Below are 60,948 nucleotides of genomic sequence, written 5' to 3' on the forward strand. Positions count from 1 at the left end.
TCCTTATAAGAAAAGGAGATTCAGACACAGACAGGCCAGAGGGAAGACCATGTGAAGAACAGGAAAAGATGGCCTTCCTGAAGCCAACTGAGAGGAACCAACTCTGCTGACACTTTGATCTTGGACTTGCAGCCTCCAGAGTTGTGAGAGAATAAATTTCTTCTGCTTAAGTCACCCAGTCTATTGTACTTTGCTATGGCAACTCCAGCAAACTAATACAGATCCATTCTCCTTCTCTCAAGGGTGCCTGGGGACTCAATGATTATACAACAATTATATTTCTGTCTCTCCAATTAAATTTTGAGATCCACAATGTATTCCCTTCTATAGTCCTGAGGCCTAAAAATGGTATAGTTGGTATGGTGATTTTGAATGAATACATGAATGAAGGAATCACCTCCATTTTGCACAACCACCTTCAAATTTAATAAGATGGATTATGCATAGGTCACATCACTCTGTAAATAGACCAATTGATTGATCGTTAGGACCAGTTCTTATGGCATAACATGAAGGGTCATGGGACACAATAATGGAAGCCACTTGCAATTTACTGGAATAGGCAGGGCCAAGCTCTGAGCAAATGTGGCCAGGGCCATAGGACCACCGACACCTGGAGCAGTTGGCTTTAAGCCCAGTGCCCGCTTCTAGCACTTCACCTGAAGTCAATTCAAGATAAGTCAATTCAGAAGACATTAAGACATAAGACAAATCCATAAGACATTAAGACCTATGATATTCCATTACTGCCAATTTTCTGCCAAACACCAAAACATAAATCCACAAAAATAGAGAAAACAATGAAGTATGTTTAAAGGAAAGCCCACGAACGCACCAATGTGCCCATTGAATGGGGGCAGCAGGGTGGGCCAAAGAAAGGTACAACGCAGGGCATGGGGCGGATGCCAGGGTAGGACATAAGTATAGAAAAAAACAGTACAGTATGTTTGCAGGAAAACCCACTTATTCACTTTCACACGGGGTGTCATGCGGGGTCTCATCTCCCGCTCCCCACATAAGAACTCAGGATATAGTGAGGCCAAAAAGGAACACCCACGGAGCCATAGATAGGGGAGTCATACCACTATATTTTCGCTGGCGGCTAAGCAAGACACACACAGGCAGTAGGATCCACACGATCCACAATCCACCGTCAGCTTCTCTGCCTGCCAATGAACCAACAAACCAATGCAGTCACGGCAGTTATATCAGTGGCTAATTGGCTAACTGGTTACAGCTGATGGCCAACCAGTCACAGCTGATGGCCATCTACTACCCGAGCCAGCACCTTTCCACGTGAGGCCGAGAGCCTGGAAACTGCACTCCTGGCTCTGTCCCCACATTCACATCTTAGAGCAGAGTTGCAGAGCCCAGTTTGGGAAAGAACCGAAACCTCAGAGAGGCTGTCAGGAACCCAGTGACTGAGTCATTCAGCAAATTGGCTGTCCCGCAAATTGATTTGTGACAAACTGGGCTCTTCTATGACATCGGCAGCTCAGAAGAGCACTGTTCTGGGAGTATGACTCGTAACACCACCGGCCAGTGCTGCAGTTGGCTCACAACATGCCTGGAATAATTCTCAGTCTCATCTGCATTAACTTCCATAATCCTCGCAATTAGCCCACTAGGAGGGTGCTATGATCATCCCTGCTTCACAGATGAGGAATGTGAGGTGCCCCAAGCTTAAATAACTAGGTTACCCAGCCTCCAAGTGGCAGAGCTGCTTTATGAATTCAGGGAGAGCCTTCCACCTCAACCACCACACCCTACCAGCAGCTGTAATTTTTGCCCTCCCATCAGGACAACTGATGAACCGTATTCCTTCACATGTGTACACACACACACACACACACACACACACACACACACAAGTTATCATCAAAAGCATGAATTTACACAATGCATTTTGGTCCCATCGCTGAATCCACAGGATTCATTCTAGTTTCTCCCTTTCTGAATGACTCCCTTCTCCAACAGTGTGAAACCTGGCTGCCATTATCCATTATTATACATTTACTTATTTGATCAACTTCCCCTTAATATAGACAAACCCCGCACCATCACTTGACACACACGGATGCCCTCCTTGCTCTACTTAGATTCTCCAAACCCTATTAAGCTCTCGCCACTCTCACCATGACACGCTCTGCATGGGTTCCCAGGCACATGTCAGTCTGCTCCCCCATGTGGACACCCTCCCACCCTTCTTGGTCTCTGACTTGGAGTCACTGTGACACCCTTCTCTGCCCCTGTCTCCCCGCTACCAGTGTATGTTTACCCACAATGCTGTCCCAGCGATTTGCTTTAGGTCTGAATTATCCAGGAAGGGAAAGGAAGGGGTAGGGTAGGAAAGGCAAAGCAAGGCGAGGCAAGGCAGGTAGAATATAGGGGAGAAGGAAAGGGAAGGGACATAAATGGGAGGGAAGGGACAGAGAAAGAAAATTAAGAACCTGTGCAGCTTCTGATGCCAATTGAAACTGATGAATGCTTGCAGCTTTTCTGCCCAATCAATTGACCAGTCGACCATCTTTTATTTCATGTTCATTGTGTTAAGATAGTTGACAGTTGAGGATGACATACAAAGAAATAAATAAAAACATGTTTCTTGCCTTCCGGAAACATCAAGGGAGATGAGACGAAACATTAAATCAAAAGTAAAATATAATAATAAATAACTCAGCTGAGGATAAAAAAATATGTGCTCCATAAATGTAGAATTAAACTATGAATATATTTTTGAAACAAGGGCCAAGACACAGGGGATTAACTCTTACCTATATTAATATATCAAACTGGAGTTCTGAAAAAGGCCCCACCCAGCCAGTGATTGTGAGGGTCAAAAACATTTAGTCACTGGCTCTCACTGATTCAATTCCCCCTACTGTGCATGAAGGCAGCAGATAATACTATTGTAGAGAGATGTTTCTTGACTTGCTTGTATAACATACAATATAAAATATTCGAAATAAAACATGGGATATAAATGTCACTACTGCAGTTATCACAATAATTCTTGTTTTTATTAAAGTTTGTGGTAACATTGTTGAGAAATTTGTATTCTTTCTTTTTGAAATTTTTTTAAATTTCTTTTTTTTAATTTATTGGGGTGACAATTGTTAGTAAAATTACATAGATTTCAGGTGTACAATTATAGATGATGTAATACAGAAATTTGTATTCTTGATCAGTGGTCAGGAAGAGTAAATGGTCCTAAGTGGAGGTGAATGGAGATAGTACTATGAGAACCAAATAAACTGGGTCTGCATATATGGTACTTATTTAGTCACATCTTTTATATTACACAGTATAGAATACTCTGTGTAGCTACTGAGAAAGCTAAATGAAGGTACAGACTCCCTAGTTATCCATCAAGTGCAGTAGGTTAAGCTCATCTTCATTTCTGGGTTTTATTCACAAAGTAAATTGAGGTCTGTGGTGTCATGGGATACAGCTCCCTTGAAGAACAAAGCGGAAGTCCTTAGGGAAAGTCAGGTTCCACTTACGGTCCCATCTCTCAACTCAGCCTTTAGAACAATTGGTTTTTGTGGTTGAATAAGTCCTTGAGCTTGCAGTTCCAGAGGGATCTGCAAAGGTTAAACAGCACATGAGAAGCAATTAATGAAGCATTGTCAACAACAGAAGCAAAGTCGACAAGATACATTAAGAACAATAATGACTTACAAATATATAAAAACTACTTTTAGCACCATACACCTTGATTCCTAATACTTATTCAATAAGCTGTGTCAAGACTGGACAGTGAAAATATGCATCTATCCATTCATTCAACAAAATATCTACACAGTGCCTATTATATACCAGGCCAGAGACAAAACCATGTTGGTTTGTGTTTGGTTTAAATTTTAAATAAAAAAGATGAATTTTTTAAATTTAAACCAGATTCTTAGGCATTATGGCAAACTTTTAAAAAGCCATATAAAGTTAATTTTGTGCATATTGAAAATTGCAAGGTAATTTTGAATATGTATTATGCATTTTAATAGTGTGGACCATCCTTGACTTCTAGAGTCCAGTCACCTCTCCCAGTGGAACTCTTCCAGTTTCATGATGGGAAGAGTTCTCTGTGAAGCATTACGCCTGCATTGTAACATGTCCTGGTTCTCAGGGGCAGTGTAAATGGTGAACTTCTGAAGGCCTATGTAGTGTTTTGACTAATACTTTTAGTTCCATTCTCACCCAGTTGCTCCTTCAGTGTTGGGAGAGCCACCAACACAATAACCTTCTGATCTCAGTTGAGAGAAGGGCAAGCAAATTGTCATGGAGTTTGAGAAGCACCAGCGTGGATGACTGGGAGTTTGCAGGAGCATCTGCCCACCCAGGTGTGCCAGAGGCCCACTTCCTCTCAGAGCTGAGTTCCCCATTTGTACACATTTACAGGACGGCTACTCAGCTGCCCAAAGCCGCGGATAAGATGAGAACCATCTCTCTCCTCCTCCTCTTCCCTGAGAAAGCCTCCGTAAGGGGAGTGGATGAATGTTAAACGCACGAGGCCGAGAAATAAGCCTTATTATGCCTTGCTTGATATGAACCAGTGGCAACAGTTCTCTGTTCTTCAGAGGAGAGATTCCAGATCTCTCTATTAGTGTAAAACCTTTCTATTATACAATTTAAAATCACATGTATATATTTCCTCTATAAACTGTAACACTCATACAGAATGGACATCACAAATGTTATTTGTTAAAATTTTCAAATTAAGATGCTTAAAATTTATCTCCGAGAGCTCTGATCAACTGCAAATCATTACTTAATCATTTGCTGCATGAGTGCCAAGGAATTTATGAAAGGCACAAAATGAGGAGCTTTGTACCTTTCTTAGTTACAAAGAAATGGAGCACCAGACTGGATGATTTAATGACAAAGTATTAGGTGAGGTGATACAACCAATGAGACCAGCCTGCAGTGAGTAGTAATAGAGCAGAGGAGAGAACGGGCTTTGGACTAGATGGGGACGGCTCCTGGAGGGACTTGGGAATTTGAACTAGGACTTGAAAGATGAGAACAGAATAGCGAGGAGAGAGAGAACATCACAGAGATCTTATTCAGATATAAAAGGAGCCAAGCTTGAATGCAGGGGGCTCCCAGGAGGTGGGGTCAAGTAGCCAGGATGGCCTTAGACTGTGGGAATCCTTCACATCTGGCAGAAATGCTTTAATCAGTGATTCTCAACCTTGGCTGCACATGAGAATCAAAGGGGGCACTCTTCAAGTCACACAGGATGGATGATTTTAGATTCTGAGATGACCTAGGCATCAGGAATTTTTAAACTCCCCTCTGATTTTGGTGCACAGCCAGTAGTTGAGAACCACTGCTGTAAGAGCATCTGTAAGTTCAGGCGGAGAAGAGCATTGTTCAAAAGTCACGACGTGGTTATTCTCATTGCACTTCATGACTGCACACAACACTCCCCCTCCCTTCCAGTGGACTTGAAACCAAATTTAAAACTTTGCTCACAGGACTGCACAGCTTCATGTCATGCTAATTGCGTTGATTCCAGATGACTTTTACAGCTGGGTTAATATAAAATCACAGACTTAGCACTCCAGAGCTAACAGCATCTTAAAGGGCACAGATGACTCCAAATAGATTCTCTGGCACGTAGACTAAGTTACCAAACAGTGAATGAGCACATTCATAATATATATGCATATATATCCCCCAGTAAGAAAACTCTCCCAATACAGCACTATGCACGCAGAAAGTTAACTGTCTGACCTGTGTTTCTTTGCAAGGTTTGAAGGAGAAATTCTGCAGGACTCTGACGACAGCAAGTTTCATGTTCATGAGAGCGAACCTCATGCCGATGCAGTTTCGGGGTCCAGATCCAAAGGGCAGGTATATGTAAGGATTTATGCTGTCCTTGTTCTCCTTACTGAACCTGGTTCCACAACAGTAGATGGAAACAAGTTAATGAAATATAACACCACAACCCTCACATGTTTGGGGTTCTCGCTCAGACTCCTTAACCAGAGGTACACAGGACGCTTCCGGGGGCTAGTCATTGAGATGCTGCTGTGATTATTTTGCAGTGAGAATTGTAAGCTACAGGTCCTTTCCATTCTCCTTAGGCTATAGGAGCTTTTGGTCTCATTGAAGACACAAGATGAGTGCTATTTAAAGGAAAATTTATCTTCAAACACTAAAATTACATTTAGTGTGAGATGTTCACCCTCTGAGGAGCTGCAAGGAAGAAATGAGACTGAAGGAACAGTGGGTTCCTGCCTCCACTCAAACTCATGTTGGTCACATGCTCACAGAGGAAGGAAGCAGGAATAATGTCTCCTGTTAGTTAAACTGTTATTTTTTCTTTCCCTTCCTTTCCTTTTTCTTCCTCTGTCTTCACTTCCTTCCCACCCCCTCCCCTGGACTCTCAGCTTCTGTCCCCCTACCTCCCACAGAATAGCATAAATCAGATGATTTTCATGGTCATATGATGCTATTCTACTCTAATCCCTGATTTCCTTGTCTGTCTGTTCGGCTGGGCTATAAATTTCTTGATGTTTAGATCTATGTTTTATTTAAATTTGATTCCTCAATATTTGATTTTATTGAGAAAAAAATCGGATATTGGAGAAAGTAATCATGGCATTGTTGTTACGTATTTTTTAACAGTCTCCATATTTTGGAGAACATTGTCTATTTACAGATGATGTGCCTTAAAATAATATGGGAATCAGGAGAAGGACAGTAGTGGTGTGTGGATGGGACAGTGGACATAGTCTGATGGCTCTAAGGCAGGTGATGGGCACACATAGATACATTCAAGTATTCCATAGTATTCTACGGACACATCCCTTATGCCTATAGAAAATGCTTGTGTATATGTCAAATACACATATACTTGTGTATGTCAAAATTTTTCTAAATACCCATTATTTTAACATTTGGATTTCTCACTGCCTGGACCACTTCCTCACACATGGTAAGCACTTACTGTCTGTATGATGACTGAATGAATCAAACAGAATTACAAGATTGCCAACCGATATATGAAAATATGCTCAACATCAGCAGCTATCAGAGAAATGCAAATCAAAGCTAACCTCATTCTGGTTAGATGGCTACTAACAATAGGACAAATCTGCCATAAAAAAAGATGAAATAGTGCCATTTGCGATAACATGGATGGATTTTGAGATTCTTATACTAAGCAAAATAAGTCAGACAGAAAAAGTCAAAAACCATTTGATTTCACTGATATGTGGGATATAAAACTGAAAACAACAAGGAACAATACAAACAAACAAAGAAACAAAAACTCATAGACATAGACAATAGTTTAGTGGTTGCCAGAGGGTAAGTGGGGAGGAGGGTGGTAGATGAGGGTAAAGGGGATCAAATACATGGTGACGGAAGGGGATCTGACTCTGGGGGATGAACACACAATGTGATATACAGTTGATGTAATACAGAACTGTACACCTGAAATCTATGTAACCTTTACTAACGATTGTCACCCCAATAAACTTTAATTAAAAGAAAAAGTTAAAAGCAAAAATACATAAATAAATAGAAGGGATACACACAAACAAAATGGGACAAAAAATAAACACTGGAGAAGATGTGAAGAAAAGAGAACCCTCATACACTGCTGGTATGAATTTAAACTTGTGCAGCCACTATGGAAAACAATATGGAGGTTCCTCAAAAAATAAGAATAGAGTTACCATATGACCCAGCAATCTCTCTTCTGGGTATCTACCTGAATAATTTGTAAATATTTATTTGTAAAGATATGTGTACCCCTATGTTCATTGCAGCATTATTTACAATAGCAAAGACATTGAAACAACCCAAGTATCCTTTGACAAATGATTGGATAAAGAAGATGTGATATACACACACACACACACACACACACACACACACACACACAATGAAATACTACTCAGCCATAAAAAAGATGAAATGTTGCTATTTGTGACAACATGGATGGATCTTGAGTGTATTCGGCTAAGTGAAATGACTGAGACAGAAAAGGACAACAACAGCACATCACTCATATGTGGGATGCAAAACAAAAAGCAACCAACAAGGCAAACAAAAAGATACAGATAACAGAATGTCAGTTACCAGAAGAGAAGGAGAGTGGGAGGTAGGGGGAAGAAGGGTACAGGGGGTGAAATACAGAAGGACAGAAGGAGACTAGCCTTCAGATAGACAGCACACATAATAAGTATACAGATGTATTATAAAGATGTACCCCTGAAATTTATATAGTATTATTATCCAAAGTTAGCCCAATATAGTTCATAAAAAAGAGACGTACAGTAAGGATCTCTGGTTTCATGTTCATGAAACTACAGTGAGGGAAAGTGCTGAGCTTGGAGGAAGCACAGAGTGGCCCTGGTCCAGGAAACGGAGCACTTGGTCAACTCTAGCTTCTTCTTTCAACAAGTATCATGTGTCGGCTCTACGCTGGAGCTGAGGACTGCTGGCAAGTGAGACAAGGTCCCCGCCATTAGGGATCGTACAGTCGAGCTGACAAAAGTCTGGATCCCAGCTAGTGCCTCTATTAGTTCATTCCAATTTTTCTTACCATTACAATAAATGGGAAATATCACCTCTTTCCAGAGTTCAAGCTGTGCCCAAACCCGCCTTTGGCTTTGAATTCCCAGAATAGCCTGCTAAAGACTCCCTCCACCCTCCAAAGGAGGGTCCTGATGTATAGAAACAGATGACTTCACTTTGGAAGAGTCACCAAATACTGAGAGTAGGAGGGAGCTGCCACAGGACAGCAGCCACAGAGGTACCGGGGGACCTGTGTTCCCCTCCATCCTCAATGAGGCAGCTTAAACCATCAGGGATGAGGACCTGTCAGGTTCTCAGCCTGCACTCTCACAATAACGCTACAGGAAAAATGGCCAGCGTGTAAAAAAATAGAATGTGGGAAAATTGTGGTAAACTCAGAGCTAAAGAGTCCAGCACAGAAAAACTTAAAGAAAAAAAACCTATATTCCTAAAATCAGATGGTGGTTAAGTAAATTATGGCCTATGCATATAATCACACACACAAATAGGTATATGATGGTTCATATATACCTATATATGATTGTATATATAATAGGACGTTGTTTGTACTTTACTGTTAAATAAAGTAAGCAGTTCAAAATAAAAGAAAATATATGACCATTTTAACTTAAAAAATATATGCTCAGAAAAATGTCAATATGATATACACCACATTCTTAATGAGGCCTGTCTTAGGGTGGTGGGACTGTGGACAGACACAGGTTTCTTCTAGCCTAGAGTTTGTAAAATTTTGACCACAAACAATAATCACGCTTTTAATAAGTAAACAAACTTGTTAAAATAAAAAGAAGTAGAAATCAATTATTGTACAAGCACACATTGTCATCTTACTAACAGACATCAGAATATGCTCCAACCAGCCTGCGTCAGGGTGGGTTCTCTCTCCATGGAGCCCAGTACCTTTCAGGATGGAATTCCTCAGGCTCTGGCCAGAATGTTGAGTCTCGTTGCAGAACAAAGTTTGGCACCATCACCACTGTCCCTTTGGGAATGAGCACCCCCTTGATTTCTACATCCTTTTTACAGACCCTCTCAATTCTTCCAAGAATTGGGAATAATCTGAGAGTTTCATTCAACACCATGTCAAGATATTCCATCTGTATCAGGGCGTCATATGTGGGAGGTGCCTGGGAAGAAACAGATTTTGATAAATGGAGATTTGGGATCAACTTTCAAGTCACTCTATGCAGTACTCCTGAACTGTTAGGAGCTCCAAATAATAACTTATTTTGGTGAAGAAACTTAGGATTTACAGGCATTTTAATATCTGTTATGTCCTTTGACCTACTCAATGGCTCACTGACGTGTGTGGAGTAGTTATGACTATGGGACTGTTTGGACAATTCCCTAAACAGGACCCAAAATCATTACACATGACCATGTAGCGATTTTCCTTCACGGGTAAACAAGTGTAACTAATAAACTATGGCCCTTACTCTTGGTGAAATGTGCCAGTCACTGTTTCCTTTTAAAAGAGAGGCTTCACATGTGTACAAGGAAAGAGGATGTATAAAATAAGAAATTCCCTATTTGACAAAAGGAGGGTTTGGCTGGATGCTACCAAGGTCCACAATTTCATTCTAGGGAAAGTTATAAAGAGATGGACCCCACTCAGCCCCATGCTGTCTCACTGGAACAATCTCCTGATTGGTTTTTTTGTTGTTGTTTTTTTTAAGATTTTATTGGGGAAGGAGAACAGAACTTTATTGGGGAACAGTGTGTATTTCCAGGATTTTTCCATGTCAAGTTGTTGTCCTTTCAATTGTAGTTGTGGAGGGCACAGCTCAGCTCCAGGTCCAGTTGGGTTGGATTCAAGAAGTCGAACCGGCAACCTTCAGCATTAGGAGCACAGAGCTCCAACCGCCTGAGCCACCAGGCCAGCCCCACATCTCCTAATTGTCACTTCAGGGCTTGACTGCAAGCTGTGGAGACCTCAAACAAGCCTCTCCAGCCCCAGAGGCCAGTCTCTTCACACCACAAAGCATTCCAGTTTCAGCAGAGATCTGAAAACTCTGTGGGCAATAGGTGGTTATCACTTGGTGTCACACTGAAGAGGCAATATTGTAGAGGATAAGAGTTGGACTCAGGAGTTAGACACCCTGGTTCATAAACTGGTCTTAACCTCTAGCTGTGTGACTAGCGGATGAAAACGACTTCATCTCTCCATAGCTCAGTTTTCTGACATGTTACATGGAGATAGTTAGAGCTGACTCTTCATAGGCTTGTGTGGCAGAGACACTCACTGCTCACCCAATATCCTTGCAGTTTCCCATATCTCCAAGGACACATGAAGTTAGGGAAACCAACTTTGTGAACGGGCTGTGAGCCGAAGTGGTATATGTTAGTTGGAGGCCAAAACATTTGAAACTCCAATGAGCAACACACTAGTTTTTCATTTCCCAGCCACATGAAGGCATCGTGTTCCAGACAGTGCAGCTGCAATAAAGTGGAACCTCTTTTACCTACCGTGTTTCCCCAAAAATAAGACCTACCCTGAAAATAAGCTTAAGTTAACATCTCAGCCAGACGGATGCATTTAGGATACTATGAGGATGTTCCAGAAGAAGATGACATGACTGTATTTGAATAAACATAGATTGTTGTACATGAAAAAATAAAGACATCTTCTGAAAATAAGGCCTAATGGAGCAAAAAGTAATATAAGACCCGGTCTTATTTTCAGGGAAACTATTTCGGGTAACAATATGGAGCAGAGAGTCCCACTCCCATCCTCCATTAAAAAGCCACGTTGGACATGCAAATATGAGTAAGAAGTAAACTTTTGCTATATAAAGCCACTCAGATTTGAGGGCCAATCTGTTACTGAGATATAGCCTAGCCTATCCTGACTAATACAGAATATTTGAAGATTAAATTCATTTGTAAATAGAAGGCATTTAGAATACACATATATAGTAAGAAACAAATGTTAGCTTTAGTGTTGTTATTTCTTTGCAATTACTACTATAAAAAGGGCAGAACACAATGCTTTAGGTAGTCTCTATCTCTTAGTGACCTTTCCATCGTATGGCAATCAAAAGAATCCCAAGATAGGCTTTCCCAGAGAAGACAGATAATCTGTCATTTAAATAGGCCCTAAAATCTTTTCCTATATTTGAAGGACCTATAAATTAGAAAGGTTTTTGGACTTGTCCAAAACCACAGTCTGAAAAGGAATGTTGGCTACATGTGATGCAGGCAGATTCTGAAAGGTACCTCTATGATTGAGTTTCTTGCTCCTGCCCTCTGCCATGACCTTAGAAAAACACACGCAGGCTAACTTTCTGGAGTATGGGAGTCACGTGGAGCATGTGTGTATGTTAGTCAGCCCAGCCAGCTTAGCCAAGTTTAGTCTAGACCAGCCAATAGCCAGAATAAAGCAAGTCCCACCAATATCATCAGAGATATCTATCAATACACTTGGGCAAGAAATTGCCACTGAGGTTTTTAAAAAAATTTTAATTAACATTATTGTGGTAACAGATAACTGATATGCCATGATAAGCAATTCTTTCAAAGATCTTATATATCTGTGAAAAGCATACATTACCTATGTTTTTCCATTTGCTTTTATTTCTTTACACTTTTCCTAAATAGTCCAGCTGAAAGAGTTGATGCTCACGAGGTCAGACAATTAAGGTTGTGAACTCATCCTAGAAAAAATGCTACATGCCTCATTGCTGAATATCACTACTATCACCTTCAAAATACAACCCTTGGGAAGCTATGCACCGATGCTAGCACCTAATCCACCCTTCAAAGCGATTTTGGAATTCTTTCTGGAATGGCCATCAGAGCTGTCATCATATTACCCTTGATGTCCTGAATGTCATAAAAATGTCTTTCTTTCAATATTTCCTTTATCTTTGGATAAAGAAAGAAGTCATTGGGACAGATCAGGTGAGTAGGGAGGGTGTTCCAATGTTGTTATTTGTTTACTGGCTAAAAACTCCCTCACAGACAGCGTCGTGTGAGCCGGTGCACTGTCATGATGCAAGAGCCATGAATTGTTGGTGAAAAGTTCAGGTCGTCTAACTTTTTTCACGCAGCCTTTTAGTACTTCCAAATAGTAAGCTTGGTTAACCGTTTGTCCACTTGGTACAAATTCATAATGAATAATCACTCTGATATCAAAAAAGGTTAGCAACATCATTGCAACAAGTTTGCGAACTTGATTGTCAGATCTCGTACGCTCTTTGCAAAAATTCTTCTAGGAACTGGTTAGGAGGCATTCCTGCTAAGGCTTCACTTTCTCCCTCCTTCTCCAGGTATCACCTACTCACCTTATTGGGGAAAGTTGTATCAATCTCCTCCTGCAGTTTCTGCTGCACTTCAGGGTGAGTGGCCAAAATATACATCAGGAAGGAAAGAGCAGTGCTAGTGGTCTCATAGCCAGCAAAAATAAAGACAATAGATTGGGCCACAAGCTCCAGATCAGACAAAGCTAAAAGGAAAGGAAAGACATTTTATATAAGCAGGTCAATGTACATTATCACAGTTTCAATGATGAAAAATCTAAATTCAACTCCCAAAGCCCTAGTGGAAAAATTGGAAAAGTAATTCAGTCAAACTGGGAGTGGTTTGTATGCTGATGTACATCAGACAGAGCCAGAAAAGGGCAAATATTGTCTTAATCCAGCTTTTCCTATTCTTGGCCATCTGTTACTGGTTATGCCACTATCACTACTAACACAGATGTGTAATTTCAGAGATTGTATTTTTATGTAACACACACAGTGTGATCCATATGTTTCTTGGAGAACCCAAAAGTAGTACAGCTACAAGTAATATGGGGTAGCATTCTCCCTCTGGAAACATTTAAATTATTCTGGCTAAAATACACTTGAAAAACTTTGAGAGAGTTTACAGTACTAAAGCTCATGTAGGGGAAAATTGAAGGATCTTTTATTTAAACATTTTACAGAAATTTAAGAGAACAGTTGGGCTACAGATACTTGTTGCTCAAAGCACTGTCCCTGGATCAGCAGCATCCGGGAGGTTATTAGAAATGCAGAATCTCAAACCCCACACTAGAACGATTGAATCACAATCTGAATTTTCAAGAGATGTGGTGATTTGTGAGCACAACTGAGGTCGAGAAGTATGGATTACACCTTTAAGAGGCATCAGGGACTAGAATACCTGGGCACATGTCTTCAACATGGATGATCTCAGATGTGTACGGAAACTACAGAGATAGACACAAAGCTAGAGGAGTGGTGCACTATCCTATTATAATCGATAGCATTAAAACAGTAGCAGAGTCTTTTCCCTGTGGTTCTGCCAGGGTTGGCGTACCCCAGCAGAGTTCCAGACACGTGCAGAGGGGCCACTTGTAGACTTTGGTCAGATGCAGAGCCAGGATGACTTGAAAGTAGGGCATCCTTGGCTCTTCTGAAGAGAGGAAATTAGTGGCAGGTGGACAGTCTGTGTATGGAGTTTTCAGATGCCTTCACCTGAGTGAGAAACCTGCCTCCATCATGACCTCAGATGTCTGACAGCTAGCCCTGTGTGACACCAAGATAAATAACCACTTATTGAAAGAAACTACTAGGTTGAAAGAAATTATTGTCAATAGACTTTTGTGCTGAAAATTTGGGTCACATCTCAAATTTTAATCAGGGAAACAAACCCCAGAGGAATAAATCTACATGCCCCAAAGAGACACTAATAGGAGGCTCGGTGCCTAGGAATTCACGCAAAAGAGAATTCACACAAAATATCTCACTGAGGATATTACGTTTAGTCATCATGTTTCCATAGGCTCCTCTTAGTTGTGACAACTTCTTAGATTTTCCTTGTTTTTGATGACCTTGAGTTTTTGAGTCAGGTATTTTGTAAAAAGTCCCTCAGTTAGGATTGAGTTCTTCTCATGATTAGGCTGGGCTTAAGGAATTTTGAGAGGAAGACCACAGAGGTCAAGTGCTATTCCCATCACATATCAAGAGTACATGATAACAACATGATTTATGACTGTTGATGTTAGACATGGTCACCTGGCTGAGGTCTTATTTGCCAGGTTTCTCCACTGTAAAGTTCCTCCCCTCCACCCAATACTGCACACTTTGCAATGAAGTCATTGTGTGCTGCCCACCCCTTAGGAGAGGGGAGTTGTGCTCTCCTTAAAGGTGGAATGTCTACATAAGTTACTTGGAATTTTTCAGAAAGAAATTGGTCTTTTCTCCCCCATTTATTCAATTTATTTATACCACTATGAACTCATGGATATTGATTTTATACTTTTTTGGCCATTGGGAGCTCTTTCAGTTGGCTTCTGTGTCCCTTCTGTACACTCCCATCATTGTGGGGTTAATATTGTTTTTAAGCATGTCTCACTTTATGGCTCTGTAAGATGCTCTGGGTTCATTTTATATTGTTCCTGTCCCAATCTCTGAGTCAATCATTCTTTCAAGGAGCCCTGATTCCTTTATTCTTTAATGTTATTAAGGAAACAAGAACTGGGTGCTAGATGTGCTCTTGATACTGAGGTGTTGTTGCTTCTAGGCCATGTCAGTTGATAGAACAGTGAAATATATGTGTGCCAACCAGGATCCATAGTTCATTTTCCTCTGTATTCTATAAACATTCCATTTTAATATTAAAAAATAGCAGAGGAATGTGTCAATACAAGGGCATTGACCAGCATGAAATATAATAAAACAGGTACCAGTGAGTGGAATTATCAATGCTTATTCAATTATGGCCTGAATGTCATCTTTCTCAGCATATGCACTCTCTCTTTCCTCTAATGTATACTCAGCAAACAGCTCTTATGATCAAATTGGCCTCTTTTTAAATTTTCTCCTGAGAGAAACTAAGCATGGTCAGGCTCTGATTGATTTGACTGGGACTGGATTAGGACCTGTAGCTACTTAGAGCACTGAAATAAACATGGGACCCACTCTAACCATGTAATTTGTGAGTAAAAACAATACAAAATGAGTGTAAGAAATGTCTACAGAGTTCTGATTTTCCAATGATGATTTCTATGATGCTGTTGGGGGTAAATTCAACTATAAATGTTTTTAACCTCCAGTTAGCATATACCCCATGTTATCCAAAGTTTAGAGCTGTGCTGTCCAATATGGTAGCCACCAGCCACATGTGACAGTTTAAATTTAAATTTTAATTAATTAAAATTAATAAATATAAGATTCAGTTTTCAGTTACACTGGTCACATGTCAAGTGCTCAATGACACAAGTGTCTAGTGGTTACGGTATTGAACAATGTAGATATAGAATATTTCCTCCATTCCAGAAATTTGGACCAGATTGATGATTGATAGGTCGATAAATACATAGATAGATAGATAGATAGATAGATAGATAGATAGATAGATAGATAGATAAATAAAAGGTAAAGACATAAAGAAGAGTTAGATGGACACTTAAATATATATATATATATATAGAAAGGGTCACAGGAAGGAAGGAAGGAAGGAAGAGAGGATATATATGATGTCAGAAAGGTAGTAGATTGGGGGAGGTGGTTCTCACTTTGTGAGGGATGTAAATGTCTAACTATTACATTGTTCTGTACACTTGAAACTAATAAAAAAAGGAAAAAGGAAAGAAATATGTAGGTATAGACATAGATATAGATACATTTATGCTGGTGTATTAGAGTCATCTCATCCCTGCTCTCTAGAACCAACTATTAAATATTCAGAAATTTTGTGAGATAGTTGTCAAACCATTGGTAGTTTGAAATTAACCATGATGGGATTATTTATATTATGAAAATAAACTGTAAATAAAAGATTTTCTTTTGAGAGAAAGAGAGATATCTTTACACCACTAGTCTGATTATGGGTATATTTATATTTATGATATCTATGTAAATATATTTGATGTTCTTAGCTTGTCCCCTATGGTGATCTAGAAGCAAAGAAATCCAAGTAGCAATGAGCATTCCAAATCCCATATTTTGGTTTCTAAATACTATTTTTCACTAAAATGAACCATAGCTCCTTGGAGAAATGACTGATTCCAGGGTTGATCAGGGGAAATATAGAGAATACTAGAATTTTCTCAACCAGAAAACAAGGAAGTACTCACAAAATGATGGGTGAAAAGGATACAGGACACGCTGTATACTATAATGGTGGATATATGTCATTATACATTTGTCAAAACCCATAGAACGTACACCAATAGTGGACACTAGTGGAAACTATGGACTTTGGGTAATAATCATGCATCAGTGTATGTTCATTGATTAAAACAAATGATACACACCTGTAAAGAATTTTGATAGTTGAGGAGTCTGAGTATAGATGGCAAAGGGGGAAAGTTTGAAGGGCAATCTCTGTCCATTACACTCAATTGTGCTGTGAACCTAAAACTTCCCTGAAAGATAAAGTCTATTGACAAAGTAAAAAAATTAAAAAGCAAGAAAAAGAAAAAAATGACCCCAGAGCCCACTTGAAAGGGCTCCAGTAGACAAAGCTGAGACAATATGACCATCAAAAATAAGATTGATGTAAGAGTAAATTTGTAATATATTAAATCATACTGATACAGATAAATAAACAAATAAATAAATGAGGGAGAATGGAGAGCTCTCCCTTACACTAGAACAACAACTGTAAATGTAGAAGAAATGATGGAATTAGGAAGTCATCATTTTGCAACCATCACAGTAATAATGATTTCAGTCAAAAACCGTTCATGGATAATAAAACTAGTGGGGGAAAGTTTGAAGAGAAAATAGAATATTTCCTTAGTCTCAAAGGCTTCCACACAACTTACTTATTAGTTACAAAGGAAAAATAAAAGTTTCCAGTAGATAAGCTAGTGAACACAATTTCAACCAAGTGTTCCAAGTTAAGGTCACCCACACTGGGGCAATGTGCCTCCTGATGTGATGGAGCCTTAAAGCAAACTTCCAGGCAGAGAGTCTGATTCAGTGGGGCAGATGAGGCCGGAGAATGGACATTGGAAATAAGCTCCCCAGAGGTTCTGATGTACAGACCACTGACTGATTTCAGGACATAAAATACTTATTTGTGGCTGTCATTTAAGCTTTGAACAAAGTCATGTCTGCATACTTCTAGAAAGTGCAACTGCCTACCTTCTGTCTCTGACCATGTGCCTTTCTTCAATTTGGCAGAAATTCTTATCTGCCTAAAAGTCTTCCTGAACATTTTCAGAACCAAGCCTCTACCTCTGAGCTTCCCCATCACCAGCTCTCTGAAGCTCACCTTGGTTACCTTTATGATTGTCCATTTCTGCGGAATTCTGGGAGTTAATCATCAGCTGAAGAAAATCCACTCGGTGCTGGAAGCAGAAGGAGAAATTTCAATGACAGAAAGTCACTTGTGAAGTCAGAAATAAATCAGGACTGCAGTACTTCACCTCTTCCCTGAAAGTATGGCCTGTTTTAGTCCAGAAGTTTGACTGGTGCTGCCTGAGTCATCAGTGAATGACACATCCATCTACAAATCTTGGAGAGCAGGATGCTTCCCTGAGGGAAATCCAGCAATCATGTCCAACTGCTTTTTGGTCTTAACTGTCTTTGATCTTCAAATTCTCTGGTTTTAAATATAGCTTCCTCGTAAAAGAGTTGTCTCCTCTCTCTCTTATCATGTGTGCTTGCTCAGAAAAAAGTCACTGACTTCAATCTTTTTTATTTTCTCCATCCTTTATCCTTAATGAATGGCCACATAGATTACAACCCTGACACTTGCTGAGTTGATCGGCATCTTTTCCATGAGTAGCTTCAAATGCTCCACCCTCCCAGAACTCTGAACAACCTGCAGTAACATCCTCGGGTACCCAGCCCTGTCCCCCTGACCTGCAGACATTCTTGTGCTGGCCTCCAGGCCCATTAAGGCAAAGTTCCAATGCCAAGAGAAGACTATTGCCCTCTCCAGTTTCTGGCAGGCTCAAATTTAACATAAATTATGTTCCATCAGGTAGAAATTCATTGGAATTTCCATTGCAGAATGTGTAAAATAAGAGGTTTAGAATTGATGTGATTCTTTGCCTACATAATATCTGGAGAAATTATAATACCAGAGAAATCATTTTTAAACAATAATTCTTTTTTGACAATTTATTGAACAGTAGTATAATAGTGTATTTTTTATCTCAATAACATTCATGCAGTGACATACTAATTGTTGAGCCTATTATTACATTATAAATATTATCTTTCTGATTCATTTTCTTATTTCCTTCCCAAACCTCTACTTTCTTCATTCCCTATGAAATGTTATAATTCTCCTGTGCTAAACCCTAGAGTCTCTACCTGCCTTTAAAAAAAAGAGAAGTGCACAAATCATATGTATACAGCTCAATAAATTATCAAAAGTGAACACCCTCATGTAACCATCACCAGGTTTTACCTTTTGTTTATCTTGGAGACGATTTTCTTTCATCAGTTTCACAGATTTTTTGAAAAACTCAGTAACGCTTTTTGGAAACAGAGAGATATTTAATGCTTCAAAAACTGGGGTAAGCCATGGAAAGAATGCTGTAGGAAAAAAAGGAAACCACAGTGAAAATACAAAATGTACCTGGAGCAATTATAATTTTGTCTACCTATCAGAAGAGTAAAAGACACCGGCCTTCTCCATAAGAGAAAGACAACTAGTTACTCACAAGGGAGCTCCCATAAGACTATCAGCTGATTTCTCAACAGAAACTTTGCAGGCCAGAAGGAAGTGGAAGGAAATATTCAAAGTAATGAAACACAAAACTCTACAACCAAGACTACTCTGCCCAGCAAGTTTATCATTTAAAATTGAAGGAGAGATAAAGAGCTTTCCAGATTAAAAAAAAAAAAAAAAAAAAAAAGCTAAAGGAATTCATTACCACTAATACCAAGTCAGTATTACAGGAGATGTTAAAAAGACTTCTTTAAGCAGAAGAAAAAAGAAAATAAACAAACAAATTAACGAAGATCAAAAATATGAATAATAAAATGGCAGTAACTACATACCTAGCAATAATCACTTTAAATGTAAATGAATTAAATGCTCCAATCAAAAGACATAGGGTAGCTGGGTGGATTAGAAAAAAAGATCCAGGCATATGCTATCTACAAGAGACACACCTCCGATCGAAAGACATACCCAGACTGAAAGTAAAGGGATGGAAAAAGATATTTCATGCAAATGGAAATGAGAAAAAAGATGGAGTACCAATACTTACATCGGACAAAATAGATTTTAAAACGAAGACTGTAATAAGAGACAAAGAAGGACATTACATAATAATAAAGGAATCAGTCCAACAAGAGGACATAACCTTAGTAAACATCTATGCACCCAACATAGGAGCACCTAAATATATAAAACAAATATTGACAGACATAAGGACGGAGATCAAGAGTAACACAATCATAGTAGGGGACTTTAACAACACACTGACACCAATAGACAGATCCTCCAGACAGAAAATCAACACGGAAACAGTGGCTTTAAATAACACACTATATCAGATGGATTTAATTGATATTTTTAGAGCATCTCACCACAAAGCAGCAGAATATACATTCTTTTCAAGGGCACATGGAACATTATCCAAGGTAGACTACATGACAGTCCACAAAACAAGTCTCAATAAATTTAAGAAGACTGAAGTCATATCAAGCATATTCTCTGATCACAGTGGTATGAAACTAGAAATCAATTACAAGAAAAAAACTGAAAAACACACAAACACATGGAGACTAAATAACATGGTACTAAATAATGAATGGGTCAACAACGAGATCAAGGAAGAAATCAAAAGATACCTTGAGAGAGATGCAAATGAAAACACAATGACCCAAAATCTATGGGACACAGTGAAAGCAGTCCTAAGGGAAATTCATAGCAATACAGGCTTACCTCAAGAAACAAACAAAAAAATTCTCACATAAACAACCTAACCTTCTGAAGCTGAACAATAATGAATGTCAACTACAATTTTATATATATGTATATATATAGTTACAAGAAGCGGAGTACAGCATTAGGAATAGAGACAGTGGAAATGTAATGGCTGTGAGCGATGTCAGAGGGGTAGTGGATGGGGGAGGGGGTTGTCACTGTGCGAGGGATATAAATGATAAATGTCTAATTATTACATTGCTTTGTGCACCTGAAACTAATTTTAAAAATATAAAAAAACAAAAACAACACAATCTAACATTGCACTTAAAGGAACTAGAAAAAGAATAGCTAACAAATCCCAAGTGAGAAGACAAAAGGAAATAATAAAGATCAGACCAGAAATAAATGAAATAGAGTCTAAAATAATAATACAAATGATCAATGAAACCAAGAGCTGGTTCTTGAAAAGATAAACAAAACTGATAATTTTTTTAAATTTATCTTTCAAATTTATTGGGGTGACAATTGTTAGTAAAATCACATAGATTTCAGGTGTATAATTCTGTATTACATCATCTATAAATCCCATTGTGTGTTCACCACCCAGAGTCAGTTCTCCTTCCATCACCATATATTTGATCCCCCTTACCGTCATCTCCCACCCCTCTGGTAACCACTAAACTATTGTCTGTGTCTATGAGTTTCTGTTTCTCATTTGTTTGTTTTGTTCTTTTGTTGTTTTTGGTTTATATACCACATATCAGTGAAATCACATGGTTCTCTGCTTTTTCTGTCTGACTTATTTCGCTTAGCATTATACGCTCAAGATCCATCCATGTTGTCACAAATTTTCCTATATCATCTTTTCTTACCGCCGAATAGTATTCCATTGTGTATATATACCACAACTTCTTTATCCATTCATCTATTGAAGGACATTTTGAAAGGAACCCTCATACACTGTTGGTGGGAATGCAGACTGGTGCAGCCGTTATGGGAGGAGTGTGGAGGTTCCTCAAAATATTACGACTAGAATTACCATATGACCCAGCAATCCCTCTCTTGGGTATATACCCAAAAAAATCTGAAAACATTTATCTGTAAAGATACATGTGCTTCGATGTTCATTGCAGTCTTATTTATGGTGGCCAAGACATGGAAACAACCAAAGTGCCCTTTGATAGATGATTGGATAAGGAAGATATGTTATACACACACAATGGAATACTCCGCCATAAGAAAAGATCAAATAGTGCCATTTGCAATAACATGGGTGGATCTTGAGATTATTACGCTAAGCAAAATAAATCAGACAGAAAAAGTCAAGAACAATGTGCTTTCACTGATATGTGGGATATAAAACTGAAAGCAACAAAGGAACAAGACAAACAAATAAAGAAACAAAAACTTATAGACATAGACAATAGTTTAGAGGTTACCAGAGGTTAAGGGGGGAGAGGAATGGTAGATGAGGGTAAACGGGGTCAAATATATGGTGATACAAGAACTGACTCTGGGTGGTGAACACACAATGTGATGTATAGATGATGCATTACAGAATTATACACTTGAAACCTGTGTAACTTTACTAACCATTGTCACCCCAATAAAATTAATTTTTTTAAAAAGAATTGAAACAGGTATTCAAACAAACACTTGTACATGAGTGTTCATAGCAGCTCTATTTACAATAGGCAAAAGGTAGAAACAACCTAAATGTCCATCAACTGGTGAATGGATAAACAAAATGCAGTGTCCATAAAGTAGAATATTATTTGGCCATAATAAGAAATGAAGTATAGCATGAATGAGCCTTGAAAACATTCTGCTAAATGAAAGAAGCAAGCCACAAAGACCACATATTATGTGATTCCATCTATTTGAAGTGTCTAGCACAGGCAAATCTATAAAGACATAAAGTAGATTGGTTGTTTCTTAGGGCTAAGGGGAGTGGGAGGTGAAAGTTAAAACTTACAGGGTTTCTAAGTAGACAAAATTGTTCTAACAATTGATATCATGATGGTTGCATGTATCTTTGAATGTACCAAAACACATTTTTTCAGTTTTATTGAGTTATAATTGAAATACATTGTGTATAAGTTTAAGGTATACAGCATAATGAGTTGACATTCATATATTGCAAAATAATTGCCACAGTAAGTTTAGTTAACATCAATCACCTCGTAGCTACAAAAATATTTTTCTCGCGTGTAATAAGAACTTTTAGAATCTACACTGTTATTTATCCTACAACTAAAATTTGTATGTTTTGACCACCTTCATTTAATCCCCCACCTTGAAAATCACAAAGCATTTCTCGTTGTCCCAAGTTTTGGTATTTTTTTAGGTTCCATATATAAGTGAGATCATACAGTATTTGTTTTTCTCTGTCTGACTTATTTCACTTATCATAATGCTCTCAAGGTCGAGCATTGCTGTCACAAGTGAAAAAATGTCTTTCCTCTTTACAACTGAAGAGTATCCCATTGTGTGTGTGTATATTAAAAATATTTTATTCAGGTTTTTTACAATGAAAAGGTTAGTCTGAGTAACCTCACCCCCACCCCCTCAACCCCCGCTACTGGAAGCAAGAAGTCCTCTTCCTGTTCATATTTTCTTTATCCATTTATCTGTCAATGGACACTAGGTTGTAAAAGTGATTAAACTGTACATTTTAAGTGAATGAATTATGTACTATGTGAATTACGAGGTGTGATCAAACAATATGTGAATGTTTAAATAAAAAAAGACACATTGATATTAATCCCCCTAAAACTACTCCCCCTTGCTTTGAAAACACTTATCCCATTGTTCTTGCCACTTTCTGAAGCAGTTCTGGAAGTCCTCTTTTGTGAATCTCCAGTTGAGCTGTCATGGCTGCCCTGATGTCCTGAATCATTTTGACTTTGAGGAAGAGCCAGAAGTCACATGGTGCTAGATCCAGTGAATAAGGCAGATGAGGACACAACATAATGTTTTCATTTGACAGAAATTGCCATATACCAGAAGTGATGTGTGACATGGAGCATTGTTATGATAGAGGATGATTTAGAGCACACTTTAAATCAACCTTCTCTCAAAGTAGTAGTCACAATATAGTCACAGGGATATAAAATACAGTATGGGGAATATAATCAATAATGTTGTAAAGACTATGTAGGATGCCAGATGGGTACTGGACTTATCAGGGGGATCATTTCATAGACCGTATAGATGGCTGACCACTGCACTACACACCTGAAGCTAAAGTAGAATAATATTGAAAGTCAACTATAATTCAATATTAAATATAATATAATATTAAAGATTAATAAATATTAAATATATTATATCTATAGTCACAGGATGTAAAGTACAGCATAAGGAATATAGTCAATGGTATTACAACAGCTATATACGATGTTAGAGGAGTAGGCGATTGCAGGGGATTATCACTTTGTGAGGGGTGTAAATGTCTAATTATTACATTGCTTTGTACACCTGAAACTAATAACAAATAAATAAATAAATACCACACACACCTTTTCTCAACCACAGCTAACATCCAACTGACTGCACTGAATAAGTTTAAACTTGTCACACACTGTTACTAAGGTTGGATGCGCCACTTCCCATATTGAAGATCCCTGCCTTTCTGTTGGATGGCTCTTGGCAGCAGCATTCACTGCATTTTGTGATCACAACAGAAAGGCTCCGTGTCACACATACCTTCTGGTATGGAAATTTCTGTCACATGAAAACATTATGGTGTGTCCTCATCCAACTTGTTCACTGGATCTGGGACAATGTGACTTCTGGCTCTTCCTTAAAGTCAAAACGATTCAGGACATCGAGGCAGCCACAACAGAGCAACGAAAGACACTCACAAAAGAGGACTTCCAGAACTGCTTGAAAAAGTGGCAAGAATTAATAAGTGTGTTCGAAAAGAGGGGGAGTATTTTGAAGGAGATTAACGGCAATATGTCCTTTTATTGTAATAAATTTTTTTTATTTAAACAGTCACCATATTTTGTGATCACACCTCATATATCTCAATAAAACTTTTAAAGAATGAAAGAGAGAGATGAAGAAAGGAAGGGAGAAAAGGAGGATGGTAGAAGGACGAGAGGTGGGGGAAAGTGGGTGAGAAGGGAGGGACTGAGGGAGAAAGAAAAATAAATATAGTAGTCCACGTACTTATTAAGAGAATGAATGGATCCAAGAAATTAAATTTTAACAGCAATTTGATGTTTTGCACAAAGGGATCTTGTGGGTTGTTGAGGGAATCGATGTTCACTCCAAATGATGTGCTGGTGATCACATCCATGCTGTAGGCGCCAAAGATGCTGCATAAAGACAGACATGGGAAGTTAACATCAGCACCTCTTTGCTTTCCTTATCCAACAGCTGCAGCAAGAAGAGCATGTAAGAGCATATGCTCAGGCAGACAGGTAAAGAGCCACATGCTGTCAAAACCATCGGCTGGACCATCTGAAGAGTCTATGCTCTTGCCACACTCACACATGAGGTGTTTATCGTGTGGCACTGATGTAGCTGGCCCTGTGCTGGGGGTGATGGGGTCACTACGACAAGTTACACCCCTTGTGAGCTCAAGGAGATCAGTCACAGGAGGATGGAGACCATAATCAAATGACAGTAGTGTGTTTTGAGTGCGAGCAATAGTAGCTGCTCTGTGTTTGAGGGGGACAAAGGGTAGAAAAAGTAACTCTTCCTCGTGGAGTCAAAAAAGGCGACATTGATCTGGGTCTTGTGTCACCACAGAGTCTATGCTGAGCTGATTCCTCTTCAGCACATTACAGAGCAACAGCACCCTGGTCTGAGTTGCCAGGAATGTCATCCTTCCTTTTCTACACCCCGCTAAGGCTCCTGAAAGACCCGCTCTCAACTCCAGTGAGCTGAGGTTCCCCTGAAGGCAGACTCATTTCTGTATAAATGTAAGAATTAAGAATGCTCCTAGTTTGGGCAGCCGGTTGGCTCAATTGGTTAGAGCATGATTTATTATATATATATATGTACATATATATGTGTATATATATATGTGTATATATATATGTGTATATATATGTGTATATATATATGTATATATATATACATATATATATATATATGTGTATATATATATATATATATATATATATATATATATATATAAAATAAATCATTCTAAAATTGATTTGGGGAAATCCCATAGGTAATGGACATATGATCAGTTATCACTTATCCCAGATCAGCCCCAGTTTACACCTATTATTCCTGCATAACTAAAAAGTGTCTTAGTTTAGACAACAAATGATATGGCCACTCTACCCATCATAGTCTATACAGAACGTTCTCTCTTTTGAAACTGAAGAAAGGAGAAGTGGTGATAAGATTTAATATGGAGTATTTTGCTAGTATACTCAGAAAATCAGGAAGTGGTCTTTAAGTTGTTATAAGTTCCACATTGTAACTTTCCTACCCTCCCCACCACCTGCCAGCGTGTACGAAGTATTTTCCCTGCCACTATTCCATACACTCTACACTCAAAACTCAGTAATGGTCAAGTTTCTTCTTTCTAAACTATGTACTTTTGTCTTCCAGAGTATCCAAGGTGACACTTAAGCAGATATATTAATCTTGGCTAGTGTACATAGAAATTTTCTCTCCTGGCTTCCCTGCCTTTTTGGATGAGCCACGTCTTCTTGCGTACCCCATTGGTATTCTAACACCACACACCTACTTCTGTTTGGTCACTAGAGTTACTCAACAGTGGGAATTTCGACTTGATGGCAAGAAGCTAGAGGGTCTTGGGGCAGAGCTCAGAATCCCAGCAGCTGCACTCATACTTACTCTTTTAAGGTGGTGGGCTTGCCTTTCTCTGCATCCTTTCTCAGGTTTCTCACCAACACATCTGCATACTGGCCAATGATGGGGAACATCTAGACAAAAAGTACAACACTCAAAGTTAAATGCGAATACTCAAGTCCTAGAAGGACCTGGCTTTCAAGACCATGGAACAGTGACACTTTCTAATGTCACTTCTAGGACCTAAAGATAAAAGACTATTTTTGGAAGCTCAAATTCAGCATGCTACTACTCATTGGAAGGAAACTACGTTATTTTCTACCTGTCCCCAGATGCATTCTTTTTATTTTACTTTATTTTTAATTAGTTTCAGGTGTACAAAGCAACATAATAGTTAGACATTTATACCCCTCACAAAGTGATAACCCCCCTTCCCCAATCTACCACCCTTCTGACATCTTATATAGCTATTACAATAGCATTGACTATCTTCCTTATGCTGTACTCCACCTCCCATGACCACATATACACATATATTCTTATAGTTGACATACAATATCATTCTACTTCAGCTTCAGTTGTACAAGGCATTAGTCAGGCATCTACAGTCCATGAAGTCATCCCCTTGATCAGTCCAGTGCCCATCTGACACCTTATATAATCTTTACAACATTGTTGATTATATTATCCATTCTGTATTTCATATCCCCATGACGATATTGTGTCTACTAATTTTCTCTTTCTAATCCCTCACTTCCTCCCCCATCCCCTCCCCTTTCCCATCTAATAACCAACACTTTTTTTTTCTATATCTCTGAGTCTATTCCCAGCTGCATTCTTTAACTTTCTAATTAAAAGTCCTCTATTTTCTTACCTCCTTGAGCTTTCCACTGGTGAACGTTGGTGACAGCAATGTTCGTATTCTCTTCCAATCTTCATCCTCAGACATAGAGATGGCACTTCTCATAAATCCAACTGGGCCAACAGACTAGAGTTGAAAGCAAAAAACATTTTGTTCTACATAAGTTTTGAAGGTCTCAACAGTTGTAGAATATTTGTTAAATGGGCATCAATTATTCAACAAATATTTAGTGACAGTCTACTTAGTAGCAGACCCAATGCTAGAGACTCAATAAATACTTATCCCAAATGTCTAGCTTCCTGTGAGGGTGGAGGAGACATCCAGCTACTTGATATGGTATTAGGCATTTGTATTCCAATGTCTTTTTCAATGCAAATGACCCATGTGGTAGGGAAACTGCTCTTCCAGGGGAATACAAAGGTGTAAGTTCTAGTATATCCTGCAGGGCTCAGTAGAGTAGAAAGGGATTGTTGAGAGATAGCCACATAGCCTAGGTAAACTCTGTGTTGCTTCAGACCAGTTCTAGCTTTATTTATGTCTACAGCATGAGCAACTTGAAAAAGTGATGTGTTAATATGGTAACTTTTTGTAAAATAGAGTTAAAATTTACAGATAAGGAATCTATTGGCTATTCTGAAAAAATGATACAATTACATGGAGATCCTTTTCCTTTACATTTTCCCACCAGGGATAGAAGGAGAAAAACAGTAGGTAATTCTATTTCTCAGATTGGGACTGGCTTATCAAGTCAACTCGCTTGAGACTTTCTTCCATTTTCCAACACAATATTTTGTTTTAAAGTGAGTATCTCCAATACATATTCAATGATAAAACTCACCAACTAGGAAAAGAGGAAAACTTTCTCAACTTGATGAAGAGCATCTACAAAACAACCTACAACTAACATCACATTTAATGATAAGAACCTTGAATGACATCACCAAGATCGGAGTAGGAGACTCCAGCCTCCAGCACCCCCACAGAGAACAACAATTAGACAGCCATTCAGAAACAAATATAGATCTGGGAGAGCTTAGGAGTTCACTTAAGAAGATCAGAAACAGAGTGAAGCAAAAATCCTGAGATTAACTATATTAAAATGGATAAGGAGAATAGTTTAATTTTGCCTGCATCATCTCATCCCCCAGGCAAGCACAGCTCAGTGCCAAGAGGGAACTCCCCAGCCTGACCTACTTTCCCTTGCTGAGAAAAGAACCGGGTGAGTGACAATTTTCCCCAGCCTTTCAATGCACTGCACAAATGACCTGCTTTGGTTTCACTGCCCCCACTCTATGGTGTAGATGAGAAGTTGAGAGAGCTCAGAACAAAGAAGAGCAGTAACTACCAGTATCAGACACGAGGCAGGAGTGACCATAATTGTCTGTGTATTGCTCTACAGAAGACCCCAACAGCCGTTGCTGCTGAGGAAGCCAACAACCAGCATAGCCGCCCTGAACCCCCTGTAGATTTTGCTGTTGTTAGCCCACAGGTTTTCACATTTGCAGACTCCAGGGGCCTGACTCCTGCTCCACCACACTCCACCCCCACCAGACCTGCCCAAATGAATGCCACTACTAACACCCTTAGCCTCAGGATCCATGCCAACAGCCAGCCATGGCCTCTGTGGCTGGCCATGTACATAGCACCAGCCCAGGCTCCTGCAGCTGCTCAGGTGCCTGGAGCCAGCCCTGACTCCTGTCAGTGGACTATACTGACACATACACCCACACCTAACCCCTGCAGCAACACATCTGTATACTTTCAGCCTAAAATCCATTCACCAGCCCTGATTGCTGTGCGTGTGCCAGTAGGTAGCCACTGTAGCCACATGAGTGCACACTGACAGCCTGTGCACTCTAAGCTTCCTGTGTGCCCACAGTTGGCCCCAACCCTTGCCATTGGCCCCTGCACTTACCACTGGACATGTTTGCCTGCAGTTAATTCCCACAATTTGCATACCATCAACTTTGGCCACCGTTTCTGCCTACCCCAGTCCCTCACCACTGGACTTGCTGAGATGTTGAATACACCAACAGCCTTTACAGCCCTCATGGACCCTCCACAGCTCTTGCTGCCAAGGATCATGCAGTTGGCGATGTGGTGAACCTAACTACCTGATCAACATTGCCATCCAGACCTGGAGCCACCACACACACCCACACTGGCACCCTGTACCACTAGACCAAGGGCCACAGCACACTCCAGTGTGCTCCAACCCAAATGTAAAGGTCTTTCCTTACTGAAGTTAGTTGATCAAGTCTGCAAGAGGTGACTGCTTCTTCAAATGCACAGACACCATTGCAAGACTACAGTAATCACAAAGAATCAGGGAGACATGGCACTACCAAAGGAACACAATAAACTTCTAGTAACAGACATCGCAGAAAAGGAGATCACAAATTGCCCTGACAAGGTATTCAAAATATTTGTTCTAAAGAAGTTCAGAGAGCTAAAGAAACACAGATTTAAAAATATAACAAGATCACTTGGTATCATGTTCCCTGATTCGTCATGATCCCTACAGTCTTGCAATGGTATGGTTTCTGTGTACTAAAATTAACCAACTTTAGCTCGATAAATTTAATTTTTGAAAAATTTAACAAAATCGGGGAAAAAATTACAAAACAAGAGTTCAACAAAGAGATATAAAACATAAAAAAGAACAAAATAATTTTGAAGCTGGAGAATACAATGACTGAACTAAAAGCATGCAACAGAGAGGTATAAGAGCTGACCCAATCAAGTAGAAGAAGAGTCAGTGCCCATTTTAACTATGTTGATTCTTCCAATCCATGAAGATGGAATATCTTTGTTTTCTTTGTGTCTTCTTCAATTTCTTTTAATAATGTCTTATAGTTTTCAGTGTATAGGTCCTTCACATCCTTTGTTAAGTTTACTCCTAGGTATTTTATTCTTTTTGTTTCAATTGCAAAACGTTTTTTTTTTCATTTCTTTTTCTGAACTTTCATTGTTAGTATATAGGAATGCAATGGATTTTTGTACATTGATTTTGCATCCTGCAACTTCACTGTACTTGTTTATTTCTTTCTAATAGTTTTTTTGGTGGAATCTTTAGGGTTCTATATATAAAGAATCACGTCATCTGCAAAAAGTGACAATTTGACTCTTCATTCCCAATTTAGATGCCTTTTATTTCTTTCTCTTGCCTGATTGCTTTGGCTAGAACTTCCAATACTATGTTGAATAACAGTGGTGAGAGGGGGTATCCCTGTGTTGTTCTTGATCATAAGTCTCATGGTTACCACAAAGCAAAAACCTATGGTAGAAATAGAGAAGAGGAAGAAGAAGGAATCAAAGCATACTACTATAAAAAATCAAACCCCAAAGAAAGACAGGAAGAAGAGAGGAAGATGGGACAAAGGATCTATGACATATCTGGATTAACAAAATGGCAATAGTAAGTTGTACCTATGAATACTAGTTTTCTATGTAAGTGGACGTATGAATGATAAAGAAAATGTAGCATATGTATATATGTGTACATATATACACACTGGAATTTTATTCAGCCTTACAAAAGAAGGAAATCCTGCCATTTACAACAATATGAATGAACCTGGAGAACAATATACTAAGTCAATTGAGTCAGACAGAGAAAAACAAATATCATATAATCTTACTTATACGTGGAGTCCAAAAAAAATAGTTAAACTCATTGTACCAGAAAATTTTATTATAAGATGAATAAGTTCTGGAGATCTAATGTACAGCATGGTGAGTATAATTAATAATACCGTATTGTATATTTGAAATTTGCTAAGACAGTAAATCTTGAGTGTTCTTACTACAAATGAAAAAACAAAGGTAACTATGAGAGGTGATAGATATGTTAATTCATTTGTGGGAATCACTTTATAATGTATGTACATATATAAAAAATTGTCACATTATACACTTATATACCTATATTTTTATTTGTCAAAAATAAGTGTATAAAATTTTTAAAACAGAGAAAGACTGAATGCTTTCCCCTAAGATCAGGAACAAGGCAAAATCTCCACAGACACTACTCTTAGACAACATCATACTGGAAATCCTAGCTAGTGTAGTAAGAAGACCAAAAAAAGAAAAAGATAAAAGGAAAAAATGAAGAAGAAATTAAAGGGATACAGATTGGAAGGGAAAAAAATAGAAGTGTCCCCATTTTCAGTGACATAACTGTCAATGTAGAAAATCTCAAGGAATATAAAAAGAAAACCTCTAGAATTAATAAATGAGTTCAGCAAGGTTGCAGGACACAAGATTAACACATAAAAATCAACCACATTTCTGTATAATAATGAATATGTGAAAATACAATACGATTTACAATCACTCCAAAGAAAATGAAATACTATAGGTGTAAATTTAACAAAATATGTATAGGATTTTTATGCTGAAAACTTGGTGAAAGGAATCAAAGAAAACCTAAATAAATGGAGGGACATACTATGTTCGTGGATTGAAACAACTGATCTAGTAATGATATAGATATTTTCTCCAAACTGATCCATATGACTAATTGTGTCTTACCTAAATCTCAGCAATCTTTTTATAAACATATATCAGCTCATTTTAACTTTGTATGGAAAGGCAAAGGATATAGAATAGCTAAAACAATTCAGAAAAAAATGGTGGATTATTCTCCATGCTGAGACTTTCTATATAGCTACAGTAATCAAGATTGTGTGGTACTGGTGGAGGGTAGATACATAGATCAATGGACAGAACAAAGAATGAGAAATAAATCCACACAAATAGGTCCCGTGATTTTTGACAATGGTGCAAAAGCCATTCAAGGAAGAAGGCTAGCCTTTTCACAAATGGTGCTGCAGCAATTAGAAAGTCATACGCAGAAAAAAAGAACCTTGACCTAAACTTCACATGTTATACAAATATTAACACAAAGTGGATCACAGGCTTAAATGTAAAACATAAAACTATATAACATTTAGAAAAATAGGAGAAAATCTTCAGGACCCAGGGCTAGGTGAACAGTTTTTGACTTGGCACTAAAGACACAACCCATAAAAACATTGATAAATTGGTGTCAAAAATGTTTGCTCTGCTGAAAACCCTAATAAAAGGAAAAAATAAGTTACACACTGTGACTATGAAAGAATAGTAAGAGAGAGCCTTATGGCAATGGAATAGTTCTGCATCTTCATTGTGGTGGTGGTTACACAAATCTACATAGATCATAAATTTTTATAGTGACACACACACACAACTGAGTGCACATAAAATTGATGAAATCTGATTAAGCTCTGTGGATAGTACCAATGTAAGTTCCCTACTTTAGTATTGTACTATAGTCATACAAGATATTACCTTTGGGGAAAACAGAGTGCAAGGTAGATGATATGGTACCTTCCTGGATGTTTTTTTTGGCAACTTCCTGTTAATCTATTATTATTTCAAAATTAAAAATGAATGAAATATTAAATTAAAAAAGAATGCATGCCTACCCGCCGGTTTGTGAACACAGAATAACATTCTTTCACCAGTACTGTTTTGATCATGTCTGGATCTGTGATAGCCAATATAGGCTGTCGACCATCATAGAACCTGTGTTGGGAAAACAGAGTTGATTAAATTTAACAAACCAATATCTGCAGACACAGCCACTCCTGGAAGTCCAGACTTTCCTTTGATGTTACGTAATCCATATTCCTAGAGGACATGGTTAGAAACAACATTAGAGCATTTGTTAAGTCCAGATGGTGTGTACATGGGTATTTTCTATACCATTCTCCATCATTTTTATATGTTAAAATACCTTATTATCAAACATAAAGTTAGGTTAGTAAATAGGTGAAGGCAAGTAAATTATCTGAGAACAAAAGACAAATAAGAGTCCACCCACTCAGTCATTAAAATATACACTTTTAAAGATATATCAAAAAACATGAAAAATGCATATGACTTCATATTAGATGAAAATTGTAGACATATAGATCACAAGTATGTAAAAATGTGTCAGCAAATGAAAAAGACTGGGAATGCCCAAAAATATATAATAGGAACATGAATGGTTTCTTTGCCCTATTTTATAAAGTTTGTTCAGTAGTTTACAATTTCTTAAAGGAAATATTATTTTAACTATTAAAGAGAAGTTCTGGGTAGAATCAAGGTTAGAAAAATGTTTAAGGAAAGAATATTAAAAAATACAGGGGAGCATGTATAATTCATTAAAAAATTCTTTCTTTTCACTGCTTATTTTTATTTTGTATATGGGTCCCCTGTGGGACTTGGTCTCTGTGTAGGTGACATCTGTTAATAGCACAGCAAGCCCACTTTTGACACACGTATCACACAAAGGGGATTCTTTCTATGTGATACATCCCAATTTGGCCTGATCTCATGGATTACTATAATTACACTGTCCTCTGGAATTTTATTTTTTTACTATAAATCAGATGCATTAGGTAGAACAAATGGAAGATTTTCCACAAGACTTACCTATTCTCTCTTTGACTTTACAGATGATTTCAAAAGGTTTTGTGTTTGCAAATAAAAATGGATGAGACCCACTGCATTTAATGCTGCCCATTTCTGAAAAATGTTCTAAAACTCAGAAGGTTTGAGTGGGTGTCGAGTACATTTAGTGTTGAAACAGTGACATAATTTAATGAGATGCCACTTAGAAGATGGCCAGTACAGAGAGATAAAGCCTTCTCCTACTTGCTTCTAGCATGCAAGCACCACCTTCTACCTTTCCCTCTGCTCTCACCACACCTCTAGCAGCTCCGAAGGGGAACAGCTGCTGGAACTGGCCAAGGCCACTCTATACAATCCTCAAGTCCATCAGCCCACCAGGAAAAGGGTGGTTTGAAAATGTGCTACATCTCTTCAAAGTTAGAGAATAGGGTAGATAAAGCAATACTTGTATAATCTAAACTTCTATTGAAAAGTCTTGGCTTAAAATTCTTTTAAAAACCCAAACTTCATACTTGTGGAGAAAGTGAAAAAAGCTGAGTACAAATGGTTTCCCATTCTGTGTACCTATACCCACAGCCATTTTTCAAAATGACATAACAAATCCAATTTTAAACAAGAACATTTGGCTCTTGATTAACAGTGAATCATGTGGGAAGGGAGAAATGCCATGCATTTATGAGCATATTAGGAATGAAATAATGCATTTTATCCAATAAAAGGTGACCTAAGGAAGGAAAAATAAAGAAGGGGAGAATGATTAAACACTGGACAGAGAGAGACGTCAGGAGTCCCCAAGCCACCAAATCTGGCGACTAGTGATAACCTGCACCTGTCCAGCTGATTCAGAATGTAGCCCTGGACACCTGGTGACATAGCGGATCCCTAGTAGAACAAGCCTCCAAAGCTGTACAATAACACTATAGGCTGAGACTGTCTTCAACACCATGGGGTGGGGGTGGGGTCTCATTATATCAGCAAGGCTATGCAATAGAAGTTTCCAGTATACTCACCCCCATATATTTCCATACGTATTAAAACACTTCTGGTCAAACTCCAAAAAACCCTGCAAGGAGAAACAAAATTAGATAATTAATCTAAACATACTGAACCCTACCTCTAATTGGGACAAAAATGACTCAAACTCATGAAATCAAGTTTACTCTTTTTCACTGGCAGGTAGAGGGAAGCTCTTACTCAGAGGTGTTTTGGGAAATGGAGAGAAAATAAAGAGATAATTGAAATGGAGAATTTTAAATCACTCTTCAAATTTCTGTAACTAGTATAGCTACTGAATGACTTACCCTTCCTTGTCTATGATATTAACTAACTCCTTGTCTTTCTAAAGGTTTTTTTTGTACATGTGTTGCCTCTAAAATCTCCTAAACCCCAGAATTATTACCACCGTGGACACTGAGAACTGAAGCTGAGGGAAAGTAAGAGTGGCCTGCGCACTCTTTGATCTCCTGGTTAAGCATGATTTTCATTTATCTCATGAGCCCTCTCTAGAATTCCAGCAGAATTAGGACGTTTGACTCACCAGTGACTCTTTTATTCTAGCAGATTTGAATAAATGTGAGACACGTTTGTTGAGTGAGAAACTGACTGAGGGAATGAATGAATGACAAAGTAGATTTGCCTCTGGTTTTCCAGCTCAACATAGAAAAGCTGGGGAGATGGCACCATTCCACCAGGCCTGAGCAAATCAACACACTTGTTCTGAGTTTTCACTTCTGTCACTTAAAATACAAATCTTCTGATCGCTAAGTTTTAGCTGTGATATTAGATGTTTTAACCATGCAAAAGAAGGTCCCAAGAATGTGGGTGTGGGGGTGCATCTATAAGGAGTTGATGTAGGAAAGGTGGAAAGGAAATTATTGCTTTTTCAGAGGGAAAAATTACGGGAAGTTCTTAGACTAATAGAAACACTGAAGACCTCAGTTGGGAGAATTAGGATCTGAGAAACAAGCCTCTGGTCTCTGGGAAAGGAAATCTGGCAGAGAGCAGCCTGTATTCAAGGCTCTGCCTTCTGGCCTGAGGATGTGAGCTGGTAACCTTTTGTCCAGGGGCCACGCCCTGGGTGAAGCATAAGGTCAGGATATATCACAAAGGCCGCACCAAAATCCACAGTCCATGTGTCAACGAGTATATTCCATTCAGTTAAATTCAATTTTTCGCTATTTTGTCAAATAATCTCCTTTCTAGTGATTTTGTATAAGTAATTCTCTCTCACTTACAAAAACCCCACACAACTCATTTAGAGGTTAAATATCTGAAGTTGACAGACAGCCCCCATGCTGCCTCAGTTATAGCTGCTCAGACTCACCCATAGGTGCCTCCTCTGAGGGCAGAGAAGTAAAGCAGAAAGCTCTTGTTCCATCTCTCTTGTCCCCCAAAGTCGTCAAGGCGAGCAAAGCGTGAGTAGGGGCCATGGATATAACTACAGGCATTTAGCAGTTCTTAGAGAATGCATGTACGCAGATTCCCCGATGGTGAACACTGGGGCTGCCAAATACACTGAAGTTTCCAAGCTCTCCAGGAGGACGGAAGCAAGAGCTACCAGGAGCTTATGCTACGAGCAGGAAGTCTGACTCTAGCGTATACCCGTAATGAGGCAGTGCCACTCACCTCCTTCATGCTTTTCACCTAATACTAAGTACGATTATGCCTTTCTGGGAATCTTCACCTGGCTGCAAGAAAATGCTTCTCACGATGCTCACAAGCTGGAACAGCAAGTCCTGTGCTGAACCAGCCAGAGCGGGATGCTGTCCGACTGAGGCAAAACCTGAGACTCCTAACAGCTGACAACAGGGCCTTGGGGTAAACCTGGCCCAGTGCTGGATGGGGCATATGACATCCATTCCGGAAAGTGTGAAACCTCAGAACATCCTCATGAGGAGGGCACTTTGACTATGGAACTCAGCTGGGACAGAGTCAATGGAATTGTAACCGCAATATAAGATGTCAGAGGGGTAGTAGATTGGGGGAGGGGGGTTAGCATCGTGAGGGATGTAAATGTCTAACTATTACAATGTTTTGTACACCTGAAACTAATAAAAAATAAAGAATATAAACAAAGATGATACTCTAAAATAAAAGAGAGAAAGAGGGAGCCCAAACACCACTCACCTTACGGTAACCCAGAACAGTTCCAAAAAAAGGCAGAGGTTTCGGCCCAGGGACTCCCAGCTTCTTAAAAAACCCATGTGTAGAGGTCCCATATCTATAAAGAAAAAGAGAAAGCAGGAATTGTGGAATAGGTGCTGGGGCTGGTGATTGCGGACTTGGAACTGGAACAGTCAAGCGGAGGTAACATGTAGGCGATAAGTAATAAAGCAATTCCAACAGCAATAATTCCATTCACTCGTCATCTCCTTTCTCACTTCCACTGAGAGACCCACATAAAGTAATGATTATTAGCTAAAAAGAGCTGAAGACTTCAGGGCCCCAATCCTAGAGTGAATGCTTGATAAATTTTCCAGATTGGAGCGCTCCTGAGAGGCTCAGGCTGGAATTCTATTTAGTAAGTTGACTCTTCCAGGATTTTGGAGATTCTAATTCTAAGCAGAAAAAGGAAGAAGGTTTTTCTGCTCCGATGATGAGATTTTGCATAACTGCATCCGTCAATGACTGAGGGTTAGTGAGCGCCCACAGAGATAGAGTTCTTACAGTTTGCTCTGTGACTTTATGCTTTGCCTTCCCTCTAGCCCCTGACCCTGCTTTAGGATCTGGATCTTCTTAAATATATCATCACAGGGAGGCCTTGACTAGCCACAGTGTTCTTATCTCTATAGCATGAAACTGGGCTCAAGGCCTCCATTTTCCTCGTAGCCTTTCAGCTACACCCATGTTCTCAGGAAATTTGGTGCCATGTGCTCTAGAGAAGAGTGATTGTCCCACATGGGCCCTGAATGAAGCTGTATGAAGGAACCAATGACTAAATAATGCATTTCCAGACCATTCTTCCCCTGGTGGCATCTGGTCCACCAGCCTGTGATGGTCACCTGCTAAGCGTGCCAGGCTCACGCCGTTTGTCATGATGGCCAGTCACCATGCAGTTGGTTTACTGGCTCTGTGTGTCAACCATCTCAAAATCCCATTAAGGCTGGTGCTTCCTCCGGCAGGCCTGCCTGAAATTGATCTTCATGTGTCATATGTGGAGTCCCACAGCTGGGGGCTCTGGATCCTTGCAAGCCTTCCCACTCCAGGGTTACTCAGAGAGGTCAGAGGGGAGGAGGAAGAGAGGCTGAGGAAAGAGGCCGTTGGCAACCATTTCAACCATGAAGCTTCTAGGCCTACAAGACGAAGCCCATAGAGGCAAATTAGGGAATTATGGCTGAAAAGCAGGCTCTGTATAATGGTCCTACGTACTCTACAAACACTTTCAGCTGAAAGATAGGTGGCCTTGCAAACAGGGTACCTTCCTGTTGATAGCAAAAGATGTGTTATAAAACATAAGATTAGTAACTACAAAATGTTCCAGAGCTGGATTAAGACCTTGTGTCCTCTTTTTTAGAGTTTAGCCTTTAAGGAAATATAGGTTCCAAATATTTTGTACTGCTCCAGCAAATCACATAATATGTGGTGAAATAAATGCCCAAAATTGTATGAAAGTACTTATGCTTAAGGACACAGCAGAGGTACCTCAACCAGGCCCAGCTGGGTGTTTGGATCCTTCCTCCAGAAAGTTGGTGGAAGTATGTACACTGACTGTCAAAAACGGGGTACTCTTGGTTCATGCCATCTTAGTTCCTTCCTTCGCAATGACAACCATAGCAAATCAATTAAACCAGTTTCTACTTCTGAACTTTCAACATGTTACATAAACCCTCAAATAAGGCTAAGCAATTGAATGAATGTGTCAGCAACATTGATCCCAAGGGAAAATCTAAGGTCTAAACTCACATGGTTCCATATCAAGGCCAAGGGTGGGCTGGGGGACTCTTCAGTTTCTTCCCAGCTTCCCTCTTTTTGGTAGAGTAATACTGCTTTGGTGCAAATGAAGGGGCTAACATAAAGCCAATCATTTCTATTGCATTTACATTGTGTGGGCATAAGAGGATACTCTCTACTCTACAGCTAGTGACTCAGCTGTACCAGTGTTACCTAAGGTTAGAGTGCTGTGTATCCACTGGTGACAGTAGTGACAGCCCCACTGCCAGACAGACCACACAGTGTGACTTAGATGGTGTCCCCGACCCCAGGCTTCAAGCAGATGAGATGCCTACCCTGCTGCCCTGTGAGTGACCTCCTGTGGACCAGGACGTGGAGTATCTGGGAGAAATATTCTCCCACTCCACCCAGATGCTACCTGGATGCCTGTCTTAGTCACTGGCTCACAATCTCACTTACTCATCTGCACTGTGAGATTAAAATAACTGGCTGGGCAGGTATATTTAAAAACATATAGATAATCTACGTCATAAAAGTATATATTTGTACACTGGAATCATATTCCTGACATTATTCTAGAAGGGTAAGGTTATTTACACACATTTGTCGCCACAAATTCGGAACCAACAGCCCTCTTTTATCCTTCAGAAGGAACAGTCTTACCTCAGTAAAAAAAACTCTGGTGTTAAATAGAATGAAACTAAATTGTGTCAATTAATTTTAAAAAGTCATCACACAGAAAATATGTTGCCACAATACGCTGAATTTGTAATATTTCTTTCAAAAAAATTAAGCAAAGTTTATATATTCTATATTCATGTCATCATGATTTCCTGCTCTTCATGAAACTGAAATTGAGGCAGAGGTGAAACAGGACAAGGAGGGAGCCTTCCCTACCCACAAGTCAAGAAAGTTCCTCCCCCACCTGCTCTGTGATACCAGGAATCCCACCCTTAAGAGGAACTCTTCTGTTAGATCTGTCTTCCTGCACTGTAACTTAAAGGGAACAAAATTAAATCCAAATTGGCTTGTCGGTTCATGGCTTTGCAGGCTGTTAGCTGATTTCATATAGGGGGAATATTAATCTCTATACTGATGCTGACCTCCCCAAAGACTGGAAGGAAAAAGTTAAAGAAAAGAATACAATTTCATGATTTCTGCCAAGTTTCTCTACTCTGTGATTTTTATTTAGGGGTAAAAAGTTCTGCCTATTACAGGGTGGGGGAATGAGTCTTCAGAGGGGAGCGCCAGGGTAGAGACACAGAAAAGAGGGAAGAGCCAGTGTGAAGAGGAGGGTGGGACAGTCTCCAATCCCCATGAAATCTGGGGTGCACCCTGGTTCCTTGTGTTAATGATGCCAGGCAGTCGGAGGGGAGGAGGAACCAACCTAGTCACACAGGGGACGACGATCCTTCTACATATTTTTTGCAGTAGAAACAGAACTTGGAAAGTGGAACTTGGAAAGTGAAAGTAATCAGACAAATCCCCAGGCCACTCCCTCCTGCCTTCAGGATCCCCCAAAATGGGAAAAGAGTGAGGACCTCACTGCACAGAAGCCAGTTGTTTTTAATCAGCCCCTTCTGAATTCTGGTTAGTTTAACTCCATCCAAACTGACAGTCGATTACAAGATTATCCCCAGGAGTAAACAATGTCACTAAAAATTCCAGGCAGTGAAGGTTGGGATTTAGAGGGGGAGGGAGGCGATACTCCTTCAAACAAGATCAGTAATAACTCCTTTTGTATTTGTAGCCCCCAATGCTTAAGAAACTCCCCCTTCATTAAATATTTGATCTTCCAAATACATAAGGGAAAGGGAACCCTGATTAGCTCCCCAAGTCCAAGGTTACAGAGGATACACATTTGGACAGTTACTCACAAATAGAGGAGCACCAGGCTGGTAGCCAGGAGAACCCAGGTCTCTGTGGAAAAGCTTGGGATCAGGTCCATGGCCGTTTTCTTCTAAGATCTGCCACTCTGAGGCTCCCTTTCAGCAGTGTGTGCTAGTCTCTGTCAGCCTGTGCGTGCGGAGCTTCCCTTCCCACCCACCCAGCTGTGACTCAGCTACACTGGATGTTTATGTGCTGAGAAAAGGGGCGTGACTAGATCTGCAGCCAGTAAAAGGGCCATCTGTGCTCCACCTGCACCTGCCCTCTCCACCTTGAATGTTGATGGACACTCCCACTTTGACCACCCTTGAGTTCGTGTTCTGTGGGAAATCAATCAACAACTCACTCAGTTTTATCAGCAAGCCCAAAGGTTACAGAAACTCAAGTAAAGCCACTGGCCTGAAATCTCTAACCTGCCCTTGACTCCATGGCTGCCTGCTCTAAAAAATACTTGAATTCCTTCAAACAAACTAGGTCTACAAATCTTTACCCATGCAGTTTCCTCAGCCAAGAAATGCCTGTGTGCCCCCAAGAAGGCTCCTACTCATCCTTCAAAATCCAGCCTAGACAGAATCCCTTCTGCAAGAGTCTTTCTTAACTGACCTCCTTGAACATATAACCACTTCCTCCTCTGGACAACCTCTATTCCCTGCACACAATTCTATTATTGTCTTCTCTATTCTCCAGCACCACTGTTGTTTTCCACATCAAGTTCCCTTACCAGATTGAGAGCTTCTCAAGGGCATGGTCTGGGTATTTACGTCACCCTTATGTCACTAGTCCCTAGCAGAGTACTTTATACAGAATGGCATTCAAGAAAGGTTGGTGGAGGATTTCCAGTCAAGATGGCAGAGTAGGTAAATACTGTGCTCACCTCCTCTCAGGACCACATCAATTACGACTAAACCACAGAACAATAATCACTGAGAATCACATGAAATCTAGTTTGACCAAAGCCCTATAACTACAGCATACAGAAGAAGCCACCTCGAGACTGGTAGGAGGGGCAGAGACACGGAACGGGCTGGTCCCACCCCAGCGTGTGACTATTAAAAATTGGGAGGCATTTCTCACCTGCAGAGGTCCCTCCTGCAGGAGCAAGGGGTCCCAGCACAATGCCAGGCTCCTCTACCCATGGTTCCAGTGCCAGGGAGAGAAGCCCCAAAACTTCTGGTTGTGAAAACCAGTGGAGACTGTGGTTAGGTGAGATGGAGGGTGGCTGCACTCCCAGGTGTTCCTCTTAAAGGGACTTACTCATTGATAGACACACCTGCTCTGAGCTCCAGCACTGGGGCAAAGGCTCAAAAGGTGCCAAGGACATATGGGGAAGAACTAAATTGTCTGGCTTCAGGGCCAAGGCTAAAAGGGCAGCTTTCTACTGGTTGGAGGAGTCAGCAGAAGTCATTGTTTCTGTATTGAGCACTCCCCCCTCCCTGTATGCAGACACAGGCAGATGACATTTCTGAGTCTCAATCAAACTGGCTATCACCTTTTGTCTGCCCCACCCTAGCAATTCCTGGAGTCACTGCCCCACCCAATTTTTGGGCACAACCAAGCGACTTCCAGCGGCTTTTCCATACAAACCTCCTGCCTTAGTTCATGCTGCGGACTTTCATAAAGTCTCTCAAAGGTTCACAAAAACCAAACAAGTAGCATCTGGCATCTGGCTATGGCATGTTTTGTACCTCTTGCTGTGCAGCCCCAATCTCAGTACTAGCAGCAGCAGGCTTTGGTTTGTGGCTTGGCCTCTCAAGGTACCTTCAAGTCTAGCACAGGTGGTGGCCATCTGCGGGTTGCTTTGTGGCTCATGCCAGATGGCCCCAGGCAGGGCACAGGCTGCATCTTGATCTGCTGCAAGTTCCCTCCCAGGAGGCCCCGAGGCTGGCATGCCCAGTGGGCAGCTTCAAACAGAGCTGGAGCATCACCCGGCCACCTCCAAGGACAACACACCCAAAGGGCAGACTGGGCAGGCACCAGAGTCCCACTAAAGCAAACCCTGCTCTGTAGGGTCAGCCCCAACACCACAGCTCCTCCACTATAGTCAAGGCCAGTCCTCACAGCCAATCAGCGTGAGGGTCAAACCCTCCCATTGTCCCATTGATGTGCAATCAGTAACCAACACTCAACTACAATAGGAGGGCACACACAACCCACACAAGGGACACATCTGGAGCACCCAGTTCCGGTGGCCAGGGAGACTGCACCACTGGGTTCCACAGGGCACCTACTACATAAGCCCACTCTACTAAGACCAGGAGGCATAGCAGCCCTACCTAATAAATAAATAAAAACACAAGAAGGCACCCAAAATGGGGAGACAAAGAAACATGTCCCAAGTAAAAGAACAGAACAACGTACCAGAGAAATAACTAAACAAAATGGAGAAAAGCCAGACATGGAATTCCAAACACTGGTTATTAGGATGCTCAATGATCTCAGAAAGATCTTCAGCAAAGAGATAGGAAACATAAAAACGGAGATAGAACCAGTCAGAATTAAAGAATACAATGATAGAAATGAAGAATACATTACAGGGAATCAACAGATTAGATGAAGCAGAGGATCGAATCAGTGATTTAGAAAATAAGGTACCAGAAAACACCCAAACAGAAAAGCAAAAAGAAAAAAGAATCCAAAGAAGTGAGACTAGTTTAAGGAGCCTCGGGGGCAACATCAAGAGTACCAACAGTCATATTATAGGGGTACCAGAAGGAGAAGAAGATAGCAAGGAATTGAAAATCTATTTGATGAAATAATAATAGAAAACTTCCCTAACCTGGCGAAGGAAATAGATATACAAGCCCAGGAAATGCAGAGTTCCAAATAAGATGAACCCAAAAAGGCCCACACTAAGACACATCATAATTAAAATGCCAAAGCTTAAAGACAAAGAGAGAATCTTAAAAGCAACAAGAGAAAAGCAGTTAGTTACCTACAAGGAGCTCCAATAAGACTGTCAGGTGATTTCTCAACAGAAACTTTACAGGCCAGAAAGGATTCGCAGGAAATATTCAAACTGATAAAAAGCAAGGACTTACAATCAAGATTACTCTACCCCAGGAAGCTATCATTTAGTATCGAAGGACAGATAAAGAGCTTCCCAGACAAGAAAAAGCTAAAGGAGTTCATCACTATGAAACCAGTATTACAAGAAATGTAAGAGGGACTTCTTTAAGACAAAGAAAACAAAAAAGATAAAAAATGTGAATAATAAAATGGCAACATATCTATCAATAATCACTTTAAGTGAAAAAAGGATTAAATGCTGTAATCAAAAGACAGAGTGGCTGAATGCATAAAAAAACAAGACCCTTACATATGAATATGCGACCTACTACAGACCAACTTCAGATCTAATCAAGACTGAAAGTAAAGGGATGGTTGGAATACTACTAAGCCATAAAAAAAAAGAAATACTGCCATTTGTGACAACATGGATGGATCTTGAGATTATTATGCTAAGCAAAATAAGTCAGACAGAAAAAGTCAAGAACCATATGACTTCACTCATATGTGGGATATGATACTGAAAGCAACAAAGGAACAAGACAAACAAAAGGAACAAAAAAACAAAAGAAAACAAAAACTCATAGATACAGACAACAGTTTAGTGGTTACTAGGGGGTAAGGGGGAGGGGTGGTGGTAGAAGAGGGTAAAGGGGATCAAATATATGGTGATAGAAGGAGAACTGATTCTGGGTGGTGAACACATAATATAATATATAGATGATGTATTATAGAATTGTACACTTGAAACCAACATAGTTTTGTTGAACATTGTCACCCCAATTAAATAAATACATACATAAATAAATAAATAAATAAATAAATAAATAAATAAATAAATAATAAAGTAAAGACATGGGGAAAAGATAGTTCATGAAAATGGAAACAAACAAACAAAAATCTGGAGTAGCAATACTTATACCAGACAAAATAGACTTTAAAAAAGAGACAAACAAGGACCCAGTAATCCTACTTCTGGGTATTTATCCAAAGAAACACAAAACACTACTTCCAGGGGACCTGTGCATCCATATGTTCAATCCAGCATTGTTTATGTGGGCCAAGATGGGGAGGTAGACTGGGTATCCATCGATGGATGAATGGATAAGGCAGGGCAGCTGGTTGGCTCAGTTGTTAGAGTGCAGTGCTCATAACACCAAGGTTGCCGGTTCGATTCCCACTTGGGCCAGTGAGTGGCGCCCTCCACAACTAGACTGAAAACAACAACTTGACTTGGAGCTGAGCTGCACCCTCCAAAACTAGATTGAAAAAAACGACTTGACATGCAGCTGATGGGTCCTGGAGAAACACACTGTTCCCCAATAAAATTTTTTTTTTCATCAGAATGAAAAATTGACTTTAAAAAAAATAATAATAATAATAGGTGGTACATATATGTACAATAGAATATTGCTCACCCATGGACGGGAATGGGTTCTTGCCATCTGTGGCAGCATGGATGGACCTTGAGGATATTGTACTGAGTGGAGTATGTCAGACAGAGAAAGACAGATGCAATGTGATTTCACTTTTATATGGACTCTAAAGCATAAAATAAACAAATAAAACAGAAACAAACTCATAGATACAGAAAACGTTTTGATGGTTGCCAGATAGGAGGTGGGTGGGGATAGGTGAAAAGCGGGAAGGGATTAAGAAGTACAAATTGGTTGTTACATGGTAGTCATGGGGATGTAGAATATAGTATAAGGACAAAGAAATGGAAAGACATTCCATGCTCCTGGATTGGAAGAATCAACATAGTGAAAATGGCTATACTACCCAAAGCAATATACAGATTTAATGCAATCCCCATCAAAATCCCAATGGCATTTTTTAAACAAATAGAACAAAAAATCATCAGATTTGTTTGGAACCACAAAAGACCCCGAATAGCCAAAGCAATCTTAAGAAAAAAGAACAATATTGGAGGTATCACACTCCCTGACTTTAGCTTGTACTACAGGGCTACAATAATCAAAACAGCATGATATTGGCAGAAAAACAGACACATAGACCAATGGAATAGAATTGAGAACCCAGAAATAAAACCACATAAATATGGACAGATAACTTTTGACAAAGAAGCAAAAATCATACAATGGGGAAAAGACAGCCTCTTCAGTAAATGGTGCTGGGAGAATTGGATAGCTACGTGCAAAAGAATGAAACTGGACTGCTATCTGTCACCATATACCAAAGTTAATTCAAAATGGATCAAAGACTTAAGCATAAGACCTGACACAATAAACTGCATAGAAGAAAACATAGGTCCTAAACTTATGGACCTTGGGTTCAAAGAGCATTTTATGAATTTGACTCCAAAGGCAATGGAAGTAAAAGCTAAAATAAATGAATGGAACTATATGAAACTTAAAAGCTTCTGCACAGCAAAACAAACCATCGACAAAATAAAGAGGCAACCAATTGAATGGGAGAAGAGTTTTGCAAATAGTGCCTCTGATAAAGGGCTAATATCCAAAATATACAAGGAACTCATGCAACTCAACAACAAAAAAACAAACAACCTAATTGAAAAATGGGCAGAGGACCTGAAGAGACATTTCTCCAAAGAGGACATACAAATGGCAAATAGACATATGAAAAAATGCTCAACATCACTAATCATCAGAGAAATGTAAATAAAAGCTACAATGAGATATCACCTCACCCCGGTCAGAATGGCTATCATCAACAAGACAAATAGTAACAAGTGTTGGACAGGCTGTGGAGAAAAAGGAACCCTCATACACTGTTGGTGGGAATGCAGACTGGTGCAGCCGTTATGGAAGGCAGTGTGGAGGTTCCTCAAAAAATTACGAATAGAATTACCATATGACCCAGTAATCCCTCTCCTGGGTATCTACCCAAAAAATCTGAAAACATTTATACATAAAGACACGTGTGCTCCAATGTTCATTGCAGCTTTGTTTACGGTGGCCAAGGCATGGAAACAACCAAAATGTCCTTCGATAGATGAATGGATAAAGAAGTTGTGGTATATATACACAATGGACTACTATTTGGCGGTAAGAAAAGATGATATAGGAACATTTGTGACAACATGGATGGATCTTGAGATTATAATGCCAAGCGAAATAAGTCAGACAGAAAAAGCAGAGAACCATATGATTTCACTGATACGTGGTATGTAAACCAAAAACAACAAAAGAGCAAGACAAACAAATGAGAAACAGAAACTCATAGACACAGACAATAGTTTAGTGGTTACAAGAGGGTAAGGGGGGTGGGGGGTGGGAGATGAGGGTAAGGGGGGTCAAATATATGGTGATGGAAGGAGAACTGACTCTGGGTGGTGAACACACAATGGGATTTATAGATGACGTAATACAGAATTGTACACCTGAAATCTATGTAATTTTACTAACAATTGTCACCCCAATAAATTTTTAAAAAAGAAAAATCGGAGAATAGGAGAATATAGTGTAAGGAATATAGTCAATAATGTTGTAATAACTATGTGTGATGTCAGATGGGTACTAGGTTTATCAAGGTGACAGATGGGAGGGGTTGGGGGCAGAATAAAAAAGGTGAAGGCATTAAGAAGTACAAATTGATAGTTACAAAATGGACATGGGGATATAAAGTACAGCATAGGGAATATAGTCCATAATATGGCAATAGCTATGTATAGTGTCAGGTGGGTACTAGACCAGTCAGGGGGATAACTTCTTAAATTATATAAATATCTAAACACTATGCTGTATACCGGAAATCTATATAAAATAATATGGAATGTCTAAATGAATAAAGTGTAAAAAAAATAAAAAGGAGAGAAATGTTGGTGGAGTTGAGTTGGTAAAGGTGAGATTGCTGGGTGCCCTATGTATTCTTTCCATAGCTTGCTGGTGACCACACCATCTTCCTGGATTGTCAAGTTCAGGCCGATGCATTAGGATTTCATTGACAAGGAGCCCCTGAAGGAGAGGCAACACGTGGTCAAGAGGGTGATGGCTACACCAAGCTTATCAATTCATGCTGCTTCCTTTCCTGCCCCTCAGAGGGTCCTACAGTAGAAAAACAGACAGGTTCATGACAAAAGAATGGCTCCCTCTCTCTGGAAAGACCACAAGTCCAAGAACAATGGGTGTGAAGAGAACAGCAACCTGGATGGCCAAGTGGACCCCGATCACCTAAGCCACAGCTGGCATGGCAAATGTCACTGTGGGTAGTACACACAGTATACAGGACATGAGATTTTTTCTGGGGCCAAAGGGGTCATAGCAGAGGTGGCTTCCTGCTTTCAGACCTGTGGGGGCTTTTTTAATGGGCACTGAGGAGCTGGTCAGGAAAGGCCTGTAGCAGCGATCAGTGTCACCTGTGACTCCAGACCCCTGCCCCTCTGCCTCTGCCACATTCCTGATGGGAGAAATGTGAGGCCTGAGCACCTGGAATTTCCATGGGTTCATTATCATCACTCAGATGCACGTTCTGTGTCTGCTTGGACTGAGACCCTGTGGATTATGTCACAAAAAAACCTCAAAGTTCCTTAATACACAAAGAAAGAGGAGACACTTAAATTGTGTTTGTGCACTTCCTTCTCTCTTCATCCTTTCTCACTTTCAGCCCTTCTGCAGAAAGTGATACTCATCTGTCGTCAATTCTTCAGGTCCCTCTGGCCTGAAAGTCCCCAGGGCTCCCTGACACTGGACTGAGTAGGTGGACGTCTCATTGGTAAATGCAGTAAGTCCCAACTATCTTACCCCCTTCCTTTTATTCACTTGGAAGCTTGTCATGCAGCTGAAATTTCTACCATCATGGTTTGTCACCTTTGGGTTAAGGTTTTCTCCAGGAGGACATGTCAAATTCCATAGCTGCCACTGGAAAGTGTAATGAGCGAATACACCTATTCATCCACGCATTGAGTCAAGGACAAGTGTTATGTGTCATATCGTGCCAGGCTGTGGGCTATAAGCCATACAGTCCCCATCCTTGGGAGTGGCCTCCAGTGGAGGGAGAGAGACACGTAACTGTGCTGAGAAAGCGGCTTACCTCTGCAAGGATAATGGAGCCCTACAGAGAGGTAAGTAAGAAAGGACTGCAATGCTATTTATAACAGCCAAGATATGGAAGCAACCTTAGTGCCCATCAATAGATGATTCAGTAGATGATTAGGTAAAGAAGAGGTGGCACAGGTATGCAATAGAATATTACTCGGTCATAAAAAAAAAAAAGAAATCTTACCATTTGTAATAACATGGATGGACCTAGAAGGTTTTATGCTAAGTGAAATAAATCAGACAGAGAAAGACAAATACCATATGATCTCACAGGTGGAATCTAAAGAACAAACTAAACAACAGAAAAAGAGAAACAGATTCATAGATACAGAGAACAAACTGATGATTGCTAGATGGGAGAGAGTTTGGGGGACTGGGTGAAAAAGGAAAAGGGATAAAGAAGTACAAATTGGCAGTTACTAAATAGTCATGGAGATGTGAAGTACACCATAGGGAATATAGCCAATAATATGGTAATAACTCTGTATAGTGCCAGGTGGGTACTAGACTATTCAGGGGAATCACTTCATAGATTACACAAATATCTAACCACTATGCTGTACAACTGAAATTAATAAAAAATAATATTGAATATCAACTCTAATTGAAAAATTAAAGAAAAAAAAATCAAAATAAATTTTTTAAAAGGAAGGTTGCAAGCTTTAATACCAACAAAGGGCAGACATGGGAGGCTGGACGATGATCCCCAGAAAAAGTAACATATCTCTCCCTTAATGTACAGTTTATGAAGTTCTTTCACATCTCTCTTAATTCGCCCTTGTGGCAACCCTGTGAGATAAGCAGTGCTGGAATATTTTAATTTCCACTTTACAGATGTGAAAATATAATTCAGGATGGAGAAGAGTCTTGTCCAAGCAATTAATCATGAATCCAGGGCAGGGAGCCAGATCTTGTGATTCCAAAGTGTGCCGGTGTCATGCTTGCTTAGATTCCAGGAGGCCTCCTGAAATAACTTGGCAGACTGTCAGCCTCGCATGGAATAAACATGTCCTTCCACACCTCCCAGCACACTTCCACTGTAGTTGCAAGAATAGTACACAGCTGGTTCTTACTGCAAAACGAAATGCACATCCTACTACCCATTACAAAACTGCGTATTCACTGAACTCATGGCATCAGCAGACAGGAGATGTTCCAAATAGTTCTGACATGTCACCGTCAAAATCATTTAGGCTTCCAGGGAGACAGAAAGTAAAAGGTGATGAAACCAATGCGTGAAAGAGGAATCAGAGAATGGTAGGCAAATAACAGAAGACTAAGTGGACAGGAATTAATAAAACAGGAAGTGTATTGTGAAAAAAGATAAACAACTCAGGATATGTTGCAAAATGGGGGCAAATCTTTCACAGTCTAACCTGATTGTTCATGTCACCTCCTGAGGTGTGTTGTCTGACACTAGACTGGCCTCATCCAGGGTCGCCTACAAAAAACAATGTGATTTTTAAAAAAAATAATAATAAGAGGCCAGGACCTGAACAGACACTTTTCCAAGGAAGACATACGGATGGCCAAGAGACATAAGAAAAGATGTTCAGGGAAGGCCCAGGGGCTCAAGCATTTGGAGCGCCTGGGAGCCCGTGTTCCTAACACCAAAGGCCCACTGGTTCGATTCCCACATGGGCCAGTGAGCTGCGCCCTCTACAGCTAAGACTGGGAACAATGGCTCTCCCTGGAGCTGGGCTGCTGTGAACAGCTGGAGGTTGGCTGGCAACCAGTGTGTGGCCGGCAATCAGTGTGAGTGGTTGGCAGCCATTGTGAGTGGCCGGCAGCCGGCAAGAGCCACCGTGAGCTGCTGTGAGTGGCCAACCGACGACTGGCGACCAACTTCCTCAGCTGGTGGAGCGCAAGGCTCATAATACCAGCATGGACCAGGGAGCTGTGCCCTACAACTAGACTGAGAACAATGGTTCAAAAACCAGGACGGTGGGTGGGGGTGTAGGGGGGTGGGAGGGGTGAGTGGTGGTGGTGGGGACAAAAAAAAAAAAGATGTTCAACATCACTAGCTATTAGGCAAAGCAAATCAAAATCACAATGAGGTACCACTTAGACCCATTAGAATGACTGTTATAAAAAAGATCAAAAAGTGTTGGAAAGGATGTGGAGAAAAGGGAACCTTCATATATTGTTGGTGGGAATATAAATTAGTGCAGCCTCTATAGAAAACAGTATGCAGGTTTCTCAAAAATTAAGAATAGAACTACCAAACAATCCAACAATTCCACTTCTGGGTATTACTTGAAAAGTATGAAAACATTTATTCATAAAGATATAAGTATTTCTATGTTCATTGTAGAATTATTTACAATAGCGAAGACATAAAAACAACCAAAGTATCCTTTGATGGGTGATTAGATAAAAAGAAGAGGCACATATATACAATGAAATATTACTCAGCCATAAAAAGGATGAAATGGTGCCATTTGTGCCAGCATGAATGGATCTGAAGGGTATTATGCTAAGTGAAATAAATCAGATGGAAAAGGACAAAAACTAAATGATTTCACTCATGTGTGAAATACAAAACAAAGAGTAACAAACAGGTCCGCACCTGTGGCTGTGGGGACGCAGCCCACACCTTCAGCTGTGGAGGTGCCAACCACATCTGCAGTGGTGGAAACGTGGCCGACATCCACAGCTGCAGAGACACAGGGGATCCCAGAATGGAACAGAGAACACAAAAGCCAGGAGGTGGGCTCTTTCCCTGCGTCCCACAGCTGATCTCTCCCGCCGAGTGGGCAGAATATCTAGCATTTGAGGCAATAACCTCAGCTGATACCTCCAGTTAAGCCCTAGGCTGGACAACAGACATAAACTCCATACCTGGGCCCCTCCCCCCGCTCTTCCAATCTTACCCCCGCCCTTCCAGAGATTTCAACTGGCCCCTGAACTGAGGAGTGGTGTCAGATTGCAGAGGAGACTTGGTGCTCAGGCTGGGAAGACTGGCGGGTGGCTCTGGCCCAGGGAGGAGGCTGGGAGGAGTGTCGTTTTTGCTGGGCTGGGAGAGACAGGACTCCACCACCCCCAGCCACCACATTTTCTGGTCTGCGGGAAGAGTGTGACATGGCTGGGCTGGGAGAGAGAAGACCCCTCCATCCCCAGCACCCACCCTTTCTGGCCTGCCTAGGGCGAGGCAATTACATCAGCGGAGGCACTCCCAGGGATCAGCAGTAAGTGGCAGATGCAGCTCCCGGCTTTCAGCAGCTCAGAAATCTCCCACCCACCAAACACACACACGGAAGAAGTGCCCTAAGACTCAGGAGAACTGGACACAGGGCTGGTGGTGCTACTCTCAGTGTGCGTATGTGCAGGCAAAGGCAGAAACTGCACTGGCTTTGTAAAAACTACCATCCAGACCCCTCAGCCCCACGCATTTAAATCTGCAGTCCCAATGTCACTCTGGGCACCAGGTAACCTGCTCTGCCTGCACAATACGCAGGGAACTCTGGTACAGCAGAGGACGACCTGGAGATTACTTGGTAGGCTAAAGCCAAGACTGGCACTGCTTTTTGTTTTGTTTTGTTTTGTCTTTATATCTTTGATATCTTTGCCTGTGTTGAGTGGGGGTTGTTGGTTGTTTTTACATGTGAATGTATTTGATTTTTTCTTTGTTGTTGTTGTTGTTGTTGTTGTGCTTGGTGATTTGCTTTGTTCAGAAATTGCCCTACCAGGGCCCAGCTTAAGAGGCACAAGATTCAACATACCCAGAGGCCAACTCCAGACCAAACCTGAGTACTACCGGGTTTGACCTACAAGTGACACACCCAGAGGGAATTCTTTACAGGCACAAGAGCCCATAGAGGCCAAACCACATTTAAGCAGTCAACCCTCACGCACCAGAACACCCTGCAGTGGGCAGAGCCAAGTCTCACAACTAGTCAGCCTAGGAGTCAACCCCACCTACTCACAAGTGAAAAGCAATTAAAGATCTTCTTTAACAGGACAATATACACAACACAAGAGTCACCTTTGGAGCACACGCAGAGGAGAAGAATGAAGTAGTGCAAGTCAAATATAAAGGACACATACTACATAAGATAACACAGCAAGAACTAAGAACTCTAGGGGATCTACCTAATACATCAAAGCACACACAGAGAGTCAGCCAGAATGGGGAAACAAAGAAACATGTCCCAAATAAAAGAACAGAAGAAACCTCCAGAATGGAACCAAATGAAACAGAGGTAACCAACCTATCAGAGACAGAGTTCAGAACACTGATGATAAGAATGTTTAAGAAGCTTAGAGATGACAAAACGAACAACCAGTTAGAACTAAAGAACACAATTACTGAAATAAAGAACTCACTTGAAGGAATTAACAGCAGGTTAGATGAAGCAGAGGATCAAATCAGCGACTTAGAAGACAAGTTAGCAGAGATCACCCAAAAAGAACAACAGAAAGAAAAAAGAATAAAAAACAATGAAGATGGTTTAAGAGACCTCTGGGATAACATCAAGCACAACAACATGCACATCATAGGAATACCAGAAGGTGAAGAGAGGAAGCAAGGGATTGAGAACATATTTGAAGTAATAATGTCCGAAAACTTCCCTAACCTGATGAAGGAAACCAGCATACAAGCCCAGGAAGTGCAGAGAGTTCCAACCAGGATAAACCCAAACAGGTCCACACCAAGATACATTATAGTTAAAATGGCAAAGGTTAAAGACAAAGAGAGAATCCTAAAAGCAGCAACAGAAAGACAGAGGGTTACATACAAGGGAACTCCCATAAGACTATCAAATGACTTTTCTGCAGAAACATTGAAGGCCAGGAGGGAGTGGCAGGAGATACTCAAAGTGATGGAAAACAAAAGCCTACAACTTAGGTTGCTTTATACAGCAAGGCTATCATTCAAAGTTGATGGAGAGATAAAGAGCTTCCCAGAAAAGAATAAGCTAAAGGAATTTATTACCACCAAGCCAGCATTGCAAGAAATACTAAAAGGACTTCTGTAAATAGAAGAAAGATGAAAACAATCTAACTACAAATTTTAAAATGGCAATAACTATGTACCTATCAATAATCACTTTAAATGTAAATGGATTAAATGCCCAATCAAGAGACATAGGGTGGCTTATCAGAAAGCAAGATCCTTTTATATGCTGTATACAAGAGACTCACCTCAGATCAAAAGACACACACAGGCTGAAAGTGAAGGGTTGGAGTAAGATATTTCATGCAAATGGAAATGAGAAAAAAGCTGGAGTTGCAATACTATTTCTGACAAAATAAACTTTAAAATGAAGAACATATTAAAAGACAAAGATGGGCACTATATAATAATAAAGGGATCGATCCGACAAGAGGATATAACCCTAGTAAACATCTATGCACCCAATATGGGAGCACCTAAATATATAAAACGGATATTGACTAACATAAACACAGAGATCAACAGTAACACTATCATAGTAGGGGACTTCAACACACCTCTGACAACAAGGGACAGGTCTTCCAGACAGAAAATCAATATGGAAACAACAGCCTTAAATGATACATTGGACAACTTGGATTTAATCGATATTTTCAGAGCATTTCACCCCAATGCTGCAGAATACACGTTCTTCTCAAGAGCACATGGAACATTTTCCAAGATAGACCATATGTTAGGCCACAAAACAAGTCTTGATAAACTTAAGAAAATTGAAATCATACCAATTGTCTTCTCTGACCACAGTGCTATGAAATTAGAAATGAATTACACGAAAAGAACTGGAAGAAACACAAACTCATGGAGGCTGAATAACATGTTACTAAATAATGAATGGGTCATGCAGGACATCAAGGAAGAAATCAAAAGATATCTCGAGACAAACGAAAATGAAAACACGATGACCCAAAATCTACGGGATGCCACGAAAGCAGTCCTAAGAGGGAAATTCATAGCATTGCAGGCCTACCTAAAGAAACATCACTAATCATAGCTGGCCTACCTAAAGAAACAACACTAATCATAGCATTGCTGGCCTACCTAAAGAAACATCACTAATCAACAGTTTATCTTCACACTTAAGGGATCTGGAAAAAGAACAGCAAAATAAGGGCCGGCCCGGTGGCTCAGGCGGTTAGAGCTCCGTGCTCCTAACTCCGAAGGCTGCCGGGTTCGATTCCCACATGGGCCAGTAGGCTCTCAACCACAAGGTTGCCAGTTCAATTCCTCAAGTCCCACAAGGGATGGTGGGCAGCGCCCCCTGCAACTAAAATTGAACATGGCACCTTGAGTTGAGCTGCTGCTGAGCTCCCGGATGGCTCAGTTGGTTGGAGCGTGTCCTCTCAACCACAAGGTTGCCGGTTCGACTCCCACAAGGGATGGTGGACTGTGCCCCCTGCAACTAGCAATGGCAACTGGACCTGGAGCTGAGCTGCGCCCTCCACAACTAAGACTGAAAGAACAACTTGAAGCTGAACAGAACCCTCCACAACTAAGTTTGAAAGGACAACAACTTGACTTGGAGAAAAAGTCCTGAAAGTTCCCCAATAAAGTCCTGTTAAAAAAAAAAAAGAAGAAGAACAGCAAAATAAGCCCAAAGGGAATACAAGGAAGGAGATAATAAAGATCAGAGCGGAAATAAATGAAATAGAAACCAGAAAAACAATACAAAAGATCAATGAATCCAAAAGTTGGTTCTTAGAGAAGATAAACAAAATTGACAAACCTTTAGCAAGACTCATTTTAATGAGGTCTTTTTTAAAAAAGAGAGAGAGGACCCAAATTAATAAAATCAGAAATGAAAGAGGAGAAGTGACAACAGACACTGCAGAAATACAAAAAATTTTAAGAAATTACTATGAGCAACTATATGCCAACAAATTTGACAATCTGGAAGAAATGGACAATTTTCTAGAGGCGTACAACCTTCCAAGGCTAACTCAAGAAGAAACAGAAAACCTGAATAGACTGATTACCACCAGGGAAATTGAATCAGTAATCAACAATCTCCCAACAAACAAAAGCCCTGGACCAGATGGCTTTACAGGTGAATTTTACAAAATGTTCAAAAAAGAATTATCACCTATTCTCCTCAAGCTCTTCCAAAACATCTAGAAGGAGGGAAGCCTCCCAGACACTTTTTACGAAGCCACTATCACCCTGATCCCAAAATCAGACAAAGACACCACAAAAAAAGAAAACTACAGGCCGATATCTCTAATGAACATAGATGCAAAAATCCTCAACAAAATATTAGCAAACAGAATTCAGCAATACATTAAAAAGATCATACACCATGATCAAGTGGGATTCATCCCTGGTATGCAAGGGTGGTTCAACATCCGTAAATCAATTAATGTGATACACCACATTAATAAAATGAAAAATAAAAATCACACGATCATATCAATAGATGCAGAAAAAACATTTGATAAAATCCAGCAGCCATTTATGATAAAAAACCCTTAAGAAAGTGGGAATAGAGGTATCATAGCTCAACATAATAAAAGCTATATATGATAAACCCACAGCTAACATCATATTCAATGGGGAAAAGCTAAAACCATTCCCCTTAAGATCAGGAACAAGGCAAGGTTGCCCACTTTCTCCACTTCTATTCAACATAGTGCTGGAAGTTCTAGCCACAGCAATCAGACAAGAAAAAGAAACAAAAGGCATCCAAATCGGTAAGGAGGAAGTAAAATTGTCATTATATGCAGATGATATGATTATATAGAGAACCCTAAAGACTCCACCAAGAAACTATTAGAGCTGTTAGATGAATTTAGTAAAGTAGCAGGATACAAAATTAATATTCAGAAATCAGTTGCATTTGTATATACCAATAATAAAACATCAGAAGGAGAAATTAAAAAAGCAATCCCATTTACAATTGCTCCAAATACTATAAAATACCTGGGAATAAATTTAATCAAAGAAGTAAAAGATCTATACTCAGAAAATTATAAGACGCTGAAGAAAGAAATGAAAGAAGATACAAATAGATGGAAACACATACCATGTTCATGGATAGGAAGAATTAATATAGTTAAAATGTCCATACTGCCTAAGGCAATATACATATTCAACTCAATTCCTATCAAACTACCAATGACGTTTTTCACAGAAATAGAACATATAATCCTAAAATTTATATGGGACCATAAAAGACCCCAGATAGCCTCAGCAATCTTGAGAAATAAGAACAAAGTGGGAGATATAACAATACCTGACATCAAATTATACTACAAGGCTTCCGTAATCAAAACAGCATGGTACTGGCATAAAAACAGACACGTAGATCAATGGAACAGAATAGAGAGCCCAGAAATAAATCCATGCCTATATGGTCATTTAATCTACTACAATGGAAGGAAGAATGTATAGTGGGGTAAAGACAGTCTATTCAATAAATGGTGCTGGGAAACCTAGACAGACACATGCAAAAAAATGAAGCTGGACCACCTCCTTACACCATGTACAAAAATAAATTCAAAATGGCTTAAAGACTTAAATGTAAGATCTGAAACCATAAAATTCCTAGAAGAAAATATAGGAAGAAACTTCACAGACATTACCCAGAGTAAGATTTTTACTGATATATCCCCTCGCACGAGGGAAGTAAGAGAAAAAATAAACATGTGGGATTACATCAAACTAAAAAGCTATTTCACAGCAAAGGAAACCATCAATAAAACAAAAAGGGATCCTACTGAATGGGAAAAGATATTTGCCAATGATATATCTGATAAAGGGTTAATATCACAAATTTATAAAAACTCACTCAACTCAACTGCAAAAAAACAAACAACCCAATTTAAAAATGGGCAGAGGACATGAAGAGACATTTTTCTAAAAAGGACATACAGATGGCAAACAGACATATGAAGAAATGCTCAACCTCCCTAACCATCAGAGAAATGCAAATAAAAACCACAATGAGATACCACCTCACCTCAGTCAAAATGGCTATCATCAATAAATCAACAAACAACAAGTGCTGGCGCGGATGTGGAGAAAAGGGAACCCTTGTGCACTGTTGGTGGGAATGCAGATTGGTGCAGCTACTATGGAAAACAGTATGGAGGTATCTCAAAAATCTGAAAACGGAACTATATTATGATACAGCAATTCCATTCCTAGGTATCTATCCAGAGAAATCCAAAACTCCAATTTAAAAATCTTTATGCACTCCTATGTTTATTGCAGCACTATACACAATAGCCAAGACATGGAAACAACCGAAATGCCCATCGGTAGATGACTAGATTAAGAAACTGGTACATTTATACAATGGAGTATTAGGCAGCCATAAAGAAGAAAGAAATCTTACCATTTGCAACAACATGGATGGACCTAGAGAACATTATGTTAAGTGAAATAAGTCAGACAGAGAAAGACAAATACCATATGATCTCACTTATACGTGGAATCTACAGAAAAGAATAAGTGAATGAACTAATCAGAAACAGTTTTGGAGACAGAGGAAAAACTGAGGGTTGCTATTTGGGCGGGGGGTGGGGATAAGGGGGAAGGTGAGGGGTTCAGAAAATAGTTGGTAACCACAAGATGGCCACGGGGTTTTGAAAATTAATTTGGGGAATGTAATCAATAATGTAAAGATTTTGTAGGGTATCCGATGGACACGTGTCCCATTTGGGAGACCACCTCAGGGATGATGTAGATGCCTGATCTCTGCACTGTACACCTGAAGCTGAACAATAATGAATGCCAACTATAATTATATATATGTGTGTGTGTGTGTGTGTGTGTGTGTGTGTGTGTGTGTGTGTGTGTGTGTGTATGGTTACAGGAAGCGGAGTACATCATTAGGAATAGGGACAGTGGAAATGTAATGGCTCTGTGCGATGTCAGAGGGATAGTGGATGGGGGGAGGGGGGTTCACACAGTGTGAGGGATATAAATGATAAACGTCTAAGTATTGCTTTGTCTTGTGTACCTGAAACTAATAAAATAAAATAAAAATGGGGAAAAAAAGCAACAAACAAACCAACAAAAATAAATAAACAAAATCATAGATACAGACAACAGAATGGTGGTAACCACAGGGGAAAGACAGTGGGAGGCAGGAAAAGTGAGCAAAAGAGGTCAATATGTGCTAACAGAAGGAAACTAGACTTCGGTTGCAGAGAATGCAACAGGGTACACAGATGTCCAGTTATAATCTTATATACATGAAAATTACATAATGTTATTAACCAATAAATTTAATTTTAAAAAACAAATAAAATAAATAGCTCTTTTTACCACTTGCTGGGTGAGGAGCTGCTGAGCTCATAAATGTTTAGACACTTAATTTCCTGGATTCTAATTAGGGCTGGAACTGTCTGTCCAACTGTGTGAGCACAGGGCCTGGAGCAGGCCCACCACACCCCACCTTTTTGCACTCTTATGGGATCTTAACACCCCATGGGTTGAAATCCCTCTCACCCTCCTCAGGTGCAGCAGAATTTGTTTTAAACAGTTCCCAAAGTTGAGCACTTTACTTTGTAGGAAGAGAAAAGGCAAAACCCAAAGGAACCACAAGAAGGATTGGGGAGAGCTTGTTTCCTCCTTACTAACACAGGCTATTTATAACATTTGGTGGAAACTTCCAGGCAGGGCCAAGACTAGGACAAATAGAGTAAAACAATCCACTTGAGAGCAAAATTGCCAAAAATCTCAGTAATAATTATTAATTACATTGAAATGCAATATATTTAACAATCAATATTAATGCAAAATATCTATCAGGAACAAAATATCAAAATTTTAAACAAAGGGAGGATTAGTAGGTTAATTTTATTTACATAGCAAGGTTCATCTAGGTAATTACACTCATGCTGCTGTGTTCAGGGGCACAGTGTTCTCATTCTGCACCTTACATTGAAATGCATTAAAAAATAAAATGGGTTGATGAATAGATAGAGGAGTGAACAGATAAATGATAAACCGAGTAAAGAAGCGCCAATTGTAGAATCAGAGTGGTGGGTGTTTACTACACAATTTTTTCCCCATCTTTCTGTTGAAATTTTCTATATTTGAAAATTATCATTCTAAAAATTCGGGAAGACATTATTAGCAGTACTTTCTAAGAGTTTAAATATCTTTCAAACTTCCCCCCTTCTCCTTCCCCAGCCCCTGCCTTAGTCAGACATCGTCATCTCTGGCCTAGACCATAACCACAGCCTCATGGCTGATCTCTTGTCGGAGGGTGACCTTTGCACATCAGTCAGGGCGCTCCCAGAATTGATCCCTCACATTGGGCACTGCCTGTGCCACGCCCAGGTGAGAGGTGACTCAAGGCACCTGCTGTGTTCCCAGTGCCCATCCTCAGACCTCACGCTGTGTCACCCTGGAGTCGTTACAGGTCCCTGCACACACCCTGGTGCTCACATCTCCACACGTTTGCTCATATTACTCCGCTTGCCTCTTCTCTCTCAATCACCTCCTCATCTTTAAGATTCCTCTCAGAAACTTAAACATGGTGATTTACTTCTGAGCCTCCAGAAGCCCCATAAAATGCACTGAAGTGCTTTCTTAAAAGACATAAATCCACAGTGACAAAGACAACCAGAGCAAACAACTGCCTCCAAATGTTTGAAACCTAGAAGTAGAAGTAGCCCTCACTGTGCAGAACAGAGAAAGCTGGAGCTGAGCCCACAGCACTGGGGAGACCAGACAAAACAGAACCAGGCCACCAGGCCCACAAAGACTCAGGAACTGAATGCACAGGCATGTCTACCATCAGGAGGTGTGACTGAGAACAGGATGATTGCTTAAAGTCTGCATAATAAATAGATTTCCAGATTTCCTCCCATACTGGCTTGAATAGTGGTCCCCCAAAATGCATGTCCTCCAGCAACCTCAGAATGTGACTCTATTGGGAAACAGAATATTTGCAGATGTAGTTAGTTAAGGTAAGATGTGGTCATACTGGAGTGTGTGGGCCCCAATTCAGCAAGTGGTGTCCTTATAAGAAGAAACCCAGAAACCCCCGTAAGGAAGGCAGCAGTGTAAAGATGGAGGCAGAGCTTGAAGTGATGCTACCAGAAGCCAAGGGACACAAAGATTGCCGGTAACCACCAGAAGCTAGGAAGAGGCATGGAACAGATTCTCCTTCAGAGGCTCCAATAGAAATCAACCCTGCCAGCACCCTGACCTCTCCCTTCTGGCCTCCAGGACAGTGAGACAATCAACTTCTTTTGTACTAAGCCACCAGTTTCCCAGTTTGTGGTGCTTTGTTACGGCCACCTTTCCTACCCTGCAGAAGACTGTGGACACGACTCTGCCCATGTTGAACTGGACACACTCTGGACTTAGGGACCCCTGGCAGAGAGGAGAAGGGGGCGCTGGACTAGAATTAGGGGAATCATGAGATTTCCCTCACCTTCCGCCTCCTGGGCAGAAGACCAGAGAATTCCTCCTGGGGAAGCTGAGCAGTCCCAATGAGCTACTGATATAGAGATTTAGGGGTCCTCCAGTCAGATGGCTCTACTCCAAAGCCCACCAGTGACAAATTATGCACGCTCTCAAATACAGGCAGACCAGCCAGCATTTAAGGGAAAGACTAAAACAAACAGGGATAGACGCTTAAAGGAGAACAAACAGTGTGGGGTCGGAATGGAGCTTGGAAAGCAGCCATAGTGACCTGAGAGATGTGCTCACATTAAAGGAGAACAGAGTAAAAAGGAACTCTTGGAAATAAAAAATACAACAGAAGAGGT

General features: G+C 40.1%; 1 protein-coding gene across 2 annotated transcripts; it reads right to left on the reverse strand.

Annotated features, from left to right (window-relative positions):
- Positions 1-2,507: 2,507 nt before the first annotated feature.
- LOC141570661 (cytochrome P450 3A12-like) lies at positions 2,508-40,406 on the reverse strand. Of its 2 annotated transcripts, none has more exons than XM_074328514.1 (13): positions 40,231-40,406; positions 36,590-36,683; positions 34,474-34,526; positions 32,491-32,590; positions 27,035-27,148; positions 26,206-26,294; positions 24,553-24,701; positions 18,904-19,031; positions 17,767-17,833; positions 12,837-12,997; positions 9,454-9,680; positions 5,737-5,899; positions 2,508-3,584 (listed from the first exon to the last, which is right to left on the reverse strand). In XM_074328514.1, the coding sequence occupies exons 1-13, from the start codon at positions 40,299-40,301 to the stop codon at positions 3,489-3,491; spliced, it is 1,512 nt and encodes a 503-aa protein (XP_074184615.1). In that variant the 5' UTR covers positions 40,302-40,406; the 3' UTR covers positions 2,508-3,488. The 2 variants fall into 2 exon arrangements, with proteins under 2 accessions (XP_074184615.1, XP_074184614.1); XM_074328513.1 differs by having other exon boundaries at positions 17,758-17,833.
- Between the last annotated feature and the right edge of the window lie 20,542 nt (positions 40,407-60,948).

Source organism: Rhinolophus sinicus, linkage group LG03 (assembly GCF_036562045.2).
Source record: "Rhinolophus sinicus isolate RSC01 linkage group LG03, ASM3656204v1, whole genome shotgun sequence".
NCBI classification, from domain to species: domain Eukaryota; kingdom Metazoa; phylum Chordata; class Mammalia; order Chiroptera; family Rhinolophidae; genus Rhinolophus; species Rhinolophus sinicus.

Coding starts and splice junctions, on each gene's coding strand:
- LOC141570661 (XM_074328513.1), bottom strand. CDS start 40,301: ATGGACCTGATCCCAAGCTTTTCCACAGAGACCTGGGTTCTCCTGGCT. Junction 36,684..40,230: donor AGCCTGGTGCTCCTCTATTT/GTGAGTAACTGT, acceptor TTTTCTTTATAG/ATATGGGACCTCTACACATG. Junction 12,998..17,757: donor CAATCATAAAGGTAACCAAG/GTGAGCTTCAGA, acceptor CTTTCCTTTTAG/CTTTGTCTGATCTGGAGCTT.